Source organism: Thamnophis sirtalis, unplaced genomic scaffold, assembly GCF_051295495.1.
Source record: "Thamnophis sirtalis isolate CommonGarterSnake01/CBP01778 unplaced genomic scaffold, rThaSir2_p1.2 scaffold_7, whole genome shotgun sequence".
In the NCBI taxonomy this organism is placed as follows: Eukaryota; Metazoa; Chordata; class Lepidosauria; order Squamata; family Natricidae; genus Thamnophis; species Thamnophis sirtalis.
The window spans coordinates 50165080-50236906 of record NW_028261387.1 but is presented as its reverse complement, the minus strand read 5'-3'; the positions used below and the strand labels follow the sequence as shown (position 1 = coordinate 50236906).

Genomic DNA, 71827 nt, shown 5'->3' with positions numbered 1-71827 from the left:
AATCTCGTACAATAAATTAATGCTGTAGTGCTAGACAAGACAGATATGTAATTTTATTTTATTTGGAAACATACTGAGTCTGTTTTCTAATTCACACAATATCAAATAAAATTGGCAGAGCCCTTCATTCTCCACCTATGTATATAACCCTCTCTCTCCCCCTCCCCCTCCCCTCCCTCTCCCTCTCTCTCTCCCCCCCCCCCGCTGTGTGTATTTGTTGTGTGTGTGTGTAAACAAATCACTTGCAAGTTAGGGTCAATTAATTATGGTTTGTTACATATGGAACACCTGGTTGAGTTCACACATTACACACATAATGCTCTATCACACAAACCATTATTTACAAACTATGACAAGTGGGTTCACATAATACATAAAGCCAAAGCAAAATATGTTATTGTTTTGCACAATTTGGAAAAGCAGGTTAGAATATCTATGAGTTGGGTGGTGCTACATCCACAGCGAACCTAACAGCTCTTCCCTGTTTACTACAATTTTGTTACATATTACTTTTTAGTTTGACAAAAACTGCATCTATAAGTGCACTTTTAAATATTGCTTAAAGAAGATTTGTGTAATTATAACAGGCACTGCTGGTGCTATTTCAGAAATGATTCAAACATTATCAATGATAATTCATACAACCAAACTGCAAGTTCCAGTTCCCATAGCTGAGGTATCATAAAGGATGAATCTCAGGCTTCCTGAAACCAAATGCATTGCTTATAACTCTGTGAAAATGTGTTTCTCTCAGAAATATAGAATTTGCTTTTAAAGCAAGTTAGGACAATCCTTTTCACAAAATGAGCAATGACTTTAAAATGTTCTGCTTTCTAAAGCCTCACCATAGTACTCAGATTCTCAGTACTGTGTCCTATGTATAGAAGTTCCTTACAGTTGCTTCAGTTGGTGCTTGCCAGTCTCCTTGTTCTAGCATTTAAAATAATAATAATAGGAACGCTATTAAGAAAAATACTAGTTTCCAGCACCATTTTATTTCCAATAATGCTCTTAGCATAATATGAGAGCTGTAAATTTTCTTAAAAGATTAAAAACACTGGGATATTAAAGGCTAGTGCTTTGGGAGCATGCTGAATTGCTTGACAAAGGTAAGCATGAGTAGTATGGAGCTTCTATACAAGGAAAACTAGAGGGTAACAGGCACTTTCTGTAAATTAGTATACTGTGACTGTGGAGATTGTCAGTCATCCAGGTCATAGCTCTCTCAAAGTTGCTTTTCCAAAAGGCTGAACCAGAACCAATGAAGCTTCTTGAATGAGAAGCAAAACATCTTCCTCAAATAAAAAGCAGTCCAGTTGCCTTTTGGAAAGCACCTTTGAGATAGTGTATTGTGACCAATGCATCTCCCCCACGCACATTATGTCCCACAATCACCACTCTATAAACCAGAAAGCTCTCCTGCAACCATATCTGAGAGTGCCCACATTTTCAAAATTCCAGATATGTCCACCAGTCCTAGTACTTGGGGACTCTGACCCCCTAGAGCAAAACAGCTGTTCAGATAACAAATATAGTACCATCTAGAATAACAAAAGGCTTGTGGTGGTGAGCAAGACCTATGTGTTTGATTTATTTTCAATTGCATAAGGTCTAGATAGAATCCTATTTTCTTTTGGCAACCCTGATCCTGACTAATGAGGTAAAAGATATCTGAAGAGCACCGATAGAAAAGAATATATGTAGCTCAAGGCTGAACTGTAGGGTTCTTGATGTTCTCGGAGCTTGGTGATTTTCTTGCAGATGTTTCAGTACCAAACTAGATAGCAACATCAGTGCTTATGATGTTACCTAGTTTGGTAATGAAATGTCTGTAAGAAAACCATCAAGCTCAGAGAGCATCAAGTACCCCACATCTGAAGAGTAGCATCTGTTAAGCTTCTATTGATGTTCTCCAGGTTACTTCATTTCAGAAATGCATAAAACAAAACTATAATGCTGCTTAGCTATAGCATATTTTGTATAGAAACACATTCATATATCAACATCAGGATATTGCTTTCCTATATATTATAAAATCTTGGAGTAAAAGATTTTTTCCTGAAATTATGCAATTGTGGCTTATATTTAAGTTGCCTTTTGCCCTACAGTAACAGGCAGCAGAATAATTTTAGCAAACTAGGTTCCAATGGCCAATGAATAAATCCTGGCTTCATAAAGCAAATTTGGTTGGAATGATTTATAATTTATCACATACAATGAAGTTGTAAACAATTTAAATAATCAGCCATATTAGCCGAGGTTACTATAAGAAGCATTGAGTTTGAGGCATGGCAAAGAGGAATATTTCATGTAAGTGGAAAGCAACTTTCCTGTATTTAAAGGAATGGATCTAGGAGATGAGCTTGTTATCTTATTTTTGAAAATTCTCTATATTCTGAAAATGAGAAGATGATGCAGTATACTTCTGTTTGATCTAGATTTAATTATAAGCTTAATAATCTTTATGAGATATATTTAAGGATCTTTTAAAATTAGGTTTCTTTTGCTTTTGCCATATGTGATTTGTTTTAATCATAATACCATATCTAGCTTTTCTTTCTTCACTGTATAATCACTATCTTTTTTTCTGTTGACAGTCTATTGTTGGTATTTCATCAGTTTAAAAAAAATCTTGTTTATAGTTTCTGTTTATAGATAAACTATAGCAGAAACAGTTTAAACAAGCCTTTTACTGCCATAAAAAGCCAAGACAAATTTAAGTAGAATGTAATGGTTTCTATGTACATGTGTTTTTTATGTTTAAATATATTTGCAGCATAAAAAGAATATATCACTTGAAAATCCTCTCTGGACTAAAACTATTTTCAGATATTTGACAAAGTGTATTCTCAATAAGCCTGAAAAGCAATATTGGAAAAACTACACTACAAAAACAGCTTTATTGTTTTTATTAACTTCACTGTATTTTGAATTTATAATGGTACGCACACAGGTTTCATGTTCTGGGATATATAACTAGATTAATAAACATGGAAGAGAAAAAAAGGCCTTAACAAAACCGTCTCTAAAGCCAGTTTCTTTTGTCATGTCCTTCTGTTATTTTAAGCTCCAATAGGGCAATCCTTCTTGCAACTTGAAAATATCTTAGGGATGAAAAGAAAGAGAGCATATTTCTCCATCAAAGAGCATATGTATAACCAAAGCTGGAAGAGGAGCATCCTTTCTCACAACTTAAAGAAAAGTTGGGCAACCTATAGCTTTAGGGCTATAAAACCCCAAATCTTAGTTTAGGAGCCCTAGAGCGCCTTTATAATCATGTGCCAAATTCAGCAATGAGTCTCCTGATATTTTAATATATGGAAAGTATAAAAACCTTTGTGAATTCCTAAAATAAATGTCATACAGTAAGAAAAAAAAAGGAGGGGAACCAACCCCATAGAAACCAAAGATCCAACCTGGAAAATTCTAACTTTTCCTATGGATCTGACACATCTTTGCCCATTTTGCACCACTGTTTTCCCCATTAAAATTCTGAGATTCATCCAAAATTTAAAGAACCAAAGAGTTAATCATCCTTAAATAATCCTTATACTAGAAATAGTTTATATTCCCTAAAATACTTTTCCAACTCTTTTGATCCCATACTAAAACATGGGAAGCTTCTTGCTTCAAACTAACTCATGGTTCTTGGATTTTGGCTGTAGGGAATGAGGTAGAATGGGGAATGGAGTAAAAGGGGCAAGTAGCAGATTAAGTACTCTTGAAGCAGTCAAGGCATACAATGGTGAAGGAATGTGTTGTTATGCCTTTAGGTTACTTGCTAGGAGTTGAGTCATGTCCAGCATATTTTTGGAATCCATCTATCATACATAAAAACTACTGAGAATTTGATGGAAAACCATCACTATATACAGGATGGATAGAAAACTAGATGATGGAGATATATAATAGATTGCATACTAATATAGTTTTTTTGTTCTTAGTCATTACTTGGTCATTTCCTTTCCTAGTTTTCAATAAAATAGATATAATATTTTATCATTTCTAGACTGTTGACAAATTCTGATCGCCTTTTTAGAATTGCTTTCTTTATCAGAAAGATTGCTACTTTTAGCCTTTTCATAGCCATAGAAGTATGGTTATTATACTGTAAACCTAATGGGGATGAAGCAGAAATGGGCTTCAGAATGAAACAATCAGCAAATGTACTGGCTGCTTCATTCAGTCAGAATAAATTTTCAAGGGAGATCAGGGGATGCCCTACAGCTGAGATAGCCAAGCAGCTTCTATTAGGTAGAATGTACATTTCAATAGATATTGATTGGGTGCTAAAATAGCCTCTTTGCTATCAAGGATGTAAAAGTATTACCTTATTGTTTCCCTGGCCATCCTCAGCAATTCCTGTGTAACATATTTAAATAAAGAAATCCCTGCAGACATACGGTATGTCAGGCAGAAAGATTCCCCTCAAACCTTCCATAATATCACTGTATTGCAGCCCCTATACAATTGATCCCTACTCTTGCATCCCATACTTGCCTGCAGCTCTCACTGTTACTGAAAACTGTGTGCATACTATGTTGCTGATTAGCTTAAATTGCCAACAGCAAATGTTTCTGAATTCATTGGAACTGAGCCTGTTAATTGGTGGTCCTATTTAACATTTCTTGCATTCTGGGGAGAAGGTCAGACCATAGAATTATTATTTTGTCCATGAAAATCTTTCTGAAGTTAAAAAGAGAATAATTGAACCTTGTAAATATTTGAGATCCAAAATGGAAACTTATAACTCATTTTACCTGTTATGAAGAGTCATCATTTCCTAGCTGAGACTTTGTAGTTATGAATACATACGGTATGTGGGGTATGTTTTTATGTCCCTTTGGTATATTAAGAAGTTTCACTTATTTATACTAGTGATATTTTAATTATGTAATGCAGGGTTGTCAAACTCGAGTTCATTGAGGACCACATCAGGGTTGTGTTTGACCTCAGGTGGCTGGGGTGGGCATGGCCAGGGTGGGCGTAGCCACCTTGACGTCACTCGTGTCAGGGTGTCTGTGGTGGCCCGAGTGCTTTATTAGCAAAATAAAGCTCTGTTTTCACTGGCAGAAGCACCATGCCCGGTCCTGCCCTGTTTCCAGGGCGGCCCTGCGGGCCAGATCTAAGAACCCGGGAGGCAGATCCAGGCCCCGGGCCTTGAGTTTGACACCCCTGTATTGATGGATCTAGACAACTTCATGTGGAGATACATATAGAATAATGTTGTTTTTTAATAGAATCCAATTAGACTCTCAGAATCAGAAATCTAATTAAGTGGTGGTTAATGGAGCTTGATTTTTATAAACTTTCTGGTAGTGTAAATACACTTTTTATTTTAAAGCACATATTTTATGCTGTTAGTCAAAGGATGTGAATCAGCCAAAGAAAAGGAGGGGCAGCAGTTTTAATTGTAAACCACTCAGTCACTTAGATGAGATGGGCAGTGTAGAAATGTGATGAATGAATAAATAAAATTCCTAAGCTAGGAGAGTATATAACATCTGAACTTTTTCATTTTCTGAGTATTTAGCTGAATTCTTCCTTGTAGATTAGCCTTCAGTTTAATCAGAGGTATCCACAAGGAAGTAAAAAAAATCCAGATGTTGGATGCAACCACATCCCAGGTCCTTTTTTAGACATATATGATGCATGTTAAAAGGGAACATGGCCTCAATCATTTGGTCAGGTCCACCCGCTTGGCTACCTTGACAAGTCCTCTCCTTTGGATGCCCCTGGTTATTATATTATATGGACTGAATCAGTATGTTTAACAGTTATGTAGTTTGCTTGTTTTATAATAAAGTTTCATGTGAACACAGCAATGTGTTGTGTCTGTTGTGTCAGTTGCTAGGTCAGCGAAATAGCTTAATCACTCAAGTTTGTTTAATCGGGTTTATAGAACTTCCCAACGCAAATCTGTGTGGCTTAAAATAAAAACAACCAGTTAAAAAAATCCCCAATAAGATGGCATGAGCTGATAAAATTTATTACTAAAACAATAAAAAATGAGGCCTGAGAAGAATAAAACTTATTCCAGCACCTGGGAAAACAGCCAGGATTTCAAGGTTCCTCTTAAAGAGCAGCAGAGTCAGGGCAATGTAAACCAATGAGTCATGGTGGGGACAACATTCCATAGGCTGGTGCTATGACAAGGAAGACTTATTTCTTGGACCCAGTAGATGAAATTATGTACTGTAACTGCCATGGTGGACTTTATTGCATAGGCCACAGTAACTATCTTGAATTGTATTTGGAAGCCTGCTGGTAATTAGTTTGGCTCACATGGCACCCATAACTTTCATGTCAAATATATTGAGTACCAAATTTGATACGTTGCAAAGCAATTGAGTACCAAGGGACCACGGTATAACTAAGTGTCATCAACATAATGAGGGCACTGGACACTGGACCCTCTATTAAAAATGACCTTGCCCAGTGGTTTCATGTAGATAATAATCAGAAGAGGCGAGAGTGTTGACCCCACAGATATTCCACTTGAAAGAAGTGGGAAAGTTGGCTTCTTCCCCCTGCCAACCCCTCCTGGCACTGGACTGAAAGAAAAGAGAATTGCCACAACGGCATTCTTCAGGTCTTGTAACAGTGGTCTAGTCTAATCCATTAAATGCACATCCTCTACCATCAAGGACCCAGTCCTCCTTCCTTAAGTTGCCACCTTATTGTGCATAATATTCTAGTCCTTCTTCTCTCTTTGGAGGAATTTATGTTCATGGGACCTGAGTAGCTATTAATTGTTTTTTTTTTAATAATTTTTTTTATTTTTTATTTAAAACAAATACAACATCCTTCTTTACATGCTATAGAAAGTGTATCAGTTGGTTACAAAAAAACTTTCGTGCATCTCTTCCACAGTCAACAAACATAATTCATATTAACTTAAGTATTTTAACTCAAATATTCATACATGTCACCATCATCATATCTCCATTTTCATTTGACTATAATTGTTTAAGCATCCTTCATCATAAAATATACCAAAATTTAATTCATAACCACATACTGGCCTTTCAATTACTATTTCTAAGATCCTCCACTAACACTAAATCCGTATTTCCTATTCTAGCTAAACATCCATAATATTTTATAACAAAATTTTCTAATCCTCCTTTCCAAATGACTGTTTAAAGTTTACATCCAGTTTCCTTATGTTATACCCATATCTATATATACGTTGTTATTCTTAACCCTCTTTTATTTGACTATATCCTATATCATAATATTTCCCCCCTAATAATCAAAATTTTAACTGTATCTAACTTAGTTCTTTTTTATTGTTATTATTAACCTTTATGTATAATCCAAAGGGATTGCTAATCTTCCTTACATGGGTACCATTCAATATTCACACCCAATTATACTCATCATAACACTACACATTGTATACATTAGTATTATCAATTATTTATTTAAACTATATCTATTGTCAATAAATTTCACTAGGTTTAACTAGTTTTAAATTATATTCTTCCATCTATCAACCTGTATCTTTCCAATAGCAAAACAGTTTCATATCTTCTGCCATTTGTGGTGCCAGTCCTCTAATTATCTCCTATTAATTGTTGTTGGCAAATCCCAGTAACCAGGTGATGTGGACATGGAGACAGCTATATATTAATACAGTGGAAAGAAATGAAATGCTGTGGCATGGAACAATTCATCAATTCACCCATGCAAGGAACTTACTTTATTAGTCTGCTGCAAAGAATCTAGAGTGACAAGAGGTATCTTTATGCCAACATGGTATTGTACCACACAGCAAGATTCCTCCACAGTTTGCTACTTGGGGAAGGCTGTAAGAGACTATATTTGTTGAGCATTGGCTGTTCAGCCTTTTTGATCTTCACTTGATGCTTCTTATTTATTATTTTACTCAATCTAAATTACAATTTATTTGTTTTTCAGCCATTTCTTCTAACAATTATTTTCCTTTTTCAGATCAGTATTTAATTATGTCACTGTAATTTTATTTGTAGACTTTTTATTTTTGGTCCTCTGTCATATCACACTTCTCACTATTACCTTCTTGCAATGTTCCACACCTTCATTTTACTCTATTACTCTTTATACTTAGAATTATAATTGTAGGTTAGCTGTTAAGGGCCTAAATTGATATCTGTCACAGCTGAACTTTGTGCAATGAATGCTGTGTTATCGTTGGAAGTTTACTTCTAGCTGCATAATAAACATACACATATACAGCATTTTGGACTGTTTGGACATTCAGCTCCATGCAGTGTAACAGAATGAAAGCATTTCTTTCATTTTAAAAGTTTTCCTACTGTGTTGTATCGCTAAGTAGAAAATACTACCATAGCCCTTTAAAACAGTGTGGCAATTTTTAGTTTTCAAAGTATTCTAAACTACAACTATCAGCAGACTCAACCCATATTGCTAATGGGTTGACTAATTCTATGTTGGTAATTCTACTTCAGCAATTGAGAGGCACATATGTGTACTGTAAAAAGTAAGAAAGAGGCCACAGGCCAGATCCATTATTAAAGCAACAAATGCAAAAAGGTGGTTTAAGCCAAAAATTAGAAGAAGATATGCGCACTAGACTCAGGCAGACACCTTTGTAATTCACATAGAGCTGAAAGGTAGGAAAATAAAGCATAGTCACGTTGCAAGATTGTGTTACTATAGTCAATAAAAATATATTCTAAATCTTTTGTGTGGATTTGATTCCATGGTTTCTTTTTTTACATAGCGGGACTGGCTATACCCCAGGTTGATTACCATCATTTGAATCACACCCTTATTTTTTTTACTTCGTTTATTAGATGTACATCTTGCCTTTTTTTTTTTTTTTACAGAAGTTCAGGGTGGCATAGGCAGTGTTCCATTCTCTTCTCCCTCACAACAACCACCCTCTGAAGTAGGTTACTCTGAGGGGCCAATATAATATGTATAATATATTACAATATTATTGTTTGTGAATTTGTAGCCATCTCTGTGTTATGATTTTTAACAAGATCTCCAGTTACCATCATGTACTATAAGGCAAAGGAATTGTATGGCAATTTCCTTTGCAAATTGCTAAGTTTGGCAAATTTGTGCCAGAAAAGCAAGGCACTGTCTATCTTTCATCCCTGTTGAACATGTCCCCTCACCTCGTTTTCTTCTTCCCCAAAGTGCTATTTGGTGCAGTTTTGGAAGCTGCTGGTGCCTTTAACTTGCCATTTGGGTCTGATAATGTATCTTTGGGTATCTTGGGTTTTGCAAAGTCATGATCTGGAGGCAGAACTGCCTGTTTTGCAACAACTTCTTTCTTTCCCCCTCCTTTCTCTTCCCTTAAGTGTTTTTAGGTTTAGTTTCAGAATATTCCAGGATCTGTTAAAGTCAACCCGAGTTGGAAGATGATTGTGTATAATGGGTGGCTTGAATCCTTAGTTTCAAAATATTGAATCCAGAAAACGTTAAGAGACAAAGATTCAGCTTTCTGCTTTCCCAATGTTTGGCTAATAAGATAGCCTGGGTATATTTTCACAGAAAATGTATAACTTGAATCCTTTTCACAAAGCAAATGACGCAAAGAACACACACACACTTAATTGTAGTTTAAATTCCATTAGTTGGTTTATTTTACTGAAGGCAACATTTTTTTCCATATATTACACCACCATTGAGATTGGAAGATTTTCTGAAACTCAAGGAAAAGGTATGATATTGGAGTCCTGGATATGAGATTGATATAAAAATCTTCTCTTTGTGACACAGAACACTTGAACTGATGGATTTATATCTTAATGCTATAATCCAGTTTATTATTGTTGATGTTTGCAGTAATTTCACCATACTTTTATTACAAGTATTTCTTTCATGGCATTGATTCACCTCATTTTTTAAAAAAAAGCACTGGAAAAAGTACTGCATGGCACTGTAACATATTGGCAATACTTCCTCCTTTCCTATCTGTCAAAAGTTGTTTAAGAGATCTACATCCCAATTTTGGAAGGAACAAAAATCACTGACACTCCTCTGGATTGCTATAAGTCTGGCAGTACAAATCTCTCACATTAACTCCATACAAAAAGAAAAGAAAATTAATTGCCAATACACCTGTGCAGATCTACTTTGTGCATTTATATGGTTGACATCAAGTCACCATTTCCCTGTCAAAGGAGCACTGAAGTGAAGAGGCAGGACATGGCAAGGCCAAGATTCCTGAAAATGGGGAAAGAGGCTGCCCCTATGCTGTGTTCCTTGTGCTTTTTTAAAAGCTAACTTTACTCCAATTTTTAAAACACTGGAACAGAGACAGATATAAATCCAGTTTACTCAACTGTAGTCCTCCTAGGATGACAAAGAGTTGAGTTGGTTTTGAACTGGCAGAGTCCTCATGTGAAAGTGTTCATGGCAAAGCAACTTGGACAGAAATCAGTCAAATGTATGGATGACACTCATAAATGATCACTTAGGTTGAAGGTTTTATACTGGAGTTAGAAATGTCTAAATAGCAGTTGCTGGTGATGATGAGCAAGAGGACATGAATAGGTTGCAGGTTGACCGTTAACAGAGTGGAATACTTGCTCTGATCTAGCAGGGAACTTGTTTATGATAGCTCTTCCATGACTTAAAAGCCCTTTGTCAAGGGATCTTTTTCTCTCTCTCTTTCTCTTTCTCTCTCTCTCTCTCCCTCTTCCTCCCTCCCTCTCTCCCTCCCCTCCTTTTGGTCAAAAACAGAATTGTTTATCAGCTCCTTTGCTGAACAAGTGTTCCTTCGACCACCCAATTGGGCAAAATCTGTGAAATGGCCATTTTCATCAAGCTAATCTTAATATTTTGCTGCTAGATAAGAGGCAGTCACTCATTTTATATTTTCACCACAAGAAAGATTTAGCTATGGGATTGTCATTTAAAAGTTTCTTGTAGCCTTCAAATGATAAAAAATAAGCTACAGCAAGCAAAGATAATGCTGTATTGAGGGGTCCTTGGTGCTTTGGTTGTTTTCTTGCAGACATTTCATTATCCAAACTAGGTAACATCATCAAGCTCACAGAGCACCAAGGACCCATTTTCAATCCTGAGCTACAAATATTCTTCTTTATTGGCACAAAGATAGTATTGCAATATGACCATGACTATGAAATTATGGCACGTGCAACACTAATGGTTTCATTCTGCAGCCTGGGTTCCCCACAGGAATTTCTGATTTTGTAGTGATAATTATTATGTCAAGACAGTATCATCCATCTACTGTATCCACAAAAGGAAAAGTATATTCTGAACTCCAAGAAAAAAAGAAAAGAAAATCAATCTGTTCTCAGAGGTGATTCCCCTAAAATTCACAGAAGAATGAGTTGGCTGCAGTAATATTTAAATAAGGGGAAAAGAAAGGGGAGGAATGGAAGACAGTGACTATAAATGTGAACACTACAATCTTTTGCTGTAAATCCCAGTTGTTGCTCTGTGTTTCAGGTTTTCAGAAATGTCTTGGCTTGTTTAGTTAAATAAGCATTAATGCATGTAAAAGAATGGGAAAGCCCCCATTGTTGGGAGATTGTTCTTGGCAGAAACAATTTCTGCAGAAAAAAATAATAATGAGGGATGGGACAGCAAAATAGTTGTCCATTTTGGCCAGCAGCCTTGAGATGAGTGTGAATGTGTCTATAAAGAAAATCAGGTGTCAGAGGTATCGGATATGGAGTGCAAAAATTCAGACAACCATTTCATAGCAGCAAAAACATACAAAAGCCCTAATTCTGCTGCCATCCTGTACTGTCCATGGTTTAGAAATGTAAATCAGTATCTGTCCTTCCTGAGGAGAGGAAGTTGGAAGAGGATCCTTGAACGGATCGCTGCCCTCTTCGTCCTGAAATTTTGGGCTAGGGCATCTTATCAGTGGACATGTTAGTCACTGGGTGCGAGGGAGGAGTCAAAATGTCACAGGTAATTCCTTAGTTTGCAGCAATCGGGATATTACGCCAAGGACTGGTGATGGGGGTATATTGTTGTGAGACACCAGGCAGTTCTAATAACCCTACTTGTGGCACATGCCATCTTTTGAGAGAACTGCAGCCACCGTCGGAATACCGAGGGTTCCTTTAGCACTGATGCCCTGCTTTGCAAGGACGCAGAACCCAGATTCATACGTGCCAGTACAAGGCAGGCAACCTGCAAAGCGTCGCGCTGCAGGATCTTCTCGCTTCACTTCCTTTCCTTGTTGGAGCGGCCGGAATAGGCAAAGATCCTGAAGTAATGGCCCGAAAACGGGACGAATCCGTCCGCCAGCGCCCCTGCTGCAAAGAACGTTCTGGCCCTTGGTAAAATAATTTCCTCGGGGTGGAGAAAAAGGACGACCCCCCGCCCCTATGTTGGCAAATCTTTCGCGTGGCCTAGAAAGGGGCGGCCGTCAGAAGAAGGTGGGTTAGAGGCCGACTCCGCCTCTCCGAAGGAGCCGTGGCCGTACATTCATTGGTGTCAGTGCTGCCGGGAGGTTGGAGGTACCTCGCAGGGGGAGGGGAGGCTTCTTGGCTGGGCTCGCCGGGTCGCCGCCGCTGGATCCAGCCCGCCGCGCTCGGGCGGAGACTGCCGAAGAGTCCCTCCTCTCCCTTCCTCGTGGCCTCCGGCTCCCCGCTCGCAGCCTCGGCTCCCTTCTTTTCCATCGCTCCGTCCCGTCTCCGAATTCGCGCACATGGAGCTGCTGTGTGTGGAGGGGGTGATCCGGGCCAAGCGGGATCCGCAGCTATTAAGGGACCGGCGGGTCCTGCAGAATCTGCTCAGCCAGGAAGAGCGCTGCTGCCTTCGCGTTTCCTACTTCCAGTGCGTGCAGAAGGAGATCCAGCCGTACATGCGGAAGATGTTGGCGTTCTGGATGTTGGAGGTTTGTGCCGGGAGGGGTCGGTCGCTCGCTCGCTCGCTCACCCTCTCTTCTTGTGGGCTCAGCCCGGCTTACTTTTTAGGTCGCCTTATAAAATGCGGGGTGGGGGTTTCCCCTTCTTTTCCAACCGCTCGGAAGGAAGCCTGGTTAGTTTCAGTGGCACCTATAATCTTCGGGCAAGTATGAGGTATAGTATGCGACTTTATGGCACGTTTTCCTCCGTTCATTTCCTGGAATCCGGAGAAGTTTTCCTAGAAAGAAGTGAGGCCTTGGGTTAGGAGCCTGGATGGAGCGGGAAAGCTGAGTCTAATGGTAGTGGCGGGAGGGATCCAGATTCAGGCATTTTTGGGGAAAACTTTTTGCAGAGAGGACGACCGAAGGTGGTGGGGGATTATTTGCGTTCGAGGGTGAAGGAATCGAATAAACAGCAAGCCTTGGGGTGGGGATTGAAAAAGTAAATGAGGCCTCCAAGCCCCTCGGTTTTCGCCCCCTCGATTTAGGTTGATTAAAAAAAAAACCACCCTGATGGTGCTAAGCCAAGGGGAAGATTCTTATTCCAGAAACGTTCACCTTTTCTTGGCAGTAAGTCGTGCAACCTCTAGGGGGTCCCGGTCACTAGCCCTGCTTGTGCACAACGTTCAGGGACTAATCGAAGCACAGTTTAGAATCTGCAGTTTTCCACAACTAAAATACCAGAGATGAAGAAGGGAGAAATAAATAACCAACTAGTAAAGGACAAATTTTAACCACCAATCCCTTCTCTACCAGAAAAAGAAAGTTGTAAGTCAAAGTAGAATAATCTTGCCTTATTTTATAAATAAATTGCTTTAGATAATTGTACAATAAGCATAAATAAATTAGGTAGAGCTTTTTTCTAAGTGAAGTAAGGGGGAAACACAGTTTTATTTGTTAACTTCTTCCTGCTGGAAACAGGATTCTGAATTAAAAGGATTTGTAGTCTAGAATGGGACTCTTAACTTTTATGTCTGACTTATTGATAATATATTTTTACTATCTTCATTTGCAAGATACCAAAGCACTCACCATTTTCTGCAATTCCATTAATTTGGGTTATTAAATTCAGAGTCATAAAATCTTACTTTCCTGATCATCTGTAATACCGTAAGTAAGAATTGCTTTTGTGGAAAACAAAGGAGCTCAGAATGGAAGAGAGATTTGAATTTCTCCACCCATTATACCTTAGGCATGTCATAAATGGAAGCATCCCTGTATAGATAGACTAGGAGTGATTGTGAATTTAAATTCATTTATATGGCTTTAAGCTGTTGAGACAGAAACCAGTATCTTGAACAGGAAAGCTAAATTCATCCATTTTAAAAAGCACCAATTCCTACAGTATATGGGAAAGTCATACAGTAAAAAAATGAGTTTTTGTTAAAAGGGCTACAGTCACAGTTTAATTGTTAAGTCAGTTTAAAAGATTCAGTTGGTGTAGTAATAAATCAGTATATATAACTAGCCTAATTAATGGAGAAAATGGGGAAATAGGCTTTTTAAATTATTGATTAATGTTGTCATATGGTTTCTTCCAGGGAAGTGCCATTTATTTCACTGGTATTTTTATTGGCATGAGATATAAAGGGTTTTAATGTTCTGTAGTAGATGAAATTAGGAAAGTGAGATGCTTTTGAGTATTTATGATCTTAATTAATTGCACATGATGCATCAGGCCACACTTTTAAAAACGAAATACTGATTATGTAATGCAGATTTGACCTAATCAACTGTGCAGCAGGATCTAGAAGCAAAAACAGAGAACACATTTTCACATCCCCTATTCTACATATTAACTCATATGTTCCTTCATATTTACAAAAAGTGCTTTGATAAGGACTATTTTTGAAGAATTTATTTTATTTATGGTAGGTGGTCCCCATTATAAAATTCTTTCCCATTGTTACTGGGTTTTTTTTTAAATCAGGTTTGTGAGGAGCAAAAATGTGAAGAAGAGGTGTTTCCTTTGGCCATGAATTATGTGGATCGCTACTTGTCCTGTGTCCCCACCCGCAAAAACCACTTGCAACTCCTGGGAGCTGTCTGCATGCTTTTGGCTTCCAAGTTGCGAGAGACCATGCCTTTAAGTGTACAGAAACTTTGCATTTACACAGACAATTCCATCACACCATGTGAAGTTTTGGTAAGTTTCCTTCATTATTAGATTATATAATATTTCATATTTCTTCAACTCAGCTTGCTTGTTCTGTTACTTAATCGTGGATGGGCAGTGGGCACTGTGGTTTCTTCTTAAGTATCATATGGTTTTCCTTTTCCTGCTACATCCTGATCTATTTTTTTCCTCTTCTATATGCACAACTTTTTTAGACTCTTGATTCTGGCCTGTTGACTGCAATTGACCATAAATTATCTGAAGTTAGAAGTGAATAGTAAATTGCCCCTTTTTGCTAAGCACATCAAATTACTTTAAGAATGGATAGATATGAACTCCCCAATGGACATACTATGTAGTAAATGTTATTGAGTGGAAACAAGACTAAAGCGATGTGCATGGGACAATTCCTCCCTCCTCCCAAAACTGGAACTCATAAGCATAGACTTTTGTACTTGTGAGCTTCCCTCTATGGTGACAATGTTTAGCCACAATAGGTATGAAATGCCCTATCAGGAAGAAATGTACAGGTAGTCCTCGACTTACAACCCAAAATATCTGTTGTGAATTGAGACATTTGTTAAATGAGTTTTGCCCCATTTTATTACCTTTCTTGTCGCATTAGTCAATTGAATCACTGAACCTGTTAGATTATTAATACAATTGTTGAGTGAATCAGGCTTCCCCCATTGATTTTGCTTGTCAGAAGGTCACAAAAGGGGATTATATGACCCTGGGACACTGCAACCGTCATAAATATGAGTCAGTTGCCAAGTGTCTGAATTTGGATTACATGACCATGAGGTTGCGACAACAGTCTAAGTGTGAAAAATGGTCATAAGTCACTTTTTTCAGTGTCATTGTAACGTTGAACGATCACCAAACAAACTGTTGTAACACTTACCTAGCTGAGTGTTTCATATATGTGCACAATCTAGTTATACTTCTGTGAATCTTTGTAATTATATTATTTCCAAATGTACAGTGTTTTCCTCCATCATTTTCTTAAAAGATGTGTTACAAAGAAACTCTTTCCTTTGTCATTATTCATCTGCAATGAGAAGTAATCATACAGCAAATACTATTTGAAGAAAACACAGATTAGCAGTTTCTGTTAAGGGCAGAACTGTCCCTTTGATGGTTGAGACAAGTACAGGTTTTCTAAAGTAGCTAAATCTCATTTAAAAATGAATAGTGAAATGTAGTCATGACAGAAGAATAGCCATTTTTCAATGGTAGTTATAGTTTCAAACCTTCAGAGTACACCAATTGGAAAATAATGCCTGTAAGTATTTTTAAAATATTTAAACATCAGCTCTCTCAAAGGTATGGCCAATGTTATTGTACTTAGCCTGGAAACATGTAATTTTTCTATCAGGCAGTTCATCAATAGAATGACTCAAAGTTGCCGCAATCAGTTCTACCAAGAACAATTCATCACTTACATCACAGTCTCTGTTAATCCTGTTACAGGTTCAAGTTCTATGGTCATTTTTATTAAAGAAGCTCTTTTTAGTGACAGACTCAATATGAATGTAGTCTGTATTCTGAATGTTTATATAAAATATATTTTTGAAGTTCTTGCAGGGGTTTTTTTCATTAGACTTCAGACTAGATTGAATATAGTGCAGAATTTCTAGAAACCAACACATCTCTTAAGAAAATGGTAGAGGAAAAGTAAGCAAGATTATATATGCTGTTGGTTAGAAAAGACTTATCCGTGCTTACTATATTCAAAAGTAACCCAGGGTAGTTGGCTTTCCAAGGCATTGGCCATTGCTCTGTGGCAGAGCACTTGTTTTTCATGCAGAAGACCCATGTCATCTCCTGACCAGATGGAAAAATCCTGCCTGAAACTAGCAAGTTGCTGCCCTCCACCCATGGCCTAATTCTGCATAGCCTAAGAAACTTCTCCTACTGTGACACCTAGCCCATTAGTTCTTATGTCTCTTCCTATACTTTACCTTTCTGGTGAGTCTTTCTTACAAAATAGCAAGCATCTCTGCTCCACTTGGGTTCATTTAATCCCAAAATTTTCACTCAAGACTCTGCAGATACATTAACTTACAGGTAGAAAAAGGAGATGCTCAGTAGAAACTCAAGAATGAATTACCGTATTTTTTGGAGTATAAGATGTACCTTTTTCCCTCAAAAAAGAGGCTGAAAATCTAGGTTTATCTTAAACACAGAATACAGCATTTTTTACCTCCTGAAACTCTGCCCCTTTCTCCAAAATGGCCGTGCATAGCTTTTTAAAAGGCTTTCAGACAGCTCCTGGGGGCTGGGGAGGGCAGAAATGAGTGCCCCCCAGCCCCCAGCAACACCATAAGCTTCCTAAAGGTTATCCATGCCCTTTTTGTGACCACCCCCCCCCCTGCTATTTATGCCCTTTTTTTGGGAAACCCCCCCCCCATTTTTGGGAGGTTTGCAGAGTGCAAAAACTTTTTTTAAAATTTTCCTCTTCAGAACCTTGTTGCGTCTTATACTCCAGTGCGTCTTATACTCCAAAAATACGGTAATGAGACATTTGAAGAGTCCTTCTAGCTGAGCTGGGAAACGTATAGTAGCTTTTACTCCACTTCTCAGAGTAATAAATTGTGTCTATCCTTTGAGGAGCTTCTGCAGGATTCTTATTCATTGAATGTGACAAGCTCCTGTCAGCAGGATGGGTTGATTTAATTCAAAGGAATGTAATCCATCACTGGAAAATGGCCTGAATTAAATAATTGTTCTAAAACAGCTTTCTACTTTCTTACCCTCATTTCCTCAAGGGATTTGGATCTGAAATGGTTGATATAACCATTGAAATAGTTTGTTTGCAGGTAAATAAGAAATCATATGGATATTGATCATAGACCATGTAACCTCCGTTCTGTCATGTGTGTGTGTGTGTGTGTGTGTGTGTGTGTAATCCCTACTTCTCCAGGAGGAGCTCTACTGGCAGTAGCGGGATGCCATGGATTTCCCTAGAAGTATAATTGAACTGTCAGAACTTGTTTGCTTGTCAGGCAGTGGCGTTGTCTCCATTTCAGCATCCATCAATCAAGGCATACAGAGCAAGGATTGCTCTGCCTGCTGTTTTCAATGATCAAAGTGAAATACAGCATGGATAAGTAGCCAAATAATAATAGATACATTGTGTAGCTTACTGTCTCATATTCTGTATAATAATGTCTGTTCTTCAAAGCCTATTTCTCTTGTCCTTGGTTGCTTAGAAAAGCAGACTTTTAACACTTTTGCATTTATACTTTTTACTGGACATGTAATATTCTTTAAAGAAATAAGATTTAAATATATAACAAATCAGATTATAAAATTACTTTCCTTGTCAGTGTGGCACTGATTCTTTCAAAGAAGCTATAGCTAATGCCTAATGTCTTTAGTTTGGTTGTACTATATGTCTCTTCAGCCCAGCATTAGTCATGATTACCGAGGAGGATGGAGTTGTAATGGAAGAGTAAAGGGGAGTGGGTCAGATATTCTCTATCACTCTGCATTCTACAGGTGTTAGCTAGATACATTTTGTAGGTCAGGGGAACAGGAATCCTTTCTGAGTAGCTATATTTTTTTCTTAATGTCATTAGACAGTTCATGGAACTATTTTTTCAACCCCTCAAAGATTATTTACTTGAGCATTCACTGTCTACTCCATTGGTTTGCATTTGATCAGAGAGGGAGGGAGTTGTATTCACATGGACAATTAAGAATGAAATTATCATTATTGTTAGACATTTTAGGTTTTCTATGAAACAAAAGTTACCCATTGCCATCATTCATTCATTCATTTTTAGATTAGCCACGCATGTATGTAACCCATCCACTCAAAGATCTCTGGAATTCCTCTTGATTTCAGACCACCAATAAGTTCAGGTCCTGGGTCTAATCCTGATTCCACTCTGCTCCTGTAAATGTGCAGAAGTGCAGGAAATTCAGTAAAACCCCAACTAATTTATTTAACAGTAATGAAGTTTCAGAAGGAAAAGGTGATAAAATCCTTCCCAACTCTAAGTTCAGTTTCTTTCCATCTAAATTACATAACTGTTCTGGTCAGTATGGTGAATGAAAATATATTTGTTGCCAGCACTTTGAATCTGGCCACCAATTCTGGATAAGAGCACAATGACATAAGCATCAAAATGTGTTAGGAGCTTGATCTTCTACATGGAAGAAGAATCCAAAATCATCTGTGAAGCTGATATCCTGTATTCTATGACTGGATTGTGGAATGCCTTCCATCCTTCTCTTTGAAGTTCACCAACACTAAGAAGATAGGTCAATTATCTCTTTGAGTCATGCAGGATGGCATCTGCTTCTGGGTTACAGAGTGTTAATTCTTCACTTACCCAACCACTTCCCTCCTGTGTGCTAATAATGTCCCATGCTTTTCTTTCACAATTGGGCAGCGAGAGTGATCCAGGCAAAGAAAAGAGAAAGCAACTTTATCATGGTTTGGACAATGGCTGTATCCTGGCAATTTATCTTCCAGCTCCTGGAAGGAAAGCTATCTCACTTTCCTAGCAAGACCAGTTTCCTCTTGGAAAGAAGAGGATGCCTGTTTGACACCAGTTCAGCACTCAAACTCATGCTAAAGTTATTCTTAGCATAAGGAAATGATGCAACAAGGAATTTATCCTCTTGAAGGAAGTTGGATTTCCGTCCACGGGTATTATCTAAGCTGTTGTGCACTTCATTCATTGAGCCAATTTGTTGCATGCATGTTTAGCTGAAAAGATGGTTACAAAGAGTATTTCGTGTCACAGGTCACAAGGTCTTCAGTATGATGGGATTTACTTTCAGCATTCGTTCATTAACCATCTGGCTTGCCCAGCACTTTGGACTGTTGATCTTGAAGTTAGTCCAGTCTGCTCCATAGATAGGGAACTATCATTTTACAAAAGTCCTTAGACACTTAGCCAATCTTCATCTATGACTTGGAGAACAATAACATTTACCTGGCTTTTTTTTTCCAAAGCAGTTTACTGGTATAAATTTAAATGAAAATATTTTTGAATATTTTTTAAAGATTATTTCTTGTAATAGAAAGTATTTTTTCCTCCGTGATTTGTTAATTTTTTTTAAATGTAGAGGACACTGTTCAAAAATTGTGTCTCCACCTATCCCACCCTGACAACTTGTGTTGTTGAAGTCCAGACTATCAGCTAAAGAGCCCATCACCTCATTCTGGATATGCAGAAAGGGATTCAGTTCCTTAAAGTTATACTTGTTGCTGCCTGCTGTGATCAATAGAGCATTGCTTGAAATTCACCAAACCTTCTTATTTACAGTATTGATTCTTCCTAATTTTTGGATTCCCATTTGTCACTGAACAAATTTGATGTTAGATCTGTGGCAGTTGCTCTGCCTCCCCCCCCCCCCAGCTTGATGTGGTAATATGCTGTTTTTCAAATGAAGGGCGAGTTTTCCCATAAAAGAGCAGCAAAGCCACAGTGTAAGAATTTATCTGAGTCATGTGCAAACTGAGAAGATTAAACCCGAATAAACCAAGAGAAACCAAGGCTTCTCTCTGACCTTATGCTTGAAAAACCAGACAAAAGTCACTTTTGTTTCTCCCATGGCAATAGTAAATGAAAGTTAATATCGATACTCGAGTCAATCAAAATTTGATTCTTACTTAAGGAAGAGACTGATAACAATTGCAGACAGTCAAATTGTCTTTAAAATTCTAGCTCTTGTATTTTGGAAGCCACGGTTAATATAACGTGAGGAATTACATACAGAAAAGGGAACAGGGACATTTAGGAAGTGCAAAACCAGGACATTCCTCACTGAAGAGAAGGCTTTCAGAAGAGTCATGCATGTTTCCTAGAAGTTGCCTACAAGTTGATAAAAGCAAGTGTTTGTTGCAAGAACATCAACAACAAAAAAGAAGACTCTAATTGTGATCATTATAGAAAAGTCTGTCTCATTCTTCAAAGTTACTGTCAGAGTGGGATGTCTATGACTTGGAGACTATATCGCCTTAGCTTGTACAGGCTGCTTGTGGTGTGTCTTAGGATTGCACTCCTGGCTGCCGGTTTTTCCTTATTAGCATATAAATAGGCATCCATAGAATTCTAAAATTACTTGCTGTCTGAAAATGCGAAAAGTAAGGAAAGGTGAAGGAACAGAAATTAAACGTGTGATTCGGGAAATCAGTTAAGAGCCTGTTCAGATGTGATGTGGCCTTACGGGCAGCCTAAAAAGGGATTGCAAAAGAGATTGCATGTAACCTGTATTCAAGGAAATGATATCCTCTTGAGTGGCAAACCTCAATGGGAAGATGATCTTGCTGAAAAAAAAACCAGGCCATGTTCAGTCTTTCAAGGAAGCCTGCAAAGTTCAATTGGTGCATAACTGCTTTGACTTCAAAAAGCACATTGGGATTGAGTCGTAAAAATCTGCAGGCAAGACAAGGCCATGCACAGTGCCACTTCTCATATAGCTTTTCTGGCTAGTCCTTATATCTGTTTGAACTCTGGGAGTTGAGAAGCAATTTGTTATATCTTGGACATGCAGTCTGAGAAAGCTAAATAGAAGAATAGAACATGGGCATCGTGGGGGAACATGCTTGAGTATGCTGTTTAAGAATAAGAACTTGAGAAGACAGATAATATTGAGTCAGCACTAAGGTTTCCAATGTGGTATTGTCTATTAAATGGCAGTAGCTCTTCAGGGTTTAAAACAGGAGTTGCTTTCAGCCCTAAGTAGAGAGCTGCTGGGTCAGAATCTGGAATTTTTGGCATACAAAGAATGTCCTCTATCTTGAATTCCAGCCTCTGCCCAGCTATAAGAAGAAACAAATCTTTATGTGTTTCTGAATTTGTTTGTTTTATACTGCTTGACCTGAGCTGTTCAATGTAAGAGGGGAAAATTGAGGAAAGAGGTTTTGCCTCCCCCCCCCCCAAGGTAAATAGGATACCATTGCTCTTGTTATTCCATTTGCCAGGAAATCTGGTATTTTTCTTGATAAGAACATTTAAGAAATTAGGAAGAAACAATTTTGAAAGATGAACCAGAGGATTAAAAATGGGATGGTCTTTTAGGCAAAAGAGGCATTGACAGCCTCCCTGAAATTGCCCTTAAAACACTTGGATTTTGGAAAACTTTGGGTCATACCAAGGCTGATAGGATTTAAAAGTTAATATATGGGTGGCAGATGAAGAAAGATAAAGAATTCTGATAATAGTAAGAGAAGAAGAAAGAAAATGTATCCTTCTGCTAGAATGGAAAGTTTATTGAAAATGTTTCCATAGCATTTGGCAAATAAATAGTATACATCAGTGTTTCTCAAGCTTGGCAACTTTAAGATGTGTATTTCAACTCTAAATTATATAGTGTGATTGCAGAATTAAAATTACTAAATTTGAGAAACACTCATGTTTTTTGCCTAGAAAAGGCTGTATTCAGTTGTGCCTGACTATAGGGGAGAATGAAGATATAATTGACCGATGTAGATCCTGCCAAGAGGCACAGTTTGGGATTGGAACATTCATTCTGCAGTACAGGTATTCTTCAGCTTGTGACCACAATTGGACCAGAATTTCTGTTGTTAAGCAAGGTGGTTGTTAAGAGAGTTTCACCCAATTTTACACCCTCTTTTTGTGAGTTGCTTTATGAACCACTGCGGTTGTTAAGTGAATCGCATGGTCATTAAGCAAATTGAGGTTCCTCCATTGACTTGCTGGTCAGAGGCTGGCTTAGAAGGTAGAAAATGATGATTCCCAGGATGCGACAACCATCATAATTACATGCCGGTTTTCAAGCATCCAAACTTTGATCATTTGACTGTAGCGATGCTGTGGTAGTCAAAAGTGCAAGGACCATTCATAAGTGACTTTTTCAGTGGCACTGTAGCCTTTAACAGTTGCTAAACAAATGGTTGTGAGTCAAGGACTACCTGTATACAGATTCCAAGGAGCAGTAATCTTTTGCTGGGATCTTGAGGAAAAGGACAGTAAGCTTCATGGATTTGGTTTTTTTTCTTGTGTGATTTTTTAAAAAAATAAATAAATAATTCCCCTGTTTTTCTTGCATTATCTCCCCTCCCTTCCCTCTTTAGGACTGGGAATATTTGGTCTTAGAGAAGCTGAAATGGGACCTGGTAATAGTAATAGCAAATGATTTCCTGGATCACATTCTCCATCGGCTGTCGCTTCCTCAACATAAGGTGCACTTGGTAAAGAAACATGCCCAGACTTTCATTGCATTGTGCGCCACAGGTATGTTTGTGTTTGAAAGGGTGAGCCTCTCTGGAAGGGAGAAGCAGCTTCATTTATAAACTTTGAAAAGAGAGACCTTGTTTAATTGATAGCTGTAGTAAACTGATTTTTTTCCCCCCAAAGAGGCCAAAGATTTCCCCCATTGATTGAAATCTGGTTTCCGTCTCTGGAAAGCAGGGATGGTGAATATTTCAGGTTTGTGTGCCATTATCTATAAAAAATTAAATATGACATAGTAATCCCAAAATGATAGTTTGCATGATAAGGACAAATGTAGTCTCTCTAACTATTTTAAAAACAACTTTACTACTCTATTGAAGAATATAACCTCTAGTTCTCTTCTATCACCAGAAAGACACATCCTATTGCTCATTTGAACTGGGCATTAGGTCACTGCTGAATTCTTGTACAGTCTTAAGTGGGGAAATGCATTTTTCTCTCACGTTCGCTACTTGTATATGTGCAGGGAGAGTACCTATCTTTTCTTCTTCCAGGAAGATGCATTTTTGCTTATTGTAACATGCTATCAAAAAGAAATAGCTATGTAACCTTATAGATTATTCTTAGGTTGGTTAATGAAACATCTTAGATAGATTTCATGTCCCCTTTTGTTGGTGTCAAAGTAGGAAGCTGCCAGTCACTTCCACTATTTTCATTCCAGTTTTTGGTAACTTTGGAGTAAATGGAAGATCTTTTAGGCAATAATGGGTTCCTTTTTCCTAGCTGGCAGATTAATCAAATACTAATGTCTGATATGCAATAGCATTGACTGTTAAAATATTGATGCAGATTGATCATAATGATGATGACTTGGAAGGTGAGATTTCATCAAATGAATGCTTCCTCCTGATACCTGTAAATACGCTGATAATAATTTTGTTGCAAAATGATTTACGTAAGCTAAGATCATGCTCTTTTTCAATTTGGGAGGCACTTTAAAATTATGAAAATGTGTAGTGGTTGGTTACAGGTTGCAAAATACTAATATTTATGAGATTGCACCTGTCACCATCTCTAGATGTCCCCCACTCATAATACTTTCTGAAATCTCAGATTATCTTTGCATTTTAAATGGAGAAAAAAATATACTTTATAGAGAAAACAGCCTACCATTTTATTTTCTAAACATCCCATTGAGGCTTCATAATAATAGCAAATAGCACTTAAACACCCCATAGTGTTTTATACTGCAAGGTTTTTTTTTTTCTTATTTAAAAATTAGTGTCCAATTCTGCATTGCCGAAATTTTGAAATGAGCCATCTGGTCAGGAATAAGGCAGAGTTTAAATATTTTAAATAATGTTAAAAGAACTAAGATGTATTCCTTTCTGAAACTTGAAACCCTAACCTGTGCTGCTTAGTTTTAATTTGCTTGGTCTTCTGTCTTAAAGTATCTGCTTAAGCTTTCTTTGTGGACATTTCTCTTTGCTGAATGAAATAATGAATGAATTCATTCCTCTTCCTCCTAATACCCGTTTCTTCTTTATTTGTAGAGTATACCTTTGCTATGTATCCACCATCCATGATTGCCACAGGTTGCATTGGAGCAGCAGTCCATGGCCTCTCTACCTCATCTGACCATTTTTCTGGCGAGGCACTTACTGAGCTGCTTGCTAGCATTACTGGCACAGAGGTGGTGAGTATCCTGCTTGGAGGCAATAGCATGCAAAATGGGAACTGGAGTTCTGCTAACATTTTCTTCCTTGAGTCAAGGAAAGCTATTGTGGCTTCTTCCCTTTGCATTCCAAACTGGTTCTTGTTTATAAGATGGCCAGAAAATCTGGTATTAACAGATGGCATTTAGCATCTCCTTAAGAAACCACCAGGCTGTCAAATCATTTCTTAAGCCTCTATTTGATGATTAGAGACATCTGCCTCTTTTCAAAAGTTTCTGGTGATAAAGCTTTTGAGCTGCCAAATCTAAGCTGATGATCCAATATCATCGGCAACAGCAACCTGGATAGTAAAGATTCAAATACTCAAATCCCAAGTTTCTGTTGGTTAATCAAAACATCTTAACAACAACAGCGAAAGAAAAATATAGCAATAATCAAACCCCAAATTAATCTATGCACCATAAAATTAGCTACACTAAAACCAAGGCTATCTTTTTAGGAATGTGATAGATGGAGAAAACATCTAGGCAAACGAAGAGAATTCTTTCGAAAGTCATTTTGAACCGTGATGCTGATATTGCTACACAAACGAGAAAAACGCGCAAACCAGGACTGAAACTTGCAGTTTATTTTTCTGCCTAAGGAACCTCTTGTGCTTATGACTGTAGAGTCGCAATTCATAGAATTAAGGGGCAATTGGGACAAGATGCTGAAGAAAGTAAAACCCATATTTTCTTGTTAACATCTTGTTGGTTCATTCATTTATTTCCACTTTTTGGTTTAAAGTAAAATCCGCAGAATTCAATAGGAATTGTTGTGAATTACACTCTTGTCCAAATCTGGATTAAACATACCTGCATTCTATGAGGTATGTTTAAAGTATGAAATGGTGTTCATAAATTCCCACTTTCCAACATATGTGTATAAAAACAATTTTAAGTATAAGTCATTTCAATTACAAAAGATTAAAATAAACTTTTAAAACCCCACAGCTTTTTGTTAATTGTGCAACTAATGGGCTATGTAGGGATAGAATTAGCTAATTTTGGTCTGACTTCCTTACCCTGCATGGAACGTTCACTTACAATTACCTTTAAAAATTCCTATATTGCCTTGTATTGAAAAATGTAAGGAATAGGTCCTCTTTACCAGCTTTTTCCTATTGGATTGCTCATCATGCCATTTTTTAAAAAATTAAAATACATAGACTTAAGAGCAGGAAATTAAGTTCCTTTGATCATGTGTTCTGCTTAGATTTTGGACATAGTAGACCTTCTAGCCCCATTTTTCCTGGCTATCCTGCCTGTCAGTATTGTACAAGTCATTATGCTAAAACAGGAGCTGTTTGTTTATTACATTTCTATGCCACCCATTTCACTGATATAGTGACTTTGGACAGCTGTTCAAAAGTTATGTTTGGAAGCCTAGAATGAAGGTGTATCTGGAAGAGCAGATGCATTATGAGAAGTCACGGAGGAAATGAGAAATGTTGGAGCTTCATTCGACAAGCAGAAGCACCTAACTAGTTGTTTCAGATTCTTGTTCTCACAGTTCTGGAAAAGTTGTCATTCATTTTATACATATATAAACCACCCATTCTCCCCTGACATTTTAGAGATTACTTGATTTGGGGAAAAGATTTTATATGCAGCCATTGATTGTCTGCCATATGTGACTATATTATTAATGTGGCTGAGTCTTATTTCAGTTGCAACCCAGTGCAGAGAGCCTGTCACCTTCAGAAATGGAGGATAGTAGAGCCTTTCTTTGCCTGGTCAATGCAAAGGTTACATGGTTGTCCCTGGAAGACATCTGCTCTTCTGGCAGCTTCCTCTCCTTGCTCTGCATCCTTGGATTCCCAAGCCAGTGCTGCTTTTTCACTATTAAGCCAAAACAATTGTGACTGCAGTACTCAGTGGGGTTGCTATACAAATTGGCTGTTCTCTAAAACCCAACTGCTTTTTCTTGTTGCATTGTGGCAGCTTCTGACCTACCACTGAGTTCATGATTGCTGGGTATTTGCAGATGGTTCTTCCATTTATTACTTATCTGATGCTCCAGATTAGTTATTTCTTCTTTTCTTTTGCACACCGGGGGAGGGGGGGAGTCTTTGAAAAGCAGAAATTCGTCCAAACAGATAAATGTTGGAGATTAGGTTGGTGAATGAGGACAGGATTGGAATTGGCTTAATGTCTATTCAGATGGATCAGTGTAGGATTTTTGCCATAGGCAAATATGGAGTCTAGACAAGTACACTTCAGGTGGCATTCCAGAGGCCTCCCGGGTTGCCTTCTCAGGTTGCCAGGAAAAGCATATTTGACATTCTGAATACTCTGTTACATGACTCAAACCAACAGGGAAAGCAGGAGCTGGTGAATTGTGCCTGTCTTGCAGATCTAGTAGTAAATTGCTTGACAACCATGAAGTGAAGAACATGTTTGGTAAGGTTTTGGGCTTTTTGCCCCATGCTTTCTGAAGTGTCCAAAGGCCAGCTGCTCGCAAGCTGCTCTATGAATGAGAGTGAGTCTGGATATCAAGTTTGAATGCTGAGCCTATTAGCAGAGTTGATGGAAAACAGTAAAGGGCAGGTGGAAAGTGGATAGAGGATTACAAAAGATGAACATCTCATAAAGAGAAGAAGTGAGGATTTCAAAGCCCCATGCTGTAGTTAGTTCTTGCCTGAATTGGAATGCCATGTTTTATCTTGTCAATTGGGTTTGTTCTACTGTCCAGTGCTTTTAAGTTTCTTTCCCACTTTTTGCATTTTTTGAGCTTTTGTCTTCTAACTGAAGCTTGTAAGATGCTATAAAAAATAGGACTCTTGCTTTGTTTGATATTCTTATTAGGCTTCAGCTGAAGATTGAGTGGGTAGAGGCAGCAAGCAGAGATTTGAATTATTTCCAGTAGTTTTGTTTTATTGAACTTTTCTGTTTCATTGAAAATAGCCTTTAAACTTGCTTTTTGCATTTATAGTGAATCTTGAGTGCTGATTGAGATTTATAAGGAGATGGACATACATTCTTCCTATTTTTGAATGACAGTTTATCATAAAACATGTAATCAGGAACAAATCTTAAAATTTCGAGACATTCCCATTCTTTTCTTAGTTTTTAGATCATATAAAAATAGAAACAACGAGAGAGATTCAAAAACAACAAAGAACAGGTTACCATTTGGAGGACCTGTACGTATTTTCTTTCCCTTTCAGTTTTCACACCTGTCCATCCACTCCCAGTTGCATTTAATTCTTAAAATTGCCCATGCCAATGCTTAGTGTCTCTTGCATACAATTCACTAAATGTATCAGATGTCTTAAGGTTCTAGAGCGAAGAGTCGATGATCTATAGGTGCTTTGGTCATGCCATTTTTAAACAACAGTCCCAAGTCATGAGACTCTAGGACATGTTTTACAAGAAACAGATCCTTGATCCATCCAACTCTATATTGCTACACACTGAATGGCAAACAGGGTTTCAGATCAATTTTTAAAACATATTCCCCAAAACACCAGATACTGCCAGTGTTCCGGCAAAGCATCACAAGGCCAAAATATGAGGAAAAGAGAAGCTACAATTATTGTTGCAATGTTCTATTTCAGTACCATGGAAGTTCTTAGAGACTTGTGTGAGAATGTCTTGAAGTAGAACTGAAACAGCATAGGATATTAGCCACAAAGGACCAAAGCTGCCTCACACAAATCCCTTCTAGTTCCCTCAATTTCTGCAGGAGTAAATTTAAAAAACAACACAGAGAGGGTCTTCCTTCATGTAAATTCTCCCTCTGCTTCAGCATTCCTTGCCTTTGTGGGAGTGGGGTTTTCATTTTGGTCCATTTTTTTTCCTCTGCAGAAAGATTGTGTTTTGTCACTAAGCTTGATGTTTGGCCAACTGAAAGTGTATAGCTTATTTTTCAGTTCACTGGCAATGCTGGGATCTGGGTCATCTACCAAAATAGGAATAATTATTTCCTATGGAGAATTGTGTTCATGCTTGATCCATCAGAGTTTTGTCTGTTGGAGCTAGAAGTAGAAACATACAATAATCCCTTTCAGAGAAGAAACTTACCATGAGACGTCCAACATTCTAAATTCTATAATCAATCCTTCCTGTATTTCCTTATCATCTGCTTGCAAGTTGGGCAAATCATTTAGAGTGGGCTTTACTAAGCTTTTGATGGGTGTTGAAAGAGGTTTTAGAGACCATATTTACTGGAACTGTCTTAGAGGGAAAGAGCTTGGGTGTTGCTATTTTTACTTGCCACATCCTCTGACAGATTCTAAGAATCATCAGTGGATTCTTTGTAAGATTATATACAGTACATGACAGGATCCCGCGAATTGAGCAGCCTCAAGGGGCCTGTTGAGGATCCACTCAAACCTCTAAGACCTGCAGAGAATCATTGTGTTTTAGGCTAGAGCAAACAGATGGTCCTTCGTCTTTATAGCAGGAGATGCATGCAGCAAGCTATACTTAGGCCTTACCACTGTGATTCATTGCAGAACTGAAGGGGTTTCCTCCTTTCCCTGAGAAAGATTGTTGCTGCATATAGGCCCTCCCAAATTGAAGGTCAAGATTTTCCCTTGCATTAAGATAAATGCAGTAACAGTACTCTCTGGAGAACACAGTCACAGGCAGTCTAGCACGTTCGAATTCTTGGGAGGAGGGAACTATTGAACGTTTCAAATATTATGGTAATACTTCTCATTAGATAGCTGACCAGTAATATGTATTTCTAGCAGTTTTTCCTCTCCTGTGCAAGACATATTTCAATGCAAGTGTGTCTTTTGCGCAAACATTGTAGAAATGAGTTGCAGACTCTTTCTTGGCATGATTTCCTTAGAGTTCCCAGCACACCAGGAAATACGTCTTTGAGGGAAATAAATTAATGTGCACATACATAAATAAACCATTAGCAAATATTTTAACTGTAATCATGCTGAATTCTTATAGTTCTACTTTTGCAACAATTTTTGATGTGTTTCCTAGCCAAAATAAAAGACAGTACCACTCCAGCGTTCTTTGTCCACTGTTGCAAGAATCAGACTTGATCTGGCTATTTGGAGTGACCTTGCTTCATATGATAAAACCATGAATGGCCTTAGGTGGCTCGATGTTGCCAATTTCTATACAAATCTCTAGGTAAACTAGCTGGTATCAGTTGCATTGATTTGTCCCTGGTAGTAACTTTAACAAACCAGTGATTGATTGTGCTTCTCCCTTGGGACTTTCCAGTGCCAGCATATCTAACATGAATGCTTCAAATATTTGAAGATGTTTGGTTGTGCTTAAAAAAGGCATGAAGGGTGCAAAATGTGAACATGAACAGCTCTTCTTTGTTCCTCTCCTCATTCAGGACTGCTTGAAAGCTTGTCAGGAGCAGATCGAAGCTGCCTTAGCCGATAATCTGAAACGACTATCTCAGCCTCAGCAAGACTATAGCCCCTCCAAGAATGCAACTTACCTGGAGAGCCAGGAAGTCAGCTTGACCAGCACACCTACGGATGTCACAGATGTCAACCTGTAACAAGTCCTCTTGGTGACCACCACCCAGTTATCAGAACGAAAAGGGCCCCTGGAACGTTCTGCCATCACTGATTAACTGAGGGAATTTCCCCAGTAGATACCATATTTCTAATAAGACTGGGTTGTAGTGGACTTGGTTGGGACTCTTGCAGTAGGACTGTTTGTGTTGTTAGCCTGGGTTCCAAGGATCAGGAGAGGCTTCTGGGGTAATTGAATCAAACTTAAACTTGGGAAGGATGAGTGAGCATAGCATCAGTTCAAAAGATTCATCAGTTTGGGTCGCTTCATTGGTGGGGCACTGCTGATATACTCCTACTTTATCTCAATCTTCGCTGCATGCCTATTGCATGTGAGTCAAGAGAGAGAATGCACTTTTGTTGCCTGAATCACCTTCATCTTCCATAATGACTTGTTGACATTCAGCTGATACTTCCGTGGCTAAAGCTGTTTTGCTCAGGCTGCCATTTGTGGGCATTATAAGAGCCCAAACAATATAGAGTTATAGCACTGGAATCCCTTTCCAGCTTCACTCAGTGCCAAGGATGCCTTAATTCTTTGAACATCTAGAGTAGCACGATCTTTGAGCCCTTCATTTGAGAGTGAGTTGGGGGGGGGGGGTGCTTGCTTTTTGTAGGTGCTTATAAAGGGGCTGCTTGTCATAGTAAAAATGTGGGGAGGCCTGAAGGGATACATTTTACTTGCACCTGGTTGCCTTTGCTTATTCCTGTGAGATCTATGAGCTGCTTTATTTATTGTAAGGGTTAAATCTTGTAAAACTGCAGAATTAAGGGACATTAGCAGTCTGGTCTGTCCCATCTTGCCATATAAAATAGTGCCTTAATATTCTTTCCTCATTCTCCTTCATACCTCTGGGTTGCTTACTTTGATTAGCCATTGTAGAAGTCATTCACATTCAGAGTACACCCAACACTTGCTGCTATACTTGTATGTAAAATCCTTCTTGTCTATACTGCCAAAACCATTTTAAAAGGCAGGCAGGAGAACTGCATGCAAAGGATGTATGGAGAGGGAGTAAGTAAAAGAGTTTCTAATGCCATTGCTTGCTTTTGTAAGGGGGATAAAAGATGAAAAATGTTCCCCTAAGAGTTTACAATATGATGAGCTACAGACTGCACTGGTGTAGAAAATTAAATCCATGATGGTTCAGGAAAAATGTTGGATTGTTTCCCCCCTAAATGCTGCTTTTATGAAAGATCACTTTAAGAATAATTAAGCATAGGTGAACTTTAGTGATAGGAGCAAACTTTGCATTTGAGTTCTAGTGGTAATTCATTCTTCAGCCCTCTAGCTTTACAAGAATAACAGAGTTGGAAAGGACCTTGGAGGTCTTGTAGTCCAACTCCCTGCTTGAGCAGGAAACCCTGTACCATTTCAAAACGAATTTCAACTTCTTCCTAAAAACCTCCAGTGTTGGGGCACCCTCAACTTTGGAGGCAAATCATTCCACTGATTAATTGTTCTATCTAGAAATTTCTCCTTAGTTCTAGGTTGGTTTTCTCCTTGATTAGTTTCCATACCGTTTCTTGTACTGCTTCAGGTGCTTTGAAGAATAGTTGACATAAACTGATGCAGACATCCCCAGTGGGGAGAAGAGGCAAGTGACAAAAAGTATGTGGTGACATAGGCATGAAAGGGACGAACTTGGATTATGAAGTCGTGACATCTTTCACCATTTTGGCATTGTCATGATTGTGAATGAACTCAAACACCACATATTTACCAAAAAAGGCTTTTAAAATTTTTTTATTTCCCCTTTCCCTATGCTTAGCCTGGTTATGTCATAATCAAAGTGCCATCAACATTTCTGAAAAATGGAAGTCTGTATCCATTAGAACTTCATACAAGGTTGGAAATGAGGAGAATGCATTTTAGATATATATATATATATATATATATATATATATATATATATATATATATATATATATATATAGATATATATGTTTGACAATATGATATTCAGGGTCACTTGAAATTCTGTTGTTAGGACAATGTTGGTATTTTACCATATTGCAATAAAGTATTCTTGAAACTGGCTCATTCTTGCTCTCTTTCCTGGGCATACATAAAATACAATTTTAAAAGAACCAAATAGATCTTACAATGTCATTTGACAACATCTTCTAAAGAAGGCTGTCTGTTCCATGGTACTATTAAAAATACAAGCTGTTCTTGATTTGCCCCTTTCAAGAACTTCATGTTATAATAACTATTTCAATAGTGCACATTTTTCAGCTATGGCAGCTAAATCCAGTAACCAGATGATAAAAATAGCAACTATAACAATACTATGCTTTAATATAAAAGTAAAATGCAGCATGAAGCAGGTACTTTATTAACGTGAAGGAGATACTGTATATGTGTGTAGAGAGAGAAAAAGCAAAAAGCATAGATGTACCCTTATTCATATTCAAAACAAAATATTCAGATAGTAATTTTTTACAATCATTAATATACTTTTCATATCTAAATAAGTTTTCATTCAATCTCCAAGACCTTCTTGCCTGCACTACCCTTCCCAACTCCATCCAAACTGGATTATGGTCAGAAAGGACCCTAACTGCAATCTTTGTTTTCTTGACCCTAGAAAGCAAATCGTTAGTGGTTAGGATAAAATCAATCCTTGAAAGGGATTGATGCCTGTCCGAGAAGAAAGTGAAGTCATATTCCTCTGCATTTCTTTCTCGCCAAATATCTCTCAATTCAAAATCATCCATAATGTCAAAGAAAGATTTGGGTAACTTTGCTCGCATCTTGGTATTTAGGCGGGAAATCTTCTTATCTCTCTTAGTGTCTATCACTCCATTCCAGTCACCCAATAGTATACAGGAACTATAGTCCCACTGTACTAATTTAGCATGAAGATTTCTATAGAATCTATCTTGCTGTTGATTGGGAGCATAAATTCCCAAAAGTAATGTCTTTTTCCCTTCTAAGATTAAGTCTAAAGCAATATATCTTCCGAAGGGATCTGCTTCTATTAATTCAGCTTTCATATCTTTTCTTAAGTATACAACTATACCATTCTTCTTTTCCATAGCAGAAGCTGCAAAATGTTGACCAAGTTTTGAGTTGATCAAATATTTTTGATCAGTTGACTTGATATGAGTTTCTTGCAAACAAATTACATCGTTCTTAAACTGTTTGAGATAATGAAATATTTTCTTCCTCTTCTGTGGAGAATTCAGTCCATTGACATTCCATGTTAAGATCTTAGTTGTCATTTTTGGTTGGTTGAAGCATTTTTAGAGCTTCCTGCACGGCCTGTTTAACCTTAGGTCTAGCTCCTCCCATTGCTTCCAGATTTGTTGTTGTAGATCCTTGATCGATGGCCGATGATTGTTGATGCTGTTGCTTTTTAGCTTGTTTCTCCATACGTCTAGTAGTCATGCGGCTAGGTCTTGGTTCCATAGCACCTTGCACTTCTAGAGAAGAAAGATGCTCCTTCTTGTCTGATGGTTGTGTAGTTTGCTGTCTATCCTGTCTTTCTTGTGGTCTTTCTCTGGGTCCAGATGGTGCAGGGTGTCCGGCCTTCAATATATTATAATAAAAATCTCGGGCTTTCCATACAGAGTTGAGGCGGTACCTTTGCTTATCAAATGTAAATATGATGCCAAATGGTGCATCCCATCTATACTGTATCTGACGATTTCTGAGTTCTTCGACCAAAAAAGCGTAGTCTCTCCTGGCTCTTAACATTGGAGGTGGTATCTCTTTCAAAACAACCAGGTCTTGACCGCCAATTTGAAGCTTAGTGTTGTAAGATGCTTGCAGTACCATATTTCTAAACTCTCTTGTAGTAAAATATATAACGATGTCTCGAGGAAGCTGCTTCTGCTTTGCCAGCCAGGAGTTGACGCGGTAAGCTTTGTCAATTTGCCAGCCTTGATTGGTCCCTGGTCTTCCCATCAGGCGGTCAAAAGCTTCCGATAGGATCTGTTTCAGGTTCTCCTGTTTCTCCTCACGCAGCCCCCTTACTCTTAATGCGAACTCCATTTGTCGGTACTGTATCATAATAATTTCTTTTTCAGCATTTTCCACTTTTTGTTCCACCACCTCTGTTTTCAATGTCAAGTTAGCATTGACATCATTAAGAGCCTCTAGAGTATCTTCCACTCCAGAAATATGTTCTGTTAATACAGTTACAAGACTCAGCATGTCGTCTCTAATTTTATCAACCTTAGCCTCAAATTTCTCATACAGCTCCTGTTTGAGTCCTTTTATTTCACTTTTAATTTCACTTTTAATTTCTTCTTTCATTTCTTTTATTTCCTCTTTTCTCTCCTCTCTATTATCTCTAAATTTATCTTCCATTTTAATTGTCTGTGCATTAAGAGCCTCGCTTAGATTACTCAGAAAAAATTCTTTCGTTAACACATCCCCAGCAGGGGGCGTAGGAAGCGGAGGCTGCAGCTTTGTGCCAGGCACTGAGGATGTGCCCCTGGAAGTAGAGGGTGACGACTTCAAGTTAATATTTGGTTTTGAGGCCATTTCAAAATTTATCTGCCTGCAGTTAATAAAACTCTATTGCCTAAATATGCAGCTTTAAAAAAGGAGGCTTTTATTTTGAAGTTTAAGGCTTGGCAAAACTTTCAGTGAGTAAACATTGTAACAAGACCATTCAGCAGATTCATCACCATTTAACTTCCAAATAAGCAAGGTTACTAAGGGAGTAAAATTCTTCTATTGTGAAACCAAAACAAATGATAAGCAATCTCTCTTGTTTTGAATTCTTTTGAGGATTTGCATTGTCTAGCAAAAAGTGTTCGTTATTACCGGAGAAACCAGGCTGCTCGGCGCCATTTTAGAAGCCTCTGAGTAAATAATTTTTCGGAGGAGAAAAAGAAAAGAAGCTAAAATGTTGATAAGCAATTAATGTCCACAGTGAACGGATCCAGCTCGTGATAAGAATAAATCAAACAAAACTTTGATCAGAGTGGGAGAGACCTACTTTGTCCTGCACAAGGCAGTTTGAAGTTCCCAGCATGGACAGCCGTTCTGCCTTGGGCTAGCCCCCCTTTCCTTGCAAGCACAAAAGCTGCAAAAATCGAAGAGCATTTGCCAGCAAAACAGTTTCTTCTTTCCTTCTTGCCTGAAGGATAAGAAAACCTGGTAAGACGTCAGATGGAAGATCCTCTAAACAGGTACGTAGCCAGGAATTCGGAGGCAGCTGATTTTTTGCTGCTTCCACCAGTAGGCTCCTCCCAGGAAGTTCAATTGTTTTTAAGTTTCCCTGTCTGTCAATTAAGTCTCTGTATCTTAGAAACTCTGAATTTTAATCTATCCGAAAAGCTGCAGTAGAACCATCCTGGAATCAGCATCTACATTTCCTTTCAAACATAGATAACCGGTGCAATACATCAACGTGTTAATGGAGGGTCTTTACGAGGAGCTTGGAAAAGCAGAATAAGGAGCTGCAGGCAGGAATATATGAGCACATTCATATTAATTGATCCAATCAAGTATGGCAAGTGAGTCTTAGGGGAGGGGGAGCTCTTAAAAAGCCTCCATAGCTGACTAGTTTAAGAGCAGAATGTCACCTTTATAGTAGGCAAAATACTACTAAATACTAAAATAGACGATCCTCCCTATGGTGAATTATGACCCAATTCAGAAATTGCTGTTAAGCAGAAGACTTGAATGTGTTCCATGGGAATAAAGGGAAGCAAAACTATAATGTAATGCACTAAAAAATCTCCACAAAGACTTCACAAGGAGGTACCTTGTGGAGTTTTTTTTCCTTTAGACCTTCTCTAAGGTATAGTAGTGAACTTGTCAGTTCAGAAGCCCCACCCCTCTTGCCCTTGTTTTTTTTTTAAAGATTGCTCAACCTGAAAGTGTCTAACGTCCATTTTATGCCATAATGTCATTTGCTTGTGTGAATATGTAGTTAAGTGTAGTTTGTTCAGTAAATCTTAACTAAGTAAATGCTTTGAGTGAAATTGGCCAATTATGTGATTAGGGTTTAATGGAAACTAGAATTCAATAACTAAATTGTCAGATACATTGATAGGTTCAAAAAAGAAAAAGGAAATAATTATATCAGTTGCTCAATAAAGATAGCAAAAAGCTTATAGATAACAAAAGGCAGAGTTTATTTTGGCTTAAGCCTTTTCTGAGAAGAGGATATATATTTCACAATACAACCATGAAGAGAGATAAAGGAGCATGTTTGCAGATTTTGCTTGGTATACAGACAATGCCTTGACCTTCAATGAGGGCAGATGACTTGTACCTTAACTACTGAAGGAATTTACTGATCTGGCCTGATCTTTTTTTAAAAAATTAGAAAACAGGTGATTGGAGATCATGTGTTTCAAGAAGGGGAAACAAAGGAACTACAGACCAGTGATTGATACCTAAAGGAATGCTTTCATTTGGATTTCTGCATTGGGCAACAGGTTGGACTCAATAATCTAGATCAGGAGTGTCAAACTGGATTTCATTGAGGGCTGCAACAGAGTTGTGTTTGACCTCGGGGGAGGAGGGCAGCTCGACATTACTCATGCCAGTGGCTCCTGTGGTGGCTCAAGCACTCTTCCAGTGAAAATGGGCTCTCGAGCTCCATTTTCCACTGCCAGGATCTCCTGCAACCCTCTGCCAGCAAAACTGGAGCTCAGAAGGGCCGCATCACGGGCCAGTCCTTCACTGTTTCCAGAGCAGCTCTGGAGGCCAGATCTAAGCACTCCCTTGGACCAGATCCAGCCCCCAGGCCTTGAGTTTGACATCCCTGACCTAGATTGTCCTCTCTCTCTCTTACAGGTTGGACCCCAAAGTATGTTAGGAATTAACAAAACACAATGGCTAACATTCATGGAACATGCTATGTCCAAGTAGTCAATATTTAGCAAATGCTGAACCACAAACAAGCCTTAGCCTATTCTACAGGAATCCTAAAATTCAAAAGATTCTGAGATGATTCTAATGAATGTAAATGCAACCAGAAAATAGTCACACAAGACAGAGACTCCATTCCATTCACTTTGCACAATGTGTACAAGGTCTATTCAAGAGGCTTCTTGACTTGGTTCCTCTGCCTAGGAACACATTCCAGACATTGCCTTCCTTTGGCTTGGCTTTACTGCTTTCACCCTTCAAGAGTCATGCTAGCAACCTGTTCTTAGTCAATAGCATAGAACTCCATCCACGGAAATGGTTTAGACTGCATCAGACGTTAATTTACCAGCTCTATGTAACAATAACTGCTTCAGCCTATGACCACTTACACTGCCAAATAGATGGATGGGTGACATGCAAATTGTTCAGTAATCAGTGCTCTAACAAGTGTCTTGTCCTAGGGGACGTATGGTAACACGAAAAGCCTGCTGCTCAGAGCAGGCACTCAACCAAATTTCCCCTCAAGCTGAAACCTATTCAAACCAATTACTCTTCCATTCCCAGCTGCTGCAGGAATAGCCAATAAGCTTATTCACAGTTCAAAAAAAATAATGAGTTCTTAGTGCCCAAAAGCATAAAAATCCTAATGCAGCCTGGAGCTGCATCCGTTTGAAAAGCACAGGAGAAAGTGTCTTGCCGACTCCCTGTCAGTAAGTAGGCACTGACCTCTGGTATCCTCACGTCTGTGCTAATAATCAGTGTTAGAATATAACTACGGCAGACCCCAGCATGTAATGGGAAGGAAATGTAGTATGGAAAGAAATAATGATGACAACAGCTACATCAGAACCATCACAGATGGCATCTGAAGCCAGCTGCTTCTCATAGTTAAAATCTTATATTCTACAATAGTGCCCATCCAACATTCCTGTGGCTTGAATGATAGCTCAAATATATTCCATTTTGGCAAGAGGGAGCATAAAACAAAACAAAACAGTTGGATGTTGTTAGGCATACAACATTAGAAAAGCATTCTGAACAAATCAGAGAGAATTCAGGACACATGAAATATAGAATACCAATTCCACTTCAGTAAGGTCTAATATTGACAAGTTTTAGTATTTGTGGTCATCTGCTGATCCTCTGAATATTACTTTGCCAAAAAGAAAAAGTGCTATAAGGACCACATCATGCTTATTAAGAATATAGCAACAGGTGTCTATGTATTCAAAGCAGGAAAATTTCCTCTTATGTCCCAAAGATCCAAATCGTCCTCAATCAAGTTGCTTGAAAGATGTATAGCATCTGCCCAGACCCCAGCAAACTTTATATTGTCCTAGATACCTTAAGGGCATTTCTCTATGACAATATTAAGATAATCTAGTTTAGAAGCAGTTTATGAAATAAGCCACTTTCTAAGGACTCAACAATAACATCATTTCCAACTTCTAGTTGAGATGAATTGATCTGAGATTAATTGTAATATCAGCCAGAGAAGCAAGATAGCGGAAGGCTGCTTCTCTTGACTTTTGAAAATAATATGACTGTGTAGTAAAGATGACCTTTCTGGATGTATCTGTTAAACCAGGAAGAAAAGAGCAGCTGCAACAAGATTGCTTATTACTGTCCCCATCAGGAAGTGTTTAAATGCCACTTGTCCTTGGACAATACAACTGAAACATGCTGTAGATCTCAACTAGTGCCTCAAAATGGCCTCAGTCAGGTCAGCTTCAGGGTTGACAACTAGTGGATCAAAGTCTGCTGTTCATACATGTGCATGTGTGTTTGAGGCAGAGAATCATTTCATAATCATACAAAACTATCAGGATTCAAAACACTGGCTTTCTAAGTGACCAAAATTGAGAATAGAAATGGTCACTGACTTATTAAAAAGTGGTGCACCCTATGCAACACTCGGACATCCCTCTCAGAAAGCAAAGCAGCTCAAGTTCTATCTTGCATGCTCAACTTGCACACCCGTCTGGTCTGACCAACCGCCCTTTTTATTCAGCACTTGAAAGGGGCAACCCAAATCAGCAACATACACACACCATTTCTGAATCCATAGGGATTGGGTAAGGTGCTTGGGGTCATGGGTCACTATGTGATCATTCCTATTTTAAAGGAACAAGACCTTGATTATCCACACTAATAAGGGGCCCTATTCTACAAAGCAACGTCTCTCTTCAGATGTCTAGTTTGCCTCTCAGAATTGGCACTCTTTTTATCTGCCTATTAATCAGCATTGCAACTCTTCAGCTTACTGCTCTTTATCAATATTCCTCTATCAATGCCTCCAAAGGTCATGTCGTTATCAGAGTCCTTTCTGAGAGAGGGGTTTTCCAAGAACCTTATAATTCTACTATTAACATTATTTAGGGAGGGTTCTCATCTGCAAGAATAATCTTATTTTGTCCCAAGCATAGTGTTGATTTTTAAAAACAACTCTATAAAAGCCTTAATTCCTGCAAGAAAGTTTGCTAAGCTTCAACATTGTAGGAACATTTTATTCTTTTAGTCCCATCATAAACAAATCACAACCATTGAAGTGAGCCATAGAGAGAGTCCTTTATCCTTTACTTTGTTTATTCCATTACAACTGATAAAATCCCCTCAGTGTCCCGACATTTGGAGTTCACCAGCTCCCTGCGGATTTCTGGAGAAATCTGGGAATGGTTGTGAAACTTCAACAACTCCAAGAGAGCTTCTTTCTGCTCAGAGGACAGGTCTTCTTTGTAGCGCTGGGCGAATGTCAAGAGGCACTGGTGCCAGAGGACAGGTAAGGTTCGCTGATCTTTCCGAAAGGCTAGAAAGTGAAAAACTAGAGCATCTACAACACGGAAAGGCAAGGCATATTTCTTGTCAATCAGCAGACGGAGAAAAATGCTGTTGGCACCACTGTATTCCATCTCAGCAATCTTTAGCATAGCAGCTCTAGCACAAGAAAAGGAGAAAAGAATGGAAATTCAATTCAATTTATTGAACTTGTATGCCGCCCTATTCCCGGAGGGACTCTGGGTGGCGAACAAACACATGGGGAAGGGGCCATACAAAATACACAAGACAAAAAACAGAAAACAGAGACAATTTAAAACTACTCAACAGATGCAGCAATTCAAGTGGGGCCGGGAACTCATCAGCCCCAGGCCTGCCGGAACCACCAGGTCTTGGCGGCTTTGCAAAAAGACTGAAGGGTGGTGAGGGTCCGAATCTTCACAGGGAGATCGTTCCAGAGGGACGATAATACTTGAAATAATACTTGAATGTATGTTTATATAACAATTTGATCATCTGATTGCAAAACTTAAGTGAAGGGTGATCAGGCACCAAAGCATTAAGGGACTTTCCTTGGGCTTTCAATTTTGCTTTGAAGGAGAAAATTGGGATTCCTAGTGATGAAGGTAGAGAAATAGCAAATCCTGTCCTTCTGCCTCAAATCCAATGGCTCCTGGCATTGGACTTGAGTTGAGTTTGATTATAGTTAAGTCTAACACATGCAGAGAACACCAAATTGGGGAATGATGAGTAAACCAGATGGACACCGGCCAAAAAGCAATTTGGGTTGTGGTTGGAGCAATGAAATGCAAAATGTCCACAATTCAGGTTGCTAATGTCTGTTACAGATGGTGCTTCTGTGCTTTGGAGATTTGTATAAATAAGAATCTGAGGCTTTTCTTTTAAGCTTTACCTTCTCCTTGCATGGCTACCTGCTATTGTCAGGGCATCAGTGGAACCAATGGAAAAATTTGCAACCCTATTCTTGCCATGAAGTAATTTCCCCAAAACATTTAGGCCACAACAATCATATTACATTGTTGAACCAAAGGGATATGTAAAAGCTTAAATACAAGAATATTACAAATCAAGCAAGGAGGTTTTCATAATTCCCATTACAGATTATGAATATAGTCTGAAATATTTTTTTTTTCTCCCAAGACACTAAAATAAAATTTTGCCAGCAAGATTTCAGAGCCAAGGATACATGGATAAATGGCAAAGGAGACCCTTCTCCACATTCACATTTTCCTTCTGTTGTTAATTAACTCAGTTCTCTTACCCTGAATGAAGGACTGGAATAGAGCACTTGGTGAGGATGCTGCCCACAATGATTGCTTCTCGCAATGTGCATGTTCCAGACTCACACAGAGGGATGAGAATTCCTGAGAGGAAAGGGGTCAGAATTAACATAGCCTCTTCTAATGTAACACACATAAAATTCCCACCAGGAGTTCAAACAAAAACAAAATTCCTATCAGAAGCTCACACTAGCACACCAACTTGAACTTAATTTTTCATGCTTCAAGAACCTGACACTTCACTCAAGGATTCATAGGAGTGAAATCATGTAACTTGAACATGGTCACTCCCTGCTTTCACCCACAGTTTTGCTAATTAAGTGTGCAGGTCAAGTATCTCAGGGTGGCGAAGGCCAGGAGTGGCTTTGTGATGGAACAGGTCACCCAAGGCCTCCCCAACCCATTGAGATACCTCGTGCTTCTCCCCTCCATTCTGCCATGCAGGAATCACTTAAGTTTGCAAAGATCTGTCTCCTCTCCTGCAGTTTCTTTGCTTTTGAGGGAGAGGACAATTTCCCTTCCAGTGTCCAGTTGGCTTGCAAATGTTTTTGTGCCAAGAGCAAAAGTTTCTGGGGGCCTTGATCTTGCATGACTTCAGGCACCCATTCTCTGCAAAAATGGATGGTGCCTGAAGTCACACAAGATCAGACAGCAGAATCTACTTTCGGCACAAAAAGCATTTGCAAGCCGACCAGACACTGGAAGTGAAATCGTCCTGATCTCTTATCACTGAAGGCAAATAAACTGGTGCAGAGAGGGGACAGTTCTTTGCAAGGTAAGTGAGTCTAGTGTGGCAGGATGGGAGAGGGAAGCAGTTGTGAGGAACTGGAATGCAGGTGGATAGGATGAATATTGCAGTGCTTCTGCGGTAGTTCCTAAGGGTGAACGACTGCCATGGTACTGCAACATTCATAATTTTGGGACTTTGTTGTAAACACTTGGGAGGGGTTATCGCATAGCTTCGAACGGTCACTAATCTAACTGTTATAACTAGAGAATTACTTGTACAGATCCACTGATCTCCACTTTCTGCTATTAGCTATAGATAATTAGTATGAACAGGGTTAGCCAGCCTTGGTCTCACCTCTACTAATAATTGTCTTTATCAATAATCCTGTTTTAATGTTTTTCAAACACTATGCTACCTCATTATTCTCTTCAAAGTGCATGGTGCTATATAGGATATGGAGAAACCATCTGAATGCCAAAGAGCTTATAATATTTCTCTTCGATTGCAGAGACTTTCGAACTGTAGCTGCAATTTATGCAATTCAAAAAGTTTTGAATGTAACCTAGAGACTTTCAAAAACTGTTTACAAAACTGTTTACAAAACTGTTTCAGAGAGAAAGGATGGGGGTCTTATAATACATGCAGCTGAAGAGTAACCATATGAACTGTATTTAAGTTTACTTATGTTTAACTGTAAATTAAATCACATCAAGTACAGGTAGTCCTCAATTTACAATACTTCATTTAGTGACCATTCAAAGTTACAACGGCATTGAAAAAGCGACTTACCACAATCTACACATTTATGACCCCAGCAGCATCCCCATGATCACATTCAAAATTCACATGCTTAGCAACTAACTTGCATTTATGATGGTTGCAGTGTTCTTGAGTTATGTGATCCGCTTTTGCGAGCTTCTGTCAAGCAAAGTCAATGGGGAAGCCACATTCACTTAACAACCATATTACTAACTGAACAGCAGGTCATAAAATGGGGCAACGTTTTTCACTTAGCCACAGAAATTTTGGGCTCAATTGTGGTTGTATGTTGAGGATTACCTATCTCTGATTTCCCTACATCTATTATTGTTTGGAATAACGTATGACCCTCAGACTAGGAAAATTGATGCACCTCCTCTCATTGTAGTCTCTACCAAATTTCAATTTTTCCTGCCATATTGTTCTCGTATTAATCCATGCCAATTTATCTTTAATTACGTATCTGTGCAAAGTCATACTTTTGATTGCTACCTTTGTCTCTTGCAAGACAAAATGCATTATCCTTTAAAGTCTAACTTAAGGTTTTCTATTAGATAAATAGGTAGGTAGGTAGGTAGGTAGGTAGGTAGGTAGGTAGGTAGGTACGTAGGTAGAATTCTTTATTGGACAAGTGTGATTGGACACACAAGGAATTTGTCTTTGGTGCATATGCTCTCAGTGTACATAAAAATAAAAAATACATTCATCAAGAATCATACGATACAACACTTAGTGATCATCATAGGTCACTAATAAGCAATCAAATCATATTAGGAAACAAATAAAACAATATAAATCATAAAGATTCAAGCAACAAGGTTAGTCATATGAGGGAGGAGATAGGTAATAGCAAGGATGAGAATAATAATAGTAATACAGTCTTAGTAAATAGTTTGACAGTGTTGTGGGAATTAGTTGTTTAGCAGTGATGGCATTTGGGAAAAAACTGTCCTTGTGTTTAGTTGTTCTGATGTGCTGTGCCCTATTAGATTGCAGAGGGATATCAGAAAGCTGGATCCCACCAACTTCTGCAAAAGAACCCTCATCCATCAGGTTCCTCCTCCTATCCTTTGCTGCTTGGCGGAAGCTATTCTGAGGTTGCTCTGGAGGAAGTCAGCCTCTCCTCTGATCCAGCTGACGACGATTCAGCAACACCAGTTCCTCTTCCCTTTGAACAGTTTCTTTTTCAGCTATTTGGACTCCAAACAGAAAAGGGAGCCCCCATCTCACAAACTCTTTGGAGCTCAGATTACAATCCTAAAGAAATTTGCCTCTCTAAATTTGAATGTCAAAATTTTTTTTTGTTCTTGCTAAAGTGGTGCTTGATACAAAAACAATTAATTTATAGTAGTAGGGGAAGAAATACTGTTTGACAAGTAAAAACAGAACAAAGGCAAACACGTATTTCAGATCAAAATGAAACTTCCAGCTCGCATATCCTATCCCTATTGCCTTTCAAAATAAGTGTATTACAGAACGGTAGCAGTGAAGTGTAAGAGAATAAATCTGAAACAAATGCTCATAAAATGAGAACATTAACAATGTATTTTCTAGCTGATAGCCCAGAAACGAAGAATTGCTTGACAATTTTATATTTTAAATTACCATTCAATTGTAACAAACTCACCTTTGAACCAGGCTCCGGGTTTGAACAAGGCTTTCTTCAGTGCCATATAAAGGTGGAAATTGAGGCGTTTGTATTCAGCAATATCATCTCTGATTCGTGGGAGAAGCACAAGATTGTAGAATCTCTGGGCCATCCTCTCTTTAAGATTAGAAGAAAAAATTCTAGAACAGATAATAAAAGCATGGAAGGAAGGGGAGAAGGTGAAAAAGCAAATATTTCAGCTGGGAAAACTAGATAAGTGAAGATCAACTGTTTTATAATAGAATATAAATATCATTTTAGTATGCTTATAATCTCAATAAACATTTTATACAACTACCAGACTTCAGAGATGTTCACACATCAAAAAGACAAAACCTAAAAAGGCCATATAAAAACCAGACCTTAACATATCTGCATCTCATAAAATTCTCACAAGTATCTTCAACAAGAAAATTAATGTTTGCAGGGGCTTTAATGTTCAGAAGAAGGAATGGGTAAAAGTGATTGATTCGGGAATAGAATTCCAGAGAAAGGTGGCTTTCATCTACTATCACTTTTATAACACAAGCTTGATTTAATGTGTTGAAACTCTGAATGTATCCAGATCAGAAAGGAGCTGCTAGTGAATGAAAACCAGCGTAACAGCATTATTTATAGAAGAATCCCACCTTGTGGCCTGGTACATGGCAGCTGCCGTCCATGTTTCTGGCTCTGTGATATAAAGCATCTGCTCCCAATTCGATAATGCTGGGACAATCTTGAAGGCTTTGGGCAGCTTTCCACTTCTGTATTTTGATAACACCTTTAGCAACATTTTAAAAGTGATTTAATTATATGATAGCAATAGTCAACGTTGCTTAATTACAAACTATATTTATTGTTCATAAAGTCTTTATAGTAGAGAGATATCGGAGATCCTTCCCTGATATCACTATTTTTTTCACATCAGCAATGATTGTGCTAACTAATAAGCTTCATCAAAAACATTTCTAATTAATATTAAAAGCTATAATAAACTGAAGTGCAGCATTAGTTATGAACATCACACGGTTGATGCACTAGGTTTTTTCCCCCAGCAATTAACTCACATTTATTTATATAACATGATATACAAACACATAAGTAGCAAAACACACACTCATTACACTTACTTCTTTGACACCTTTGTAGACTTCCAGGACACGAGGGTTCAGCTGTGGCATGGGTCGGCCAGATATTTCTGACATCACCGTCTCTACCTCCGTCTGTTTTTCTGTTAGCTTCTCCATGATAATGTCTGCTAAGGTGCGCCTAATAGGTGCCAAATGAAGGGTAATGGAGCAGATAACTTATTCATCCCCTTATTAGGTAATTAAGTAGGAGAAACAGCATTAAAGGTGATTCTTAATCTGACTTGTAATAGATCAGAATAAAGTTTCTTAGGTAGTCCTTCACCATCACTTGTCTAGGATTGTTCAGTTCAGAAGATTGTGGTTAAAAACAAGCAACTTGAAAGTGGCGGCATCTTTTATATTATCACTTAATACTCCTGTCCATTTGAAAAATACAAGCTTATTTTCTATATTTATATTATCTATATTATTCCTCTTTGTTCTCCCATGACAACAAAGCCTTCTTTAGAGTAGATTTAAGGTGCATACAATGGCTGCTGTGGGAAGAAAAGTAACATTGGTCCTACCTAAGGTGTTGCTTTTCAGTGGGTTTCAGGGGGGTCCAGGAATGGGATTATCATTCCTAATCTGCCCAGAAACTGAGTCATAATTGCAGCCACGACTCTCTGACATTCTCTCTCCTTGGCTCCAGTTTCAACAATGTTGCAGCTGTATAGAGTGATCTGTAAAAAGAAAAAAACCCAAACTTCCCCGTAACAGGCCTAACTACGGACCTATAGCCTAGGGAGGGGCCTGGACCCTCCTGCAACCCACTTAGAAGCAATGTGTCAGGTAGGACCAATGTTACTTCTCCAGTGTATGTTGCAGGAGGGTCCAGGAATGGCATGTACCAAAGCTGGTGTCCTAAGGGTGGGGAACTTACTGGTCAGGAGTTCCCGATGCAGTGAGCACCTGTTGAAGCACCTTTCAGTTGAAGGATGCCTCAGAAGGTGTGAACGCATCAAGCCTATAATGCTTTATAAAGAGGAAGCCCAAGTGGTTGCCCTGCAGATGTCCTCAATAGGGGCTTGGGTGGCCCATGCCACTGAAGTCACGGTGCTACTGGTTGAGTGTGCCATAATTCCACTAGGTACCGTGAAACCGAGCCTCATAGGCCCGTGCAATGGAAGCCCTCAGCCAGCAACCTATTGTGGACGGGGTGATCCTTGCTCCCAACGTTGCTACCTGGAAGGAAACAAAGAGAGCCTCCGTTCTCCTGCTAGCTGTTCATTTTATATAGATATGGAGAGCCCTCCTGACGTCTAGCCTATGCCACCTCTGTTTCCTATCATGGGAAGGGTCAGGGCAGAAGTCAGGAAGAATGATCTCCTGAATGCTGTGGAAGGGAGTGTTGACCTTCGGAATGAAGGAAGGGTCAAGTCGGAGGATCACTGTTCTTGGGTGAAAAATGCAAAGGTCTGCCCTGATTGAAAGGGCTCCTAACTCAGAAATGCGTCTAGCCAATGTTATGGCAACTAACAGCACAACCTTAAACGTTGGGAACTGAAGGCTAACACTTCTCAAGGGTTCGAAAGGCTCCCTAGTTAGAGCCTGAAGAACCGTTGGCCAGATCTCAAGTGGAAAATCTATGGATTGCTGAGGGTCTGAGATTGGCCGCGCCCTTTATGAAGCTTTTAATAAATGGGTGCTGAGCCAGTGGCTGACGTCCCTCCTCCAAAAACACGGTGGACAGTTCTGCCACCTGCCTGCGGATGGTGTTGTGGGAGAGGCCCCTATCTAGGCCGTCCTGGAGGAAGTCAAGAATTTGCGGGATAGAGGCCCCCGTTGGTTCAATGTGAGCCACCTGACACCACCTAACAAAGGTAGTCCACGTGGCATTGTAGAGCCTCATAGTGGATCTGGATGCCTCTATTGTCTTGACAACCCTGGAGGAGAAGTTGGCGTTCCTCAGGAGAACCCTCTCATGTGCCAGAAGGTCAACTGGAACCATTGAGGCTCCGGATGGACCAGGACCCCCTGGCACAGGGAGATCTTCTCCCGGGGAATTCTCCATGGAGGGGATATGAAAAGGTTTAGTAGGTCCGCAAACCAGGGCCTCCTTGGCCAATGTGGATCTAGGAGGATTACTTCCGCCCTCTCTGACTCTATCTTTCTCAGGACCCCTGGGATCAGAGGAAGGGGGGGAAAGCATAAAGGAGCCCCCAAAGCCAACAGCTGCGGAGGGCGTCGGTCCCTTCTGCTCCCTGGCTTGTAAACCAGGAAAAAAAATCTTGGGAGCTGAGCGTTCATCTAAGTCGCAAACAGGTCCATCTCCGGATGCCAGAACCTCTGGCAAATCTGTCTGAACGGCTTGGAATGCAGTTGCCACTCGCCGTGGTCCATTGTGGCTCTGCTGAGCCAATCGGCTTGATGATTCGCCAATCCCGAGATGTGCTCTGCCTTGATGGATAGGAGATGCTTCTCCGCCCAGGTGACAGGTCTCTGCGTCTCTATCCATAGGGTCTTCGAATGGGTCCCTCCTTGCCAGTTGACGTGAGCCTTGGCGGCTACATTGTCCATCAAGAGAAGCACATGTCACCCTTCTAGCAACTTCTGGAAGTGGCAGAGTGCCAGATGAGCCGCAACTACCTTGATGGCCTGGATCTCCAATAGATGCTGGATTGCAGTCCTCATGAGGCCCCGTTTCACCTTGTTCCTGGAGACGGGAAAAGTTCTGAAATGGTTCAGGGGAGGGGAGACGAACGCCAGCCGGAGTCTGAATCTCACTGTGCTGAGAACCCACAAGTCTGAAGTGATGTTCTCCCATAGATCCACAAAGAGTACAAGGCGACCATCTATGGGAGGACTGGCTCCTAAGTGATTTGTCCTCGTGGAAGGGATGGCTGCCTGCCCCATGAAAGGGCTGCATGCTCTGTGGCTGAAACCTGGGTCTATCACGGGGATAGGATCTATCTGACTGTCTGTCTGAGCGAGCTTGGAAATACCGTTGTTGCTGGAAATCATTGTCTGGGGCACGAAAGGAGGGTCTACGAAAGTATGGCAAGGGGTGTTGATCTGGCTGCCTGGTTGCTGTGGGCAATACTTTACGTTTGTCCTTGTTTCTATCCAGCACGGAGCCTAAAGATTCGCCAAATAAGAAACCTCCTGTGAAAGGAGATTTTGCCAGCTTCCATTTTGCTTTGGCATCAGCCTGCCAATTGCGAAGCCATACCAACCTCCTGCATACAACCGAGGTCGAGAGTGCCTTGGACCCATACTTAACAGCATTAAGAGTAGCGTCTGCAGAAAATTGAGTGGCTGCCAGTAATTTACTTAGGTCCTGATGAAGCCGAACATCCTGGGGGGGGAATACGCTTCTGTAGTTGGCGCAGCCATAGAAGGGTGGTACGATTGAAAAAGGAGGCCGAAGCAGCTGCCTTGATGGCCCAAGCCGCTGACTGAAAGTTTTTACGAAGAGTCAGCTCGGCTATTTTGTCTTCCTCTTCCAGGTTGTCAGCAATGTCCCCTGTTACTAAAGAGGAAGAAGAGGCCAGAGCCACCAGAGGTGTATCTATGGATGGTAACTGGAGGGTCTGGGAGAAACCCTGTTCCATGTTGTAGAATCTGCGCTCATTCTCCCCAGGATTGGGAAAGGCTCCCAGGTGTGCCCATTGTTTCTTAACTACGTTCAGAAATAATTGGGGAGCTGGTATCTCCTCCTTTTCTTCCAAGGACTCTGAAATGACTCCCTCATCTAGATCTTTGTGACCCATGGTCCCCACAGTAGTAGTGGTTCCTACCCCCAATTTGGTAGTGGTTCTCGCCTTGTGAAGGAGAGTCTTGAACAAAGCTGGGGGGAAAACTGCTTTGAAGGCAGGGGGGTCTGAAACCAAGGCCTTATCATCCGAGAGATCAAGATCTCTCTGAGCCTTGTCACCAGTAAGGGATTCCTCGCTAGCCAGAGAAGAAGCGGATCTATGTGCCTGTAACACCTGTAGCTCAGGTTGAGCTTGGTAACTTTGAGGAGCCCCATGAATGTCCTCTCCTGCTGGAGTTGGTTTTTCTCCTAGCCCCATAACTATTCCATCAGAAATGGCCTGCGATATAAGTAATCTGAAGCTTTCTGGAAGTTTTGCCATGTAGCTATCTGTATTGAGTGGGTCAGCAACTGATTGAGCAGCTTTGGTCCTCCTAGATGAAGCAGTGGGCCTGGAGTGTTGATTCTCCAAACTTAGGGCACTGGAAGAGGTAGATGGGCCTCCTGCATCCTCGGGATCTGCATCCACCATTTTGCATTCCTCTGACCGCCACGCGGTACTCACAGTTCCGCTTGAACTCCAGGTGTGATGCTGGACTGCAGCTGATGTGTGTGCCGCTTCCCTGTAGCCTCTCAACTTCCGTTGCTGGTGCTGGCCGCTCTCGCAAGGCAAAGTTGTAAAAGGCTTCGCTGCGAGCCCCGGCTCCACATGGTACAAGATAAGCGGCCTCTGCTGCGCCGGTTTCCCGCTGATGCGACTTTGCTGCGAGCCCTGGTTCCACGTGTTCCAAGATAAGTGGCCGCCACTGCACCAGCTTCCCGAAGCTGCTCTCGCCGCCCGATCTGCCTGAAGATGTTGAAGGAATAATGAGGCTCTACCTGATGAATGGGCAATGTTGCCTCCACGTCAGAGGTGGGTTCCTACCTATTCGGTCCAGTTTGGCCAAAGAGGTAGTAACTCCAGCAGACATGTGATCATACCGGTACTATCCTCGGCGGCGGCACCCTCTTGGTTTTCTGTTTTGCACATAAGCAGAACAATCTTCATGGAAAAATGTAATTTTTCTTTTTTTTACTGTTGTGCGCATGCACAGACTGTTTTAAATGCCCCACCCACTCACGCATCATCTCTGAGGTGGCTTCCCTGCCTCCTCCTGCCTACAGGTAAGTCTCTCTAGCCCTCCCCCCCAAGGTGCTTGCTGCACCCCCCCTCACCATCCCCACTGGGCTCGCAACCTTCCCTTCCCCCAAATCTTCCAGGATCCCCATCAGTCCCATTTTGGCTCCCAGCAGCTTCAGGGAGGCCTGCTAGGCCCAAAATAGAGCGGAGGGGGGCGTCACACCTATTTTTGGCTCCCAGCAGGGAAAATGAATGGCTAAATTGGCCATGCCCACCCAGTCACACGACTGCCAAGCCACGCCCACAGAACCGGCAGTAAATTTTTTGAACTCCACCACTGCTTCACATGAACTCCCTCCGCCAGCGGGAAGGAGCCCTTCAGCGGCTGCTGATGAATGGCAACTCTGTCCGATGCCAAGTGGAGCTTTAAAATGGCTGATGGAGCGCTGCCACCAGTGCTCCTGGCTGGAAGGTGGCTAACGATGAACGGCCACCATTTAATAGCGGCTGGTTGAGGTGGAAATGTTGAAAGAAGGTCCAGGAATGGAAGCATGAGCCAAGGAGAGTCAGAGAGGCGTGGCTACAATTATGACTCAATCTCCGAGCAGATATGGGCATGATAATCCCATTCCTGGACCCTCCTGCAACATTCACTAGAGAACAAGCAATGCATAATGATGAAATGCCGTCACCACTAATAAATATGTTGTACTTTTGAAAATGCCAATTTCAGAGTTTCTCATACATTCACAAAAGTTAAAAATGAATATACCTCAAGTTGCATTCCAAAGTTATGTCAATAAAAATAAATTCTAAGGAAGGTAAACTATATAGTATTTGTGTTGGGTTTCAAATTTGTAAAGATAGTGTACATACACACACACACACACACACACATTATTAAAAATAGATCTGAATCTCAAGATTCCAAATGAAATATTCTGTACCCAATAATTAAAGCACCATCTACTGGTTAAACAACAAGAAGAAAATAAAGTTTTAGAATTATAGAGTACCTTGTTAGCTGAAGCATTGGTTTCACTATCCACTAAGGAATAATGAGGCATTAGTGAGAGAACATCCCCAACCCGTTAAGATTTGCATTTGTATATCCATTACTACTAAAGACTCCTGAACAGGTAATTTTTTCTGAAATAGTCTGAAGCTGCTTAGATCCATTTAGGAGACACTGACATGTGGAGAAACTGTCATTCTGATCCTTACCATTTGAACTGCCATATCTGAATACAATGGAGAAGTTCCTATAGTGGATATGAATAAAATTTTGCTCACAGAATTCCTATGGTAAAAATAAACTATAAGAGATTACACTTGTGACCTAAAATCTGCCCATCTCCTGCACTTACTTATATGAGGAATTATAATTAGACTATTTTCTGTGGCTAAAGGAAAGGTAAAGCCTCTTTAGCCTTGATGAGAACCACTGAATGGGTCTATTTAAGATGGGGCTACTGAAAGATGGACCAGGGCTTGACCAGTGATGGGAAACAAGTGAGTTAGCTGTCTAAACATGTTCAGAATCTTACTTACAGTTGGTAGAAAGATTTAGACAAATCTATCATTTTGAACATTGTAAGACTTGAATGTGAAACAGAATTGTGTATAAATGTATGCTAAAATGTATGGAATGTTATTGACATTTGAAAAAAGAAGTACAAATGAAAGAACGTTTGATAAAATGGGCTAAAAATCTTGGTTATAATATAGAGCTGGAACAGAAAAAATGTGACCGAAAGGATTTAAATTTACATTATGTTATAATCGGGGGTAGGGGGTGTGGCTCAGCAGTTAAAGATGTTGAGCTTATCAGCTGGAAAGCTGGCAGCCTGGTTTGAGAGCCGAGTGCCATGCAACAGGGTAAGCTCCCATTATTTGCCCCAGCTCCTGTCCACCAAGCAGTTTGAAAGCATGCAAATGCAAGTAAATAGGTATCATTTTGGTGGGAACGTAACACTGTTCCATGCGTCTCAGCATACAGTCATGCTGACCACACGACATGAAAATATCTTCAAATAACACTGGCTCTTTCACCCCCTAGAATCAATATCAACTGGATAGGGTATACCTTTTATAAATTAAATTGGCTTGAAACTCAACATTAAAAAAAAGCCTAAAATCATGACAATCAGTCCCATCACTTTCTCGCAAATATATGGTGACGAAATAGAACCAGTGACAGATTTTATTTCCTTGGGCTCCAAGTTCACTGCAGATGGTGACTGCAGCCATGAAATTAAGACACACTTGAGGGAGGATGTAACAAACCTAGACAGCATATTAAAAAGCAGATACCTCATCTTTCCGACAAAAGTCTGTATAGTTGTGATTTTCCTAGTAGTAATGTATGGCTATGAGAGCTGGACCATAAAGAAGGTTGAGCATTGAAGAATTATTGCTTTAGAAGTGTGGTGCTGGAGAAGACTCTTGAGAGTCCCATGGATTGCAAGGAGATCAAATCAGTCAATCCTAAAGGAAATCAACCTTGCCTATTCTTTAGGATAGATACTGAAACCTGAAGCTCAATAAATTGACCATCAAATGAGAAGAGACGACTCATTGGAAAAGACCTGAGGCTTCTCTTCCTGTTTTTAGAGATAAATTTTATCTCTTACTTGGTGATTACAACCTACCTCCCTTCTTTCCATCATTTATCCAGCTTCATTAAAACCCTGAATCATAAGTTTTTTTCCTGTTTTCTGCAAAAGTCCTTTGAGGTGTTGTCAATGAGGAATAAATATAGACATTGCTTTTTCAAATTAGCCACCTCAGCAAGTTCCATTTACATCATCCATTCACAATTTATCTTAGATGTTACCATAATATCAGTATTTGATCATTTGGCTTACCTCACTGGTGGGTTCTTGCTCATGAACATATCAATGGCTTTTTCATCATCTGGATTTACAGTCATCTCTTCACAATACTCTTCCTTCTCCATGGCTCCAGCTGCCCCCAGCTCTGGCCATTCATCCTCTGCATCGGAGTCTCCATCCTTTGAAGTAGGTCCTGAAAAAGAAAGAAAAAAAATATTTTAAAGGAAGCAACTTTATTTACATTTTTATGTAAATGAGTAAAGTGGGGGAAGGAGTGTCTGTTACATTAGAATGTTCATTAAATCCCAATGGCATTTAATTAATATCTACCTTATCTATTAAATTGAAATGGGATTTTAAACTTGCACATTTTATACAAATCAAGTAAACCACAATCTATTAAATGGAGAGTTTACCAAACCTATATACAATATTCATTAACAGATTATGTGCCATCAAACGTGTGGTGACTGTTGGCACCACATATTATCCATAATGTCTCCCTAACCTGGTCCTTTAAGTCTTATATAGAATGCAACATTACTCAATATCATAAATACGTCACAACAGCAGCTAAAAATCAGCCATGTACTAGCTGTTAAAAAACAATGTTACATCAAATTTTATTTCACTATCCTGGATAAAGAAAATAAGAGCTCTAGGTAACAGAAGCCAGAAAGATTTCATATTTCCATTATTGACTGCAAAGCTAATCATCCTTTCTTCTACTAAAAAAAATGAAAACAACCCAGGATTTATGTCAGAAGTTTAAGTCCAGCCTCCCTCTACTGATAGTCTGTATGAAGTAAAATGTTTTTTTTTTAGTCTGGGTTCAGGCATTTTAGAATTTAGGCAGTTTTTAATCTCCTTGAAGAAAGCTATTCAAGCTCCTGCTTGATATCTCACAGCTTCTCATATTCTTAGTGAGGTCGGCGTCTCCTGCAATTGAGAGATTTATATCTTGCAATTTCTCATAAGTGGCCTTTCTCTGTAGTGACTCTCACGATGGCATTCTGAAATCCCGGAAACCTATGCCATTATACCTTTTAAGACGCCTCCTAAAAATCTTACGCGTTCTGCCTGGCATTCCCTTGTGTAAATCCTATGGGTTACCCCCACCCCCACATTTATTGCACATTGAGTTTAATTCTTTTATAATTTTCGGGTAAACTGCAGCAAAAACTTTTTAAAAAAAACACGTGCCTTTCCGAAGCAAGAAAATACTTTGTCCCGTCTTTCCAGCCACAAGCTTCCCAGACACTCACCCAGGACTGTTGTCTTCTTCCTGGGCTCGTGGCCACTGCCGACGCCATGCTCGGCCTCCAGCTCGTCTTGCTGGATGCGGGCCTGCCGCAAGATCCGCCGGGAAAGCTTCTCGTCCACATACTCGTCGTCCTCTTCTCCCCCACCATGCTTCCCTGCCTGGTCCCGACGCTTGACCCTCGTGATGGGCTTCACGGAATCGCTCTGAGCAATCTGCTCGGCCAAGGGGACGCTCGTCGCCGTCGCCCCACCGGAGGAGCCTCTCGACCGCTTCGCCTTGGGCATGTTTCCCCGCCGATGGAGCACGCAGCAACGGGAGGAAAGATGGCTGCCCACACGCGCATGCGTTCAATGCGCGTCATCCGGGTGCGGAGCTACGGCTGAAAGTAGCGGTGACTCCGGAGATCCTGCAGACTTTTTAAAACCTGCCTCAGAGGCATAAGTGGCAATTTCATGCTCCCCCCGCCCCCTCTGGAGCTGTTTTTGTTTTTGTTGTTATCTTCGCCTGATCCTTTTGAGAACAGCTGGGTTAGGGATTTTCTGTCTTTCACTGTGAGTTATATTGGGTGGGTGGGGGTGCAGGAAGGGAGGCTCAGCCAATCTCATTGTACACATGTATTCTGACAATAAAGGTTTGAATTTGAATTTGAACTTGAACAGCGCCATGCACGGTTCTCAGGGAGGAGGAGGAGTGCGGCTGGACAGAACCAGTGGCCTTTCGTGTAATCTTTGTCTGTCGAGGGTTTACGGTGAAGCTGCCTGAAACTCTATCTATCTATCTATCTATCTATCTATCTATCTATCTATCTATCTATCTATCTATCTATCTATCTATCTATCTATCTATCTATCATCTATCTATCATCTATCTATCTATCTATCTATCTATTTATTTATTTTAGTTTGCCACTCATGTACAAGATAACAGGAATAAGAATAAACATGAATAAGAACACGGGAAATGGGCACAAATAAATGGGGACAGTAGGACAGAGACATCAGGCACGCTGATGCGCTTATGCACGCCCCTACGGTGTGTTTTTATTGCGAATTGAGAGCACGCAGACTTACATTTAATCAATTCAGCACTATTGATCGTTACTGTCGCCCCCACTGAAAGCAGCCTTTTGACTCAATCTAAAATTATAAGTTTATATTTGGGACCGTCCATTTTGACGAGAGGCGGGAGCAATGCCCTTTCTCCACCTCCTTATAGCCGTGCTCACTTCATCCAAGGCACAAATCGTTCAGATTGTCTTTTGCGGAATCCTTAGATTACAGTCGTGTGGTCGTAATTGCCTTAAATGTAGTTCAAACGCCACTCCCTTTCAACACTGATGATGTTACCTAGTTGGGTAGTGAAACGTCTGCAAGGGGTGGAACTAAATTCAAGAGAGGACCCCAGTTCAACCCTGACCTACAGATATTCTCTTCTATAGTTAAAACAGGAAAAGCGACATCTAAATGAAAGTAAGATTAATCTGCCCGTTAGAGGCGAAATGGGAATCTACCGGTCTCCAGATAAAGAGCCAACTTAAAATGATCAAACTGAGCAATGCTAGGAGTGATAATTCAGCAACGCATGGGAGAACAAACCTCCTTCGCCTACTTCAAAATTTGCATTCCTCTCGCCTCCATTAAAAACGATACGCGCACGCCACAAATTTGGAGGCAGCTGGTGCACTGAGGCACATGTAAAAAGCACCACTTTGGTTAGTGTGCTATTATCGCAAACGATCTCCTTTATTTACGCGCGCATTCATATCGGGGTGTGCTTCTTGCAGAGTTAAGTGGGATTAATTCTCCCTAAACACCACAAAGGGAATAATAAGCAAGGTTTATTCAGCAAGAGACGCCCCTCCCAACGCCACGAGCGCCCCAGTAGTCGTTCGCCTACGTCAGAGCTATGCTGGCTGGAGAATTCTGGGAGTTGAAGTCCACAAGTCTTAAAGTTGCCAAGTTTGGGGACACCTGGGCTACGTCACTTCCGTCCTAGTTTCTTCTGTTGGAAGCGAGAGCAAAGAAGGCGGGTCTGGCTGGGAGTTCGCTGCACGGTTAACAATCCAAGAGGAAGCAACCCGGGGTTGTGGGCGCCCTTGCTGCAAAAGCCGACCCACATCGCGCGCCGAGGTTGTGGCAAGCATGGGCGTCACCTGGTAGGATATTTTGTTGATGTTACGAAGCTGATAATGTAGAGCGCTTAAACTGCGGCTGAATGTGCCAGAACGAGGTTGGCGCCTAACAGAAGAAATTCTGGGACTGTAATAGGTTTGTATCTTAAACGCTGCCAATCGCAAGCAACGAGAGAGGCCATAGAACAGTCTGGGTAGCCGCAGACGCTTTAAAGAGACTTTTCGTATGAGTGATGATGGTGGTATTTCTGATTTCTTTATCCTCTTGCTGTCAAGGAAATATTTATAACCAGCCACCTGGCAAGATGCTCTGCCTGGACTACTGCCTTCAGTCTGCTCGATTATAGAAGGTGGGGATCGTTGCCCAACACAGCCGGAGGGCGCCAGGTTGTCACAGACCTCGAAAAGAGGCCAGCTAACATGAAAAAATAATAATCCCCAAGAGCTTCATTTTTCCGTGGTTTTGTGATGTTTTGATGGCTGCTGCTGCTTTTATTTGAAGCAACGGTTAGGTAGCCCATGGTCACATCCTCAGCCAATCTGTCTGTCAGCCCAGTTCACCTCACAAGCTTGTAATTCTGAAGGAAAGTAGGAGAAGGAAGAACTATGTTCACAACTTTGAATAATTAATAAATGTAATAAAGGCAGGAAATAGATAAAATGGACTGCCATCTGTCAGAAATGGTGTAGGGTCTCCTGCTTGGGCAGAGAGTTGGACTAGATGACCTATCAGGTTCCTTCCAACTCTGTTAATCTGTTTAAAAAGGTGTTCAATTGTGGTAGTGGTGGATTTCCTAAATGTTCTGGATATTTCCCCATGAGTGTTTACATCTCCAGAAATAGAATAAGATCAGATGTAGATTCACAATTCTATCAAATCAAAGTTTTATATCTGAATCATTCCTTGGAGTTGCACCATTTGCAGAGAGAAATAAGTCTTTTGTGCTACAAATTTGCTTGATATATTTTTATTAAGTACTCTGAATCTAAAATGCTGTTAGAAAAATATTTTTTATTTAAATTTTATGTAGGCTGTTGCTCAAAAGTAAAATATAAAACTAATAATATACTTGGGAAAGGAGCATGTTTAATGTCAGCTCCAAAAATGTTTTTGTGTAGTAATGTATTAGTCAATTGACTGTATTGGATTGTAGGTTTCACTGTTTTCAATTTTGTTTGGCCCAAACAGAATTTTTATCTTTATTTTCTTAGAAAAGTATTTGGGCAGCGACAGACTCCATGAGTATGAGACTATGCTTTAGATGTCATTTATGTTTAACAGGAAAATATTGACAGCTTAAAAATACGGAGACAAAGACTTCAGTCATATGCTGTCTTTGCCAGTTTGCTCTGAGTCCTAATGTATTATCTGAGGGGATCACAGGTCAATATATGGCTTACCTTGTACTTTAATTTTGACTCCTCAGGATCAAGAGAACATGGGTGGGAAATTAATCTAAAGTTGGGACTTCAAGTGAAGTCTCTAGGTGACATCTTTCTAGGCAAACTATGTTTTCTTCCTGTACCTCAATTCATTCTCACTGGAAAGGAGAGAACAAGGACACAAAAAGTGTAACAGTGATTTTGGACACATTTGGGCAACTGTGGCTTTTTACTATAGTGTGAAACCAGAAAATGTTATTGGATACAGGCAAAAATGTCTGCTAACAGCTAAGTCAATCCTGATTTGTCTGTTATTGGACATAGAACATCTTGCCTATAATTAATACCAGACAATGCTTAGTGAAAGTGTTATTGCGATATAGAAGCGGTCTTTGATTTGATGCAGAGTAAGGATGCTCCATTTCTTACACTTATTTGTGTGTCTTGTCTCCCATAGCTTTAAAAATAGGTTTTTGGGAGAGTATATATTCCTAGTTAAAATGATAGTTTCATAGTTAAAAAGTCATATTTCTTGTGCTAGTGTATCTCAGATGCCAGTAGCAGAGGGAAAAAGTGTTCAGCAAACAGTTGAAATCTTAACAAGAAAACTGGAGCTACTTGGTGCAGAAAAACAAGGAACATTTTGTGTGGATTGTGAAACCTACCACACTGCAGCCTCCACAATGGGCAGTCAAGGTGAGGGGTTTTTTTTTTTTTGTCTTCAAAAATTGGTATATTCAGATCCTTCCAGTACATTTCTATTCTTTAATTGGAACATGGTGACATTTAAATCCATCTCAGCAAGTAACTTTATAGCCAACTTTTTCTGTAGAGTAACTTTTATCATGCAAAGAGTAACTTTTGGACATAAATATCGTCATTAATCTTAACTTCATATACTAATCATGAACTAATAAGGTTATAAAGAAGCATGTTGGAAACCTAGTACCTTGTCTATATAAAATATTTTATTGCACAATGTCTTGTTGGCTGTTTCATTAATTTGGATACTTTACTGAAGCATGAAAGTTTCTGTGCTTTAGTTGTTTCTTTGTCTTACCACAGTCATATGAAGATGACATACTATTAACTCTTATGCAATAGGAAAAGCTAATAGTTTAACAGCAATCGTGATATCTTACAGCAATGCTGCATTTTTCCCAAGTGCAAAAATATTCTTTTGTGCTCAAATGCACCTGGTCAATATCAAGCTTTCTTACCTGGTTGCTAGAAAGAATTATTTACTATATAGCTTGGAAATGTAATTGATCACAAACAGCAAGATGTGGCTGAAAATTCAGTTTCAGTTTTGAGTTCCGTCACTAGAAGTATAGTTTCCTAATGACTGGAAAGAATAGCTCCATTCTATTTTATATTGGTCAGTAAACTCTTGTCTTACATAACCAGTTACAAGAGCCGTATTTCGCACATTTCTGTTTGATAGAATCCTTCCTAAAGAAAAACAGTAAGGATAACTGTCTGGAAAGTAAATCCTACAAGGAGAGACTAAAGTAGCTGATTAAATATTCCTTGAGAAACAGTGACTGAGGAGGGAGGTATAATACTGCTCTTCAAATATCTGAAGTGATGTCTCAGAGAAGTAGGCCATGATAATGTTAGAATGGAAAAAATGAAATCTTAAGTTACAAAAAGTCAAATTATTTTGGATATTAGGAAATAATCCAAATGGTAAGAGTAACAGTGGAATCAGTTATCAGTTCCACTCTAGAAGCATTGAAGAAGAATCTAAGTAAGCTGTTGGGAATTCTTTAAATAGGATTTTTGGACAAAGCAGGATTGAACTTGTCCCCTTATAGGTAGAATGCTATTTTAATGCTTTTCAGAACTGCTTATGCATTTTCATTCTGTTTTTTATATAGATAAATATGTTTCCCTTTTTGGTACCATTTTGTTTTAAAATATGCTCAGTAGAGCATACAGAATTAACCTTTTATAAGGTTTAAAACACTGTAGTATTAACAACACTTATTTAGGGAGTGTTCTCCTGATCTATATTAGAAAAGATAGGCAGATAGTATTTTACCTATTCCAGATGCTAGCTTTAAGGAAATTCATATGTCAGGACCAAATATTCTATTTAAACTTTTGTTTATGTAAGCTGTCCACAGAATGTACTGCTGCCTCTGAAAATTAATTTTGCTTAGGCCTAAAGATTCACAGCAGAGAAAATCCCTTTTCTTTCAAGTCATCTGGAAGCAAGCTCTATGCTTGTTTGAAAGATACATCCTTCACATTTAAGGCTAAAATCCATTATCTGGAAGTAAATCCTTACTGCGTGAAGTCTCTTCCATGTTTTGCTAAGATACCTTCCTTTCCCGGGTTGTATTGTTAAGCTTTGCACATATTGATTAAGGTTCTGTGTAAGAATGATCCCTTTCATTTTCCATTAAAGTATGGTACCTTAAAGTATGTCCATTAGAACAAGTGGTCACCAACTCCTGGGTTTCAGGCTGCACAAGCAGGAGGTGAGAGTGCAAGTGCACACAGCTCCACTTACGTGAGTGGTAAGTGAGTGTGTCCACCACTTACACAAATGCAGCTGTGCATGCAAGCATGCTTGCCATCTCCCTACCTGCTCCTGTTGGTTTCCCAAAGCTGGAAAGGTTGGGGACCGGTGCATTAGAATGTCAAAAGAAAAAAAAAAACACTTCCATGCAAAATAGTACTGATCAGAGCAATAATTTTCTAAATTGAGTAAAGTAACTCAGTTGATACTTGAAGATTCTATGTTAGATAAGGTGTAAATGTTCCTCTAGCATTTCTGAGAAAAAAGAAATATTTTTCTTTTGTTTTGCTATTGTTTCAGGACAGGCTGCCAAACTGATGTATGTGATGCACAATTCAGAATATCCCCTCAGCTGTTTTGCTCTCTTTGAAAACGGCCCATGCCTCATAGCAGATACCAACTTTGACATTCTTATGGTGAAATTGAAAGGTTTTTTTCAAAATGCTAAAGGGAACAAAATAGAGAGCCGAGGCACTCGATACCAGTACTGTGATTTTTTGGTGAAGGTCGGCACAGTCACCATGGGGCCCAGCGCCCGTGGAATATCTGTTGAGGTAAGGGTTGGCTGAAATGAATGAATGAATGAATAAATAAATAAATAAATAAATAACATGATTAATATTTAGAATAATAGGAGCATTTTATTTGAGAGAATATGCTGAATGCTTCATCCTGCTGAACATATAGTTTAGTTAGTGAAAGGTGACCATAGTATGTTGGCTACATCTTTAGAATAGGAAACCTATCTTGTCTAGAACAGCATGAATAATCTTGGGATAAAACTGGAGGTTTTTTTGTCTTGTAGCAAACTGGCTAAAATATTCAAAACTGACATCTGTGCTTTAGGATTATCAGGGAATGCTTAATGTAGCATGGATATGATTAAAGCTGGTAACGTGTTCCTCTTATTTACTATAAAATATTATATAAGAGCCTGACTTGATAAAAGTCACCACTAGAATAAGAGAGAAAGTGGAAGAATGATATAAATACGGATGAAATTGCTCTGATCTTGGGGAGTAGAATATAAATAAATAAAAGTAAATAAATAACAGGGTTGGAGCTAAAACATGATTTTCAATCATCAAGATCAGGAGTGTCCAACCTTGGCAATTTTAAGACTTGTCGATTTCAACTCCCAGAATTCCCCAGCCTACCCAGCAGTTCTGGATGCATATGAAAATAGAAATTTGCTGATAGTTGAAGAGTAATAATGCAAGAACTAGAAATGATTTTTTTTGGGGGGGGGAATTGCAACATTCCAAATGGACGGAATCCAGGATTATTTCACTGACTTGATTCGATGGGTAAAAAAATAAGATGAAATGCTACACAAAAAATACTAGCCTATTTGAATATCCAAGAATGAGCAGACATGCTTAATAAGTTTTTGCTCATAAAAAGGTCTTTATCAAATACATGATTTAAGTCTAATCATACATACAGAAAGAAAAGGAATGGATTGAAAAACATGGGCTCTTGTTTATACTGAAAGACTGAAATAATAACTGAAGGATACAAAGGTGATGAGAGGCTCTATAGGACAAATTATTATTTTCATGACATCAAGAGTGGATCTTGGGAAAAGATGGACATGGAATAACTGAGTGAAAGCAGAATAGAATGCAGGAAGAGTGAGAATTGTTGATGGAAATATATTGTAGTGTTCTAGATAAAAAATAACAGCAAAGGATGTGGTCAAAGATCAATAAACAATTAAGATCTTAAATAGCACAAAAAACAAAGAGCAACATCATTTTGGATGTGGGAGAGAAGATTAAAGAAAGAGCCTCCAGAATGGATGGATCTAAAAATAAAAATGATGAAATTATTTCAGATGAAGCCAAGTGAGAGAATGATGGCAGGGGTGTTTTAGAAATTATTACACTTTAGACAAATTATGTGAAGACCTAGCTCTGTAGAGAAGACTACAGTATAATTCAGGGAAAGATGTAAGGAAAAAGAAGAGAATGACCAGCACCAAGTTGGATACATTCAATTACAGCAGCTATGGGTAAAACATTGGAAGACCTGAAGGACCAGGTTGGGGATAGACTATTCTAAAAAAAATGTCTATCTATCTATCTATCTATCTATCTATCTATCTATCTATCTATCTATCTATCTATCTATCTATCTATCTATCTAAAAACTATCTATGTAGTTGCTAAGTCAGTATTGCCAATCAGTCTAATAATTTATTAAGTGAATAGCTGTGAATGATTCACAGAAATTAAAAGATGTGTTATATCCTCTTGGTCATATGTTTAGGGATAAAAGTATAAGCAATGCTTATGATAACATTAGAAACATATTGACTGGGATTTTGAATATGCATGCTCTTTCAATTACAAACAATGCCATGTTGTTAGTTAACAACTAAATAGTTTGTAGTGAGTACAGGTATTGTTGGAATGCTTAGTAAAAAAAAGTAGGAAATGGATGGAGATATTTTAAGATACAGGTAAAGAGATAGTATAGGTCTGTGGCAAGGAGTGAAAGTATATGAAAGGACTTCTGTTTTTTATTATAATTTTGTTGAATTTTTTAAAAACTTACTTGCTATGAATCATTTTATAAGATGCATATTAAATATTTTGAATCTTATATGCAAGAAAGCTTTATATTTGTTTTGTCACAAAACAGCAATAAAAGATCCCCAAATTCAAACATAACTAGATTTGAAAACATCTGTGTGAAAATTCCCTTTTCCTTCAAGTTTTCTAATTGTTGTTATCTATGGAGCTAATTATGATTGATTTATAATATTTTTTATTGTTGTCAGGTGGACTACTGTCCATGTGTGGTAGCCACTGACTGTTGGAACCTTGTAATGGAATTCATGCAGAGCTTTATGGGAAATCATGCCCCCGGTATCCCCTCTGTGTTCAATAATAAGCATGACAGCATCTACAATCCAGCTGATACAATAGTTCAATACATGGAACTTTTCAACAAAATTCGCAAGCAGCAGCAGGTGACTGTTGCAGGTATCAGATGAAGAAGGGTCAGAAAATGTTCTTCAAGTAAGCAACCAGTTTGTTGAATATCAAATTCAATCCAGTATTACAGATAGCAGTTGTTATCCATTAAAGCAATGTCTCTGTTGTAAATATCTTCTTGTTGAAGATGAATGCTCTCTCATATCAGACTCTTAAAAATGTGTGCCATAGTTACTTTGCCCTTGTTTTAGATACAGGGAATCTAGTCATGGAAACCAATATCTGTACTGTTATACATAGGTTAATTTTTATATTAATGAAAATACCAAATCTGTATCTATTGGTTTTAAAATGTTGATTAATTGTCATTGTATTCTTCTGTCTGGTAGGGATTAATGATTGTTTAGTCTATTTTGCTCCTGCAAAACTTTTTGTTAATTCTCACCAGGGTGGGTTCCTGCCAGTTCTAACCTCTTCTATAGAAGAGGTTCCACAAATCTACAGTGCCGTTTAGAACCGGTTCCAGTTCCCTCCCCCTGCCTGTCCGCACATCATCAAGATGAAGAGCGAGAGGAGGAATTCTGGGAGTTGAAGTCCACAAGTCTTAAAGCTGTCAAGTTTGAACACCCCTGGGGTTTTTTCCCCTAAAGGGTTAGGGGTGCAAGGGTCTTGTAACTTGACAGCTTTAAGACTTGCATGCTTCAAATGCCAGTTTCTGAGCCAACATTTTGGTTGCTAAGCAAGAGCATTGTTAAGTAAGTTTCACCACATTTTACAAGTTGGCCATGTTCACCCAGTCACATGGCTGGCAAGCCACTGCCACCCGGTCACATGGCCGGCAAGCCACTCCCACAAAGCAGGCCACACCTACAGAAGAGGTTCTAAATATTTTGAAACCCACCACTGGTTCTCACATAAATATATTAATCTTCCCAATTAAAAAGCTGTTAAAAGCTATTCTCGAATTAGTCAAGTCTTGATAAATAATTACTTTATGTCGATGTACCGCAAGTGCCTCTGCTCTGTTGATTGAATTTTATTATGTTCGATGCAAGAAAAACAAGTTTTAATTAGACCCTTCCTTGTAGAGAGGTAACTACAACCTTTAAAAAAAGTTTTAATTATCAATTGGACAAACAGCTTAGGCATATGTTTTTGCTAATGGGAATGATAGCCATCAATAACACGTAACATTACATTTTAAAGATCACTGAACCCTAATATAAATCTAGATAGTAGTATGCTTAAAAGTTATTTAGGTATTTTTGTTCTCTTAACTCTAATATATGTGTGGTAGTATAATTTAAAAAATATTTTAATTCAGGTACACTAATATTTGTAGAATGGCTAAGCATATGATTGAGCCCAGTTTCAGAATAGAGATTTAAATATACCTGAGAGATTATCTTCAATTCATAATTGTCAATATCAAATCAATTCCATATAGACCTAACAACTTGGCTATGAAAAAAGTGTATTTCAGTAATTGATTCTTATTCTCTTCCATATAAAGACTCTGGTGTGAATTTAATATGCAACCTGAGTGTTTTGATTCCTTGCATACGGGTAGTTGTTTAACCTAGAGAACTAGAGGATAAATATACAGTATTTGAAAAGATAGATTCAGTTTTTCAGTGCTAAAGTCATAAGCATGTAAATTTCATTAGGATTTTATATGATTTTTTAAAATTCGGTCAGAGTCTATAGATGAAAGTATTATTTTGTAACTGATTTTGGAATGTAATAACTTATTTGTCTATGGATAACTGTCCTACTGAAAAAGGGAATAAACATTTATTTGAAGTTTTGGTTTTGTGCTCAAACACTGCAGTCGTTAATATTTGGTCTCTTAATATATTTTTTTCATTAGAAAACATTAAAACTATATAGAATTAAACATTATGATCAAAACAAATATTGCTCAAATTATTAATGATATGTTTATATTGGATAAACAACTCTCATTTTAAGTCTATATATTAAAACATTAAAAGTACATAGAAACGTTTCTCAGTATTTTTAATCTTACTCATTGGCTACGAGCCCAGAAAGATTTAACAAATTGATTGTTAATATATGCAGAAAATTGTCTGTATTGTACACAAATGAATAATTTTTACATAAGAAAATTGAATCTGATCCATGAATAACTTTAACTTTTATGTAACTTTCCATGTAACTTTAATATGTTGGGACTTTTATGGTTGCTGATGAACTGCAGGCAATAAAGACTGAAGACTCAGGCCTTTGGGTTGTTGATATTGTGCATTTAAAGGAGTTAAATATTTTTTCTAAATGTAAAACATTACATGTTTTACATGGAAGTAAAACATTAAAAGTCACAAAGACTGAAGAATGGGACTTACATGTACATAGAGCTTGCTTTTTGCCTCTCCATCCAGACTGCCTTTGTAAACAAAGTCACAATAGTCATATTTATCCTGATCTGGAATCATTTGATAATTCAGTATGTAAAGGTATCCACAATATTATTTGATTAGATTTCTTTGAATGGATTTACATTTTAAAACAAGAGGATATAGATAAGCTTTGCTCAGCTAACTACTTATTTGATCCTTGGGGCTAATGGCTTATTAGATGTAAAATGGGGAGCTTAACCGAGTCAGATTTTTTTTTTAAATCCTTAAAAAAACAAAGAATCATTGCATCATCAAATGTGATAGAGGAGAAATTGGCTTAGAGACTTGTAGTCCGCATCCTCTTTCTGGGTTAGATGTTAAATAAAGGGTGGCTGATTACATTCAGTCAATCTTGGATGAAAGTAGTTTATTATACAGTATTTTAGTTGGAGTTATTGCTGAGGTCAGCAGACTTCTCAGCAGTTTTCAGTACCTTCAGATCATCATATTCTTTTGAAACCATGAATGAACCGGTTTTAATTATTCTCCTACTTGCTGATTGGGAAGATGGTATTCAAATGCAGAGCTCTGTTTTATCCTCCATCTGTATAAAATCTACATTTGGTTTCTCAATTTTGTGGAACTTCCAGATGTAAGGATTTCTATTCCCAGAATTCTCCAGTCGGTATAGCCATCTCTGAGAATTTTTAGAGGTCATATGTACGAACATGATTGGGAAATACTTAAATTGCTGAGCACATTCCAAGATTTATACTAAAATGCCATCAGTATGCTGATGACATGCTACTCTGTTTTTCATCTACTCTGGAAAAAGTTTTGAAATATTTAGACTGGATGCAGATCAACATATTGAAATTTAACTGGAAAAGGCAGTTATACTAATAGATGGTTGTTATGTCTGGTTGAAGTGTTCTGAAAAAGATTGCATTTCTCCTGAATGTCTATGGAGATTCTCAGTCATGGTTGCGTAGAACTGAAGAGGTTTCAAGAGGTTTCTTGGATGAGAAGCAAAGGGAAAAAAACCAAGAAAGTCCAGTTGCCATTTGAAAAGCACCTTTATTTCCCTAAAGCAGTGATGGTGAACCTTTTCGGCACCGAGAGCCCAAACTGGAATGTGCATGCATCTGTGCATGCCAGAGTGCCAGAAACCCGAAGATCAGCTAGCCGGTGCACATGTGCTTCCCAACCAGCTGGTCTTCCGAGTTTCTGGCATGCATGCTGGCCAGCTGGTCTTTGTGCATGCCAGAGTACTGGAAACCCGAAGACCAGCAGGCTGGCACACATATGCCTATTTTTTAAACCATTTTTCAGGCCATTTGCAGGCTGGTTTTGGGGCAAAAATGGCCTGAAAATGGCCCGAAAAATGCCCCCAAACTAGCCTAAAATGACACAAAAATGGCCCAAAAAACAACTTGAAAATGGCCCAAAAATGAGCTGGAAATGCCCCCAAAACTACTTGTTTTGGGGGCATTTTTCAGGCTGTTTTCTTTCTATTATTATTATTATTATTATTATTATTATTATTATTATTATTATTATTATTAATTTATTTTTGAATAAACAAACAGACAAAATACAACAAACACCACAAAAATATCTCCCATTACAAATTGTAAAGAGTGTGTCAATTGGTTACAAAGAACTTTCGTGCATCCCTTTCACAGTCATCACCTACAATTCATATCAAGTTATATATTTTAAATCAAATATATTTATATATATTACTATCATCATACCTCAATCTTCATATGACTATAATTATTTTTATGTCCCTTTATATAAAATATTCCAAAATTTAAAGCAAAACCACAGGATGGCATTCCATTATCTATTTTCAATATCATTCAGCAAATGTTATGTTTGAAATATTTATTCAATTTGTATGCTGCCCTATTCCCGAGAGACTCAGGGCGGCTAACGAGTAAAGGTGAAGGGGAATACAACCAAGAAAACAAAAAAGAAAAGCAAGTTAAAAACACAGCAACAGTCGCAACAATTCAAGTGGGGCTGGGAACTCATCAGCCCCAGGCCTGCTGGAACAGCCAGGTCTTAGTAGCTTTGCGGAAAGCCTGAAGGGTGGTGAGGGTCCAGATCTCCACGGGGAGATCGTTCCAGAGGGCCGGAGCAGCCACAGAGAAGGCCCTCTCCTGAGGGGTCGACAGTCGACATTGGCTAGCAGATGGTATTCGGAGGAGGCCTAATCTGTGGGATCTAATTGGTCGTAGGGAGGTAATTGGCAGGAGGCGGTCTCTCAAGTACCCAGGTCCCATACCATGTAGGGCTTTAAAAGTAATGACTAGCATCTTGAAGCGCATCCGGAGCCCAACAGGCAGCCAGTGCAGCTCGCGGAGGATAGGTGTAACGTGGGTGTACCGAGGTGTACCCACAGTCGCTCGCGCGGCTGCATTCTGGACAAGCTGAAGTCTCCGAATGCTCTTCAAGGGCAGCCCCATGTAGAGCGCGTTACAGCAGTAGCAACATTACATCTTTATAACACTTTCTAAATAAAAATTAATTATGTTTAATAACAAAGTTTCTAAACCTCCTTTCTTAAATCACTGTTTACAATTTATATCCAATTTCCCTTTTATCATGTCAATACAAATATTACATTATTATCATTATCAATCATTTATTTAACAATATCCATCATTTCTTTTTTTTTTTTTTTGGTCTTAGTTTAATTAAATTTAACTTACTTTTTTTTTAATATTACAAGCTTTCATACATAACAGAGTTTCTAAACTTCCTTTCATGATCACCATTTAGAATTTATACCAAATTTCCTCTTATCAAACCAATACATATGTGTACATTGTTATCATTATCAATTATCTAACTATATCCATTATCACTTCATTTTTAACATAATGCTCTAATTTTAACTAAATTTGACTAATATTTTGTTATTAGTTTTCATATCTCAACCTGTGTCTTTCCAGTAATAGTGCAGTCTTATGTCTTTTGCCATTTGTGGAATTAGTCTTCTGGATATTTCCTTAATCAAATTTGTGTGGACTTCTCTTCACAACTTGTTGCTTTTTACATATCTTGTAAAATCTCAAGACTGTCAGCTTCTTTAATCAGCTTATCTTTGGTTATCAGTAGTGCTTTAGTCAAAGTTTCTCTCCTTGAATCCATCAATTCTTCTCTTTTTGCTTCTTCTATACCTTGAAATCTGGGGTAGAGCTCCTTTCCATCTATCTTCATGTTCCACTCCTTCCATCTCCAACCACACTCAGTTCACCTTCAGTATCCACAATTATCTTGCCTCTTTGTTCATTTCTCCCCTGGGTTTTTAGGACTCTAACCTCCGCTTTTTCCATTTGCTGAATATCTTCAACTCTTTCATCAAATTTCACTATATTACAATCCATATTTTCCAATCTCTTCTCAATTCTCTCTGTTGTTTCTAATAATTTTTGAATTTCAAACATAATCTGTTGTAATGTTATGGTTTCTTTTTGGTGCTCTGCCATTCTTCCGACTAGTAAACACTGCCACTCTAGTTTCAAAACAAGGTTTTGTTTTCACTTCTCTCCAGCTGCCAAGGAAGCATCCAAAGAGCACCCATAAACAACCCATGCTCTTCTCATTTCTTCTATAAACAAGCTGAAGCCTTTGAAGTGCAAGGTCAAAATGATCAAAGAGAAAAAAGAGAAAGCAATATTTCCAGGACTCAATCTCCAACCTCCAAGTGGCAGTGCAACTTCTTTTCCCTCTAATATTACTACCCTCTTTATATTCCTTTTATATCTTGTTTTATTCCAGGATTAAAAGAAACAAAATTCTTAAATGGAGCAAAATAAAGAGAAAAAACCCATCCAAACCAATATTATAAAAATAAAGAAAAAGATTTAATCCATAGGTAAAAAAAGAAATAGAAGAAGAAAAACCAATACTTTCACTTTAAAAAGTAGGAAATATTTGCAAAACTTCCATCCATAAAAGAAAATGAAAAAAAGAGATAACACACTGTCCAATATAGCTTAATTTCGCCGCTTATTTTCTTTTCTTTGCAAGTTTAATTTAGGTTTGATTTGGGGGGGGGGCAGTCTCTTTTATAACAATAAGTTTTTACCAGATGGACACACATTCTCTTTCCGCTTTCCTCCTGGTGCAACTGTCCCAACTTCAGCAGCTTTTGGCTACGCTTTTGTCGCCGGCAAGAAGAGATTCTCTTGGATCGATCAGGGACTTTGCGATGTCCCTGAGATCAACAAGATGTACTCTTCTCTGTCACTGTCTCTTCGGGATGGTTTAGGTCCAAAAGGACCATCCAGCGGCAAAAAAAATCGACTGCGATCTCGGAGTTCTGAGATCGCATAACGTACTATTGTGACGTCAGCTCCTGAATCGAGCCATTTTCTGGCATCCTGGTGCCTGCAAAGACCAGCTGGCGACAGCACACGTGTCCACAGAGACAGCTCTGCGTGCCACCTCTGGCACGCGTGCCACAGGTTCGCTATCAAGCCCTAAAGTATCAGGTTTGTGTTCTGAGGTGCTTCTAGATTTCTTCAGCAATTACAGGAACAAGTAAATTCTATAGCACATAAAAGCTTTAAGCATTTATGATCTTTGCACAGAATTGGTTTCATTTTAATTATACACAGCCTGTTAAGTTCAAATTTCCACTCTGGACTATTGCTATACTGTACAGTATATGCGAGGCTGCCATTGAAGATGATCTGGAAACACGATTCTAAAAATTATTGGTACCTGGTTCTATTCAGAACTCTGGAATTCAGCTTTGTATGCAATATTCTCTATATTTATGAAGCTGATTACTAAGGGCAATAGATATAGAGATAGCTAGCAAAAGTATACTTTTATTTCCTTTCATCTTAAAATTTTACATTTTTTATCCATGTGTATGTAACACTCTATTGATTATAATGGTATTCTTAAGACTGTCACTTCCTTTGCCTCTCAGTTCAATCCTTTTTTCCCTCTAACTCTGACCTGTACAGGTCAGCTTCTCACCTGACTTGTTTTCTCTCTATGATGGACTGCACAAGAGCACAGTATAAGTTAGCTATAGACAGACTTAAGACTCTCAGCTTTTTCTATCACTGTTATTTTCTGGATTAAGCTGTGTTATGGTTCACCCAAGGATTTTTCTTACTAAAGTTATTCTGATTATTTTTCCCCCTAAATTCTTTAATTCTACCTGTTAACCAGCAAGGGCATTTTGATCAAAATGAGAGACAGCTTTCAAGATTAGGAAAAAAAAAGGTTTGTCATCTTTTTAAAAAAGTGCTAATTAGTTTACAAATAGACAAATTAAGCAGTCTGAATGGATGTGTCCAACAGTGGAATACAGTCTATTGAAGATGCCCTCTACACATTTGGGGGTATTGGCAAATTTTTAAGGCTTTATTAGAAGACAACAGAGACCTAGCCATTCTAATCCCTGAGGGAAGGATGTTTTCAAGAGTAGGGACTATACCAGAGAATAATCAGTTTACTATGAAATTTTATTTGAATATACAGAAAAAGATGTTAGAATAGGATTATCGGGTCATTATGCAAAGCAAAATGAAAGATACAATTCAGAAACGTGTTCATTGACTCCATATTCATTAAGGGAACAATACTGTTTTGGAGGGTGCAATATGCAGGTTAAACTGCGGGGACTATTTAAGCAAAGCAGCAGGATTTCTCAGCTATATAATTCTAACAAGAAGCTTTTATTTGCAAAGAATTATCAACTCAATGTAGATTCATTTCTGAATGAGCGTTTTAAAGCACTTAGAAAGCCAAAATAAAATATTATCTGAAGCAGCTAAAAGAAGCACATTTTGCAATTTGCCTTCAAAACATCAGGGGATTAATATTAATATTTTTGGACAGAAGAAAACTAAACATTGACTTTATAAGAAGGTAATTTTAGAAAACAATCTGAGAAAATAAGTAAATTCAAAAGCAGTATGTTTTAAATCAGCAGGCAGGAAGTGCTTCTGGAGAAGCAATCTCCATATGAAAGACTGTGCAGAAGAGGAAGAGAAACTCCAAAGTGATGACTAGATGACGGGAAAA

General features: G+C 38.9%; 3 protein-coding genes across 6 annotated transcripts; 2 read left to right on the top strand and 1 right to left on the bottom strand.

The window, feature by feature from the left end:
* Window positions 1-12309: 12309 nt before the first annotated feature.
* On the top strand, window positions 12310-32245 carry CCND3 (cyclin D3). The gene is made up of 5 exons (XM_014055237.2): window positions 12310-12844; window positions 14784-14999; window positions 23029-23188; window positions 24682-24824; window positions 30157-32245. The coding sequence occupies exons 1-5, from the start codon at window positions 12656-12658 to the stop codon at window positions 30325-30327; spliced, it is 879 nt and encodes a 292-aa protein (XP_013910712.2). The 5' UTR covers window positions 12310-12655; the 3' UTR covers window positions 30328-32245.
* Window positions 32246-36418: 4173 nt separating this feature from the next.
* BYSL (bystin like) lies at window positions 36419-54746 on the bottom strand. 2 transcript variants are annotated; one of them, XM_014055235.2, is made up of 7 exons: window positions 54426-54746; window positions 53194-53353; window positions 45510-45648; window positions 45027-45160; window positions 44377-44537; window positions 41242-41344; window positions 36419-40118 (listed from the first exon to the last, which is right to left on the bottom strand). In XM_014055235.2, the coding sequence occupies exons 1-7, from the start codon at window positions 54706-54708 to the stop codon at window positions 39770-39772; spliced, it is 1329 nt and encodes a 442-aa protein (XP_013910710.2). In that variant the 5' UTR covers window positions 54709-54746; the 3' UTR covers window positions 36419-39769. The 2 variants fall into 2 exon arrangements, with proteins under 2 accessions (XP_013910710.2, XP_013910711.2); XM_014055236.2 differs by lacking the exons at window positions 36419-40118; window positions 41242-41344; window positions 44377-44537; window positions 45027-45160; window positions 54426-54746 and having other exon boundaries at window positions 45623-50053; window positions 53194-53332.
* Window positions 54747-56400: 1654 nt separating this feature from the next.
* Window positions 56401-65650, top strand: MED20 (mediator complex subunit 20). 3 transcript variants are annotated; one of them, XM_014055234.2, is made up of 4 exons: window positions 56402-56579; window positions 58480-58634; window positions 60766-61019; window positions 63251-65650. In XM_014055234.2, the coding sequence occupies exons 1-4, from the start codon at window positions 56566-56568 to the stop codon at window positions 63464-63466; spliced, it is 639 nt and encodes a 212-aa protein (XP_013910709.2). In that variant the 5' UTR covers window positions 56402-56565; the 3' UTR covers window positions 63467-65650. The 3 variants fall into 3 exon arrangements, with proteins under 3 accessions (XP_087576111.1, XP_013910709.2, XP_087576110.1); XM_087719984.1 differs by having other exon boundaries at window positions 56577-56691; XM_087719985.1 differs by lacking the exon at window positions 58480-58634 and having other exon boundaries at window positions 56401-56579.
* The last annotated feature ends 6177 nt before the right edge of the window (window positions 65651-71827 follow it).

Excerpts from the sequence above, each read along its gene's own strand:
- CCND3 (XM_014055237.2), top strand. The coding sequence starts at position 12,656 with ATGGAGCTGCTGTGTGTGGAGGGGGTGATCCGGGCCAAGCGGGATCCG. Across the intron at positions 12,845-14,783 it reads TGGCGTTCTGGATGTTGGAG|GTTTGTGAGGAGCAAAAATG; the intron begins GTTTGTGCCGGG and ends TTTTTAAATCAG. Across the intron at positions 15,000-23,028 it reads TCACACCATGTGAAGTTTTG|GACTGGGAATATTTGGTCTT; the intron begins GTAAGTTTCCTT and ends TTCCCTCTTTAG.
- BYSL (XM_014055235.2), bottom strand. The coding sequence starts at position 54,708 with ATGCCCAAGGCGAAGCGGTCGAGAGGCTCCTCCGGTGGGGCGACGGCG. Across the intron at positions 41,345-44,376 it reads ACCCGGAGCCTGGTTCAAAG|GAATTCTCATCCCTCTGTGT; the intron begins GTGAGTTTGTTA and ends CTTTCCTCTCAG. Across the intron at positions 40,119-41,241 it reads ATTCCAGTCCTTCATTCAGG|AGCTGCTATGCTAAAGATTG; the intron begins GTAAGAGAACTG and ends TTCTTGTGCTAG.
- MED20 (XM_014055234.2), top strand. Across the intron at positions 58,635-60,765 it reads CTCCACAATGGGCAGTCAAG|GACAGGCTGCCAAACTGATG; the intron begins GTGAGGGGTTTT and ends CTATTGTTTCAG. Across the intron at positions 61,020-63,250 it reads CCCGTGGAATATCTGTTGAG|GTGGACTACTGTCCATGTGT; the intron begins GTAAGGGTTGGC and ends TATTGTTGTCAG.